General features: G+C 38.8%; 1 protein-coding gene across 1 annotated transcript; it reads right to left on the minus strand.

Moving 5' to 3' along the window:
* Window positions 1–18,480: 18,480 nt before the first annotated feature.
* RAB39A (RAB39A, member RAS oncogene family) lies at window positions 18,481–40,327 on the minus strand. Its single transcript, XM_082660924.1, has 2 exons — window positions 40,086–40,327; window positions 18,481–19,017 (listed from the first exon to the last, which is right to left on the minus strand). The coding sequence occupies exons 1-2, from the start codon at window positions 40,310–40,312 to the stop codon at window positions 18,591–18,593; spliced, it is 654 nt and encodes a 217-aa protein (XP_082517050.1). The 5' UTR covers window positions 40,313–40,327; the 3' UTR covers window positions 18,481–18,590.
* Between the last annotated feature and the right edge of the window lie 31,762 nt (window positions 40,328–72,089).

The following is a 72,089-nucleotide window of genomic DNA, read 5'->3' on the forward strand; positions in this document are numbered from 1 at the left end:
CTATTTTCTGTCTGGCACTCAAGGCTTGCCTGATCATCTCTTCCCTCCTTACATTGAATTATGTCTTAATAGTGGCTTTGGTTCTCCTTTCATTATCTGGTGTGTTCTAGCTTCCCTGAACATGGTGAGCAAAAGCTGCCTCCCCACAGCACCTCTGGGACCCTCTGACAAGCCAGGTGCATGCCTGGCCCAAGACAAAATGCCTGGGCTTTGCTGCAGGTACCTGACCTGGGAGGGACATGGCTATTGGGCAGTACAAGACACGGGCTCTCCTCCTTCCAGGCTCTGGTGAGTGTAAGTTTGACTAGAATACAGTTTATCATTTTACCTCTGATTCCCTGTACTTGACTGCTGGTCCATCATGACAACATTATACCTAGACTGCCAAGCCATTTTACCTTCCCATGGAACCTCGGTGGAGATGTTTTTTGCTCATCTCTAACATTCGTCTTCTCTGGACCTGCTTTCAGAGCAATGCGTTTTGTTAGATGCAGTCACAGAGCTATGTCAACAACATAGCCTGTCTTATTTTAACTGACATGTGGTGACCATTTCTTTTTTCTACTCCCTTACTTATGGCTGTTAAGAATGACTCTTTCTCCACTCTTTTCATGTCCCACTAGACTCTGTTCTGTGTCCTTGCTCTCTCACCTGAAGAGGATACCTCTTCTTTCACCAGGAAAGTAAGGGTTCAGACACACACTTCCTCGTCATCTTTCTGCTGACTCTGGCTGCCTTCCAATCCATGTTCCATGACGCAGGCACCACCACCTCCTCTTCAAATCCTTCTGTGACTGTCCATTGCTCTTAGGATAAAGACACACCTCTTTACAGTGGTCTAAAATGTGGAGTCACAGCCTGGCTGCCGGTGGAGAACTGTTGCCATTCTGTAAGATAAGGTGGTTGCTTCACAATGTAAATCATATGTCCACTAGATATACTGTTTGGTTTAACAGGCAAGACTTTCTTGATGAACGAAGCAGGGTGTTGACTTGCATTCTAGAGCAAGCTTCTTATCTTGTTGTGCACTGGCACTCTGGGTGCGCTAGTCTGCAGGGCAGGGCATCCCCTCGGCATGATGGAGCATGATCTCTGCAGCCTTGTCTTACATGTCCTTCCTCAATCATCCAGCCCACAGTGGCCTCCTTTCAGGCCTGCATACTTACAACGGCACATTGCCCATGCTGGCCCTCTGCGTGAAATGTCCTTCTGTTTAGTTTGCAACTGATTAATGCCTCCTCATCCTTCTCATCTCTTCTCCTGTGTCACTTTGTCAAAAAAGTATCCCCTTACCTACTCAACTCATCACATCCCCCTACCATAGCTCACATAACACCAGGTACCTCTCGCTTATAGCCTTCATTACATTTCACATTCAGTTTTAGATAGGTGTTTACCATATGGTCCGTAAGAAAGAGATCATGTCTGTTTTGCTTACTCTTGCATCCCCAGCGGCTAGCAAAGTTACTGATAACCTTTGTTAAATGGAGAAATGAATGTATCCAGTCAATGACCAAGTCCTGACAGTTTTTCTTTATAGTGTCTCTTTACTCCTCCCTTCAATCTGTGTTGCCATTACTCCGATTCTACCATTTATTATTTTACACCTGGGTTACGATGATTGCTTCGGAGAATAGCATGTCTTCCTATGTTCCTCCCTACAACCTCTATTACACCTCCCAAGGTTCTTGGATTATGCCATTGCCCTCTTCCAAACCGTCCATGACACCCATTGTCATCACAATACAGCCAGACTCTTAAGATTGACCTTCAAGTCCCTCCATAATTTGGCTTTATTTTCACTTTCTAGACTTTTTAGGAAATAACTGGGTCTAATTGTCTCTGCATCTTTGCTCCCTTTCATATCTACCTATGATGTTAGTTTTTTTTCCCTAGTCAACCTATCTTCCCAGTTTTCTCTGGGAAAACTTCACTGAGAATCCAAGCAAGATATGGATCCCTTCTCTCCCCTTAACTTGTAAACAGTTTAACAAGACGTATGTGGAACTGCCATAAGGCATCTACATCTTATCTCCCTCTGTGGTATCTAACCTCCCTGAGAACAGGGGTACATCTCTGTGTTCTGTGCAGTTCTTAGCACAGTGTTATACACATAGTAAATGTTTGGTAAATGAATGAATAAGTGAATGAGTCACCATGAGAAGGGTATTTATTCTCTCATTCTTTCTCTTTCCACTTTCAAGTTTCTTTAGTTAGTTTCCTTAGACAAAAGGTTTCTTCGTAGCTACACAGTGTCCAAGCTCAAAGAGTGTTGCAAATAGCTGCTAAGAGCATCCTTCCACCACTTTAGAATAGCTTGCTCTCCCTCTCAAGTGGAGAGAGCAGGATTCAATATTTATTAAGTGCCTTTGTCCACTTGACATTTAGAGGCACTAGGGGCATCAGTGCTCTATACTCAGTGAAATGCCTATTTTGTTTTTAATTTTCCTTTGTGAATAACAGTTATCCACAAAGATGTTTCGTTCGAATTTTCCACCCTTTAGATTCATAAAAAGCATTTTAACTACGTAGAAGCAGAAAATGAATAGAAAGAACTTTGCATTACATTTAATAAAAGTTTAGAGAGATCTTTGTGGTATATTAGTGACGTTATTTGGGGAAACTTTAGCCATGTACATTGTGTTGGAGAGGCACCAACAGTTCAATAATTCTCAAAATTTGAGTACACAGTTGCCTTACATGTAGGCATGGTGGCAGCCATGTACATAACAAAGCTTTGGAGGATGTTGTATTAGTCAGCTCTTGCTGTGATAATGCTTTGGAACAAATTGCCCCAAAACTCAGTTACATAAACAAGAATTTGTTTTTCTTAGACCTATGGGTTAGCTGCAGTGGCTCTCTTTTAGACCTCTAGATGGCTGCTTTTGCTCTGTGTTTTGGGTCAGTTTGAGGTCTGTCCCACACATCTTCCTCTGGAGCCCAACTGTGAGGCCACAACTCCCAGGCCCTGTCTTCTCACAAAATTCAGTGAAACATAAGAGGTGAGCCCAACCGCACAAGCCCATTTAAGCCCTTTGCTGCTCATTTAAGGCCATCATGTCTGCTCAGACTTCATTGGTCAAAACATGTCACAGATCTAAGTTGTATTTAGAATATGTGTATTTGTTTAAAGTTGGGTGCTCTCACAGAAGAATATTGCATTTTGGACAGTGTTACCTTAGCATTTTCATTGGCATTTGCAAACGTGATAAACGTTGTGTGCACTTTTTCACCTTTGAGCACTTTTTGAAATTGTGGGACAATTTCTATGGGAAAAGAGGAAGGTACACTTTAGAAGTCAACTCTAGTTATGGCATTGTTGGGAGAAGAGTTAATGATGATAAGGTCAATACAAATGAAAGATTTAGGATTCACATATTCATCATTAGCATCAGCATTCTACAGAACATTCCTGGAGAATTGTGATGCTAGCTTTAGGTGATTTCTATGATAAATCATTAGAATTTGACAAAGCCACCTCAGTAAAACATACATCATACAGTACATCACATTTTAGTTTTTCCTACCAGTCCACAACTTATTATCAATACTGTACCATAACACAGAAACAGAAACAGAAACTGAATGAATTCATTGTTAGCAGATGGGCATCACAAGAAATACTAGTGGAAGTTCTTCAAACGATAGCAAGCAGTAACTCAAGCCATAAAAACAAAACAACGCTGACTAGAGCAGTTGTGTAGGGAATTATAAAAGATAATGTAATTTCAAATTTCTTCTCCTTTCTCCTCTTAACTAATTTAAAAAGTAAGTGCATAAACAATATGACTATATTTGGATTGCCCTGTATATAACATAAAGAAATATCATATATTTGATGATATGGCACAAAGAAGGCAGTGAGAACAAAGCTGTATTAGAATAAAAATGACACTGCATGATAACCTGAATCCGCAGAAAGACAGAAAGAGAGCCATAAATGGTAAATAAATAGATTAACCCAACAAACTCTATGAATAGTTATTTGCTCTACTTTCTTCTCTAAGCTCCTTTAAAAGATAAGCTTGTGTGAAGTAATAATTATAATAATATTTTGTTAAGTATGTAACATATATAAATGTAATAAAAACAAAAAAGAGGGAAAGTAATACAGCTCTATAAAAGTACAGTTTCTGTTTCTCACTGGAATAAAGCTAGTATAAAGCTGAAGAGATTGTGAGAAGATGTATTACATAATCCCTAGAGCAGCCATTACTCAGAAAATGTGGTTAAAAATCATTAAAGGAATTAAATGTTACAGTAGAAAATATCCACTTAATATAAAAGGAAAATGGAGGAACAACAAGAGTAACAAAAAAAAATGAGACATGTAGAAAACCAAAGGTAAAATGTTAGACATAAATAAATTCTACCATATCAATAATAAAAACTAAATGTAATAAACAATACAATCAAAAGGCATATATTGTCAAACTGGGTTTAAAAAAATGTTTTCTACAGGAGACACTCCTTGGATTCAAAGGTCTAATGTGAACAAAGTAAAAGGATGAAAAAACATACATCATGCAAATAGCAACCATAAGAATGCTGAAGTGGCTCTACAAATACCAGAAAAAATAGACTTTAAAACAAACAAAAAATTACTAGATATGAAAAGGGACATTTTATGATAAAAAAGGGAAGACACAAAAATTATATGTGCCCTGAATAAGATAAAACCAAAATACATGAAGAAGAAAATACCAAATACATGAAGAATTGAAGGAAGAAATAGATAATTCCACATTAGGTAGAGGCTTCAGTGCTCCACGGTCAATTATGGATAGAACAATTAGGCAGAAGATCAATAAGGATTTAGAAGAATTGGACAACACTATGAATTATCAAGACCTAATAAATGTCTACAGAGCACTCAACCGAACAGTAAAATACTCATCCTTCTCAACTACATGTGAAACGTTTTCCAGCATAGATGACATGCTAGGCTATAAGACAAGAGATTGAAACCCACATACATTGCTGGTGGGAATATCAAATGGTGTGGCCATTTTACAAAACAGCTTGACAGTCCCTCCAAGTGTTACACATAGTTACCCTATGACCCAGCAGTTTCACTACTAAATATATACCTAAGAGAAATAAAAACTTCTGTCTGCACAAAGGCTTGTACGTGAATGCTCACAGAAGCATATTTCTAAAAACAAAAGGTGGAAAAAATTCAAATGTCAATCTGACAAATGAATAAACGAAATGTGGAATACCGTACAATAGAATAGCATTCAGCTATAAAAAGGAATGAAATATTGATCCATGTTACAACATGGATGAACCATGAAAGCATTATGTAAAGTAAAAGCAGCCACTCACAAAAGATCACATATTATATGGTCCCATTTATATGAAATGCCCAGAATAGCAAATCTGTAGAGACAGAAAGGAGATGAGTGGTTGCCTAGGGCTGAGAGGGTTGAGGAGAATGAAAAAACCTTGTTAATGTTTAGTGGATTTTTTTGTGGGGGGACAAAAATCTACAATTGGATTGTTGTGATGGTTACACACGTCTTTTAGTGGTTACACTAAGAACCACTGAATTGTATACATTAAAGTGTTGAAATTATGGTATGTAAATTACATCCCAATAAAGCTGTTAAAATTATGATAATTTTATATTTATAAATTTGAAAATTTATCCAAAATTACACATTCTTAAAACATGCAACCTAACAAGACTAACCCAAGAAGAAAAAATATCTAAAAAATCTATATCTACTCAGAAAATTGTTTGTATACTTAAGTACTTTTACATAAAATGATTTCCAGGGATAAATGGCTCTCCAATTAAGTTCTTCCAAATATTTAGGGAAGAAATAGCGGTAATCTTACATAAAAATCTTCCGGGAAACAGAAAAGGATATATTGCTCCAAATTTTTATAAGCCCAACATAAGCTTCAGATGAAAACTAAAAAGAATATTACAAGAATAGAATCACAGGCCAGTTTCTCCTTTGAACATGCATGCAAAATGTGTAAACAAAAGCACAAACTGTATCCATGGTATGCAAAAGAGTAATATATCACAATCAAAGTGGCTGTATTCTAGTAATGCAAGGTTGGCTTAATGCTCAAACATGAAAGTGATCCCAGGAATGAATTAGAATGGGAAAAAAAGTCATTTAAAAAAGAAGTCTTGGGACTTCCCTGGTGGTTCAGTGGTTAGGACTCGGCGCTTTCACTGCTTGGGGCCTGGGGTTCAATCCCCGGTCAGGAACTAAGAAGCTGCAAGCCATGAGGCAGGACCCAAAAAGAAAGAAAGAAAGAAAGAAAGAAAATAAGAAGTCTTAACCAGGAGAAGCACAAGACTGAATAAACATAACAGATAATGCCTTATGAAACGTCCATGAAGATTATGGAATATTCTAAAATTTTAAGACAAAAAGAAATTGTTAAAGATTCAAGAGGATGTGACAAATATTGTACATAGGCAAAAAATAAAATACACAAATGATGAGAGCCCAAAAATCCAGATGCCCAAGTCCCGTCTCTGAAGATTCTCTTTCAATGGGTTCTGCATTTCCTCTATGTTTAAAAACCTACAGGTGATTCTGATACGATTCACAGACACAGTGTAAAGCTTCTGCTTTACAGGAAATAATACCAGATTATTTTGTTATTTTATAGTTATAATAACAGGCTGTACGATTGACGGATGTCTGATGTCAAAATGCACTCCCCATTAGGGATAAAAAGGCAACTAGTACTCTCTTCCGTTACTTGGTGGCAGCATGCATATATTGCAAGGGCAATTATTTTAGGAATCCAAGTTAGTGGAACATTTTAGAACTGGAAGACTACGTAGAGATCATCTAGTCAAGCTTCCAACTATTATAGTTGTGAAAACTAATTGTGAAATGATTGTGAAATCAATCATTGTGAAATGATTGATCTCCAAAGAGCGTTAGTGAAAGAGTATGAAATAAAAAATATCTCTGAACTTTTAATTTAGTGCTATTTTTATTAATCTCAAGTATTAGCTCAAAGTTCAGTGTGACAGTTTGGGGATTGAATTCTTGCTCGAATTTACTGGTTCTGTGCCTTTTAGTAAGTTACTACAACACTTTTAACTTCGCTTTTCAGATATGTAAAATAGTGAGCCTTGACTGATACAGTGTGTGAGATAGCCTAGCACTGTTCTACACACATACAAGTACTTAAAATGTTTTGGCTCTCATCCCTCTTAAACAAGCTCTATCCTTTTAACAATAAAAGTGTTTTTCAGCTAGCAAAGCACCCCAGAGCTGACCACATTCTGGCAAGAAATATAGGATTCTTTTTCTTACTGGGGGGTTCCTGATACCTGATATTTGAACTGCACTGAAACATGAACTTCTCTTGTTTATACTGTATTAATGGATTTAATAGATGAATTTTAAAAAGTAATATGCAGGAATTAAGCTGCATTACTCTCAAGAAATATAATTCGATAGTGGTGGCTAGAATGATAAGCAGTGTTTGGACAGGGAGTCCATATTGGATATGAACAACCTGTACTCCCATTTGTCTATTAAGAATAAATAGAATCCTTTCAAAATCTGTTTTAAAGGGCAGTTATTTTCTTCTGACTCATTTACATTACCTGCAAGAAAAAGACGACCTCCTGAATCCTGGTTTAAAAGGCTTTTAATATAAAGCAGATAATTTTTTGCAACATTTCCCAAACTTTCCATTATCAAATTGGCTGAGGCTTCTCAACGACTATCATTTCACAACAATATCTCCATTTTCACCTTCTTTAAAGAATTGGCCTAATAGATGTGCCGTTAAAACAGAGCTTCATTCTCAACATATTTTTAAGTTTGTATTCAAACAGTATGAAGAAAACAGGATCAGGGAATTCAGCCATAAAAGTGAATGGATTACTGATACATGCTACATCGTGGATGCAAGTAAGTGAAAGAAGTCAGACACGAAAGGCCTCATATTGTATGGTTCCATTTGTATGAAATCTCCAGCAGTGGCAAATCCATAGAAACAGAAAATATTATATATTAGTGGTTGCCAGGGGTTTGGAAGAGAGGGAAATAGGGAATGACTGCTTAAAATGGGTGTAGGTTTCCTTTTGGGGTGATGAAAATGTTTTGCAACCAGGCAGTGGTGATAGTTGCACAACATTGTGACAGTACTAAATTTTACTGAATGGTACAGTGAGTTGTAAAATGATCAAAATTGTGAATTTTGTGTTATGTTCATTTTACTACAATAAAAAGGAGAAAGAGTTAGGGAAAAACTTTGAGTTTGGGAAAGTAAGGTGAACTAGGCAAGAAAAAGACAGCTCTATTACTCATTTTTCTTACAGCTCTCCCAGTGCATTAATCCTCAGCAGAAAGTAGCCTGAACTTGTAGATGATAGTCATTCAACACAGTCCAGAGAAAAGTAAATAAAATAAAACCCAACTATTCTTTAGCACATCTATGACAGGTTACCTTCCTGCTCAGCCACATGGACATTCATGAGGACGTTTCCATTTAGGTCTCCTCTACTTCAGTACTTTACTCACAGCTCATTCACACATGTAGGCAACAGCATTCCTTAATTCTATGGACACTGCAATGCTGGTTGTGATCAGTCTCATGAAAAGAAAAGGAAAGGAGGAAAAAGCCTCCACATTGGCTTGGTGGTCTTGAGATGAAATGGATGCAGAAGACAGCTTGATTGTCAAACTGGAAACTTTTATTTTCCTTTTCCTTTTCGTTTTATCTGTCCTATCACGTCTTCTGCCCACTTCCCACTCCCTTCTTTCAAACAGAAAAGACACTAATTAGCTGCTTTTTTTTTTTTTTTTTTTTTGGTAAAACAACTGTTGTTTTAGATTTCTTTTTTTTTTTTTGGTGGTACACAGGCCTCTCACTGTTGTGGCCTCTCCCGTTGTGCAGCACAGGCTCCGGACGCGCAGGCTCAGTGGTCATGGCTCATGGGCCTAGCTGCTCCGCGGCATGTGGGATCTTCCCGGACCGGGGCACGAACCCATGTCCCCTGCATCGGCAGGTGGACTCTCAACCACTGCGCCACCAGGGAAGCCCTAGATTTCTTGTTGTTCGGTGAATGTTATTGTTTTTACTGCCAAATAAGCTTCGGTGTTTGATGTAGGAGGTCTCTTGGGAACTTAACTTTTTCAAGTTTAAGTGGAAAAGCTTTTTTGTTTGAATTGGCTTTTACTGGGTGCTTCAAGATTTGCCCTTGGTTCTTTGACGGGGGATGTTTTATTCTCCCATACAATTCCATGAATACTTTTACACTGGCACTTAGTTTAATGGCATTTTCTATTTATAAATGTCTTTGAAACACATACTGTCAATTATTTGAGGGTAATGACCGTGGCCATTGTTGGCACATCTTAAATGTGCATCATGTTAATTTTTGAGTGTCATCTGGTCTACCATCAGTGCTTCCCTCTTTCTTTCACCCAGTTTTCTCCCTCATTTCCTTCTCCAAATTTGTCTCATTTTTCTACTTTCTCTTTTGCTTCTCTATTCTTGCTTTCTCTTTCCCATTGCATCTGTCATTCTTCTTCTTCTGACTTCATTATTATGGCCAACCGAAACCTTTTGTAGTATGTTCTCTATCTTCCTTGCCACTTTATTGCCATCCACAAACTCTTACAGAATATTCTTGGTTGACTCCCTTACTTCCTAGCATACCCATGTACTTCATGATCATTTTAGAACATTGAAAAGGGTTGGAATTTTTAAAAATAGGTAATTATAATTAGTCTTCTTTCACCTCTGGCATAAGACTCTTCTTCCTCAATTTGACCATTCTTAAATCTAGAAGTACTCCAGCTCATTGGTCCTCCTTACCCCCATGTCTAGGCAAAAGAACTTGTGAAACCTTAGCCCTGTTTAATACTTGAATTTATCAAAACATAAGAGAGCTAATTCTGCCTAAGGGCACCAAAGAAGAATAAAGATGCCACAGATAAACATTTAGTCCGGTTTTATAATGGACTCTAAGTGCCTAGTTGAGTGCTAACCATTAACTCACTTGAACAACAGGGAGCTCATGACACAAACTAACATGTTAATTGTATAGACACTTCACTTCACCATTCCTCAATGTAGCTGATAAACTGCATCCAGTTAGCTTAAATAACATGAATGATGGGTTTCCTTGTGTATATAAATTGGGAGTTTCTAAAGTTTTCTTTTTGCCCTTGTACAACTACTTACTACCACCTCGCTTGGTCACTGCAATAGAAAATGATGACTAACAAACACATTGTCTCAATATCAGTGGACATAATGTCCTAGTATTCTACAAAAATCTCAAAATTCTTAATCTAAAAGATAGATCTGCCAATATCTTATTTCCTTATTCTTTGTTAATATAAATATCCAATCTATGAAGGTCTCAGTTTCCTTACTTAGAATATGAGATGGATAGATTTGCTAATATCTAGGGACCTTTCCAATTTTAATATTCCCTGTGTATAAGGGCTGAGCCACACATGATGGCTCCCTTAATCATTAACCTCCCTCATGATGAAAGTAATCAGCAAGTTCTACTTGTAAGAGATCAAACATTCATATACATATATATTGTAGCACATTGACTTTTACAGAACTCAAAGTAACACAGCACAGTTACATTCATAGATTTAAGGTCACTGTGGTATACTTTACAATTTTTCTTTTCCCTAGGAAGGAAATGTAGATCGCTAGGAAGGGATTTCTTTCTCTGCCTTTTAGTAATGTAAGCCTTTTATTATCTCTTGGATCCTAAAAGATGGGTAGGGTTTTGGCAGGTGGAGCTTAGGAGGACCTTCCAGGTAGCAGGGACAACATGAGAAAGGGCAGAAGGAAGAATGGATTTTGAGAAAGACTTGTTATCTTACATGATGAGAGCAGTGTTTCACAATCTCTGTCCTGAGGAACACTGGTTTTAGATGATGTTAATGTAGTTACAAGACAAAAGCATTTGGGAAGAGCTGTACTCTATATCCCGACATGAAATTGAAGTTTCACTTTGTTACATTATATACTCTGAAAAGTTTTGGAGGAAGGAATTGATTTAATTTTTTTAATTCAGTCTTAGTCACACTTACTTGACAAACCTATATTCAGCTGATGGGACTGTATTTTGTGAAAGGCCAATCGGAGAAATGCTGAGATGGAGCTTAGGATATTTCTGTGTTGGGACAGGCATGTGATTATTTTTCTTATAATTCTTTACCATTTGTCCTAACAATTGTTACTTTGCAGGATTCAGTTTTTGTTTTTCTTTTTTACATCTTTACTGGAGTATAATTGCTTTATAGTGTTGTGTTAGTTTCTGCTGTATAACAAAGTGAATCAGCTATATGTATACATATATCCCCAGGTTTCAGTTTTAAGCCTTCTGTTTTTACTTGAGTCATTGGGCCTCTTAGAAAGCTCAACAATTCTGGGGTCTTCATCTCTTATGTAGTTTCCAGGAGCTCCTGGCACTTACCACTATTTCCTCTTGATTCTTTTCCTCTGACTTCAAACTTCTTACGATTATGAGCTGATTGTTTTCTCAGCCTCTATTGTCAAAACCAGGTACCTCGCTCATCTTCATTGTCTCAGTTACAAGGTGCAATATTTCCCATGTTTATATGTGTCAAAATATAAGTCAGGAATTGATACATAGCATATGCTTAATAAAATTTTTATTTCCAGTTTTTCTTTGTTCAAAGGTATCCAAACACTGGCAAACTTCTTAAACTGAAAGGCGAGTCATCTAATTTATTCAGCTCATTCAACCAACAATATTGAATATTTGTCTTTTTTCCTACACATATTTCTTGTATTCCAATCGTGACATTCTAGAGCACAGTGAGCACATTTATAACTTATTACTGCATTACTACCTTGGCTATTCCTTGACCAAAATTTACTTCATAAAACTGACAGCCTAATTAAAGTACTGGAGGTTTTTTTTAATGTATGCATACAAACAATAAACACCAATTGCATTGCTAATAACTGAATTTTTACATCTCTATGCACCCATGTATCCAACACCAGGTCAAGATATTATAAAATATTTCTAACACCCTACAATGTTCTCTGTTACTTCTTTCTGTTCCATACTCCCCCAGGGCAACACCGAAACTGACCTCTATCACCATATATGACATACATGGAAACACACAGTGTGTATACTTTGGTATCTGGCATTTGGGCACATATCATTATATCAGTAGTTTATTCTTTTATTCTATCATTATATCAGTAGTTTATCCTGATTTTTTAAACCTAGACATTCATATAGTGTCAAAGAACCACTGATTTCTTAATATTATTATGCTGACCTCCATCTTCAGGGGCTTTCCACATTCTTCCATGTGTCTTTCCACCTACTTTCTCTTCTGTCAAATTATGTTTCATTTAACCCACCTCAGCCAGCCTTTCCCCCATATTCCCCAACACGTAGCACTCTTGTGTTCAGCCAGTTTTGTTCCCTATTCCATAAGCCCTCTGCGCCATTCCTGACACTGTGCCTGTTCCCTGCCCGGAAGTCCTGTTCCCTACCCTCTGCTCTCCTTCCTATATACTTGTTCAAGACTCAATTTAAATGCTACATGTTCTAAGAAGTCTTCTCAGAAGAAGCCAGTGCTTTTTGGAATCCTTCTTTAATGAAATCCCATAGCAAGTGTAATCTGTCCTCCCTGATCTGGTAATTAATTATCCATTGTTCCTATCATATAGTGTTTGTTTTTCTTATGTGCTGTTATTGTTTATTTAAGCTCATTATAGTGACTTTAACCAGGAACTCAGTCATTTTCCTCTTCATTTTAGTGCAAGTTTCTGTGATATGGAGTTAAACTCCTTTTCCCTCACTTCCCATTCACCCTCAGCACTTGTTAAACATAAAGTATAAGTGAAACTTATTGGTTAACAGGTTTTTGTGGTCCTTGATTCTGGTCCCTAGAGCTAAGCTGCACTTCTGTCATGCTAATTTGACTGATTCCTTATTGTCACATAACTCAGGAATTAACTAAATCATTATAAATTTAGATACCTATAAGATATTATTAAAAAAAACAGTGGATATCATAAGTTTAGGCCTGGAGGAGAGTGTTGTATGAGTCCTAGTTTGGTGGGGCTCACACTTAATGATCGAGCCTTCCAATATTCCATTGTAAGTAAGAAAGAGGTATGCAAATATATGGTTAATACTTAACAGTGTTGATAAAAAAGAGAAGAGAGAAAGGGACGACAGGTACTTTGAGGGCTTTTTGGAATTCATGAACAATTATGATTGGATGGGGAAAAAGAAAAACCGAGGGCTAACCTTCCACAAATGAGCTCAGGAAAGAGAGAAGGGCTCATCTGGTATGCAGGTAGAGAGGTTTGACCTACAGAAACTTAGAAAACCTTAATAATCTGAGCAGTGTTGGCAAGAGGCAAACTAAAGGGCTAACAAAAGTTTGCAAAAGTCTCACACAAAGAACTTTGGCATGGTGTTCATCATCTAGCTAATCCTCATATGCAGACATTTATGAGAGTAAAGTCAGGTCTTTGCCAGAGTGGGTTCCTTATTTGGGCAACTGGGTCAAATGAAGAAAGGCAAATGTAGGCTGCCAAAGTAAATAAGGAGAGGAAAAACAAAAAGGATGAGACATACCATTTATCAGTGATTTGTTGCCAATATTCTTAGCCTCCACCTTATCTCCATCTTACTGGTAACACAAGAACTAGACTGAACAATCAGGTAAAAGGTCTCTACAGAAACTGAGGTAATATAGAAAATAAAAGAATAAAACATAAAATTGTAAATTTTCTTCCTAGGGGTAATTGAGATGATAGTTCAGTAATAACATAAGATCAGTTGAAGTCTAAAGAAATTTTAGAAAACTTGGATAAAGTAAGAAAACACCTGTTCACTGGCATCAGAATGTTAGAGAGACACCAAGACATGTGGGCCAAGTTCTGGACAGAAGGGAAACACAAACGCAAGCTAGACATTTGGTGCAGCTTTTCTCCTTCGGGCATTTGCTGATTCAAATCTTACAGCCTAGGAGCTGAAAAGCCAAGGAGATCAAAAGACTAACCACAGAAGCCAAACGGCAAGAGCTCAAGCTAAAGGCAACAACTAATGAAATGACAAGCTAAGTGTATCTTTAGTCTCAAAGGGCTGCAGGAACCATTACATTTAAAGCCTAACAAATACAAGGGTAGCTGGGAATAGGGAGAATCCAAACGTTCACATGGTAATCCCAAAGGGCAACACCCGTAGAGGAAGGACAAGACAGAAATAGACCAACTTTCACACAGACTGAAAAACAGCTTTGAAAGAGCTCAAACTGAGAATGGACTAAGGTTACCAGTCCCTATAGTAACTGTCTGCCATGGGCAAAAGTAAATCTTTTAAAGAGAAAGATAACAACATCCAGAATGTGGAGGTATCTTTATAGTTTCCTAAAATAAGTTGAACCCAATTTTAATATAAAAAATAATTTGACATACCAGAAAAAAGACGAAATGATCAAAAGCTCAAAAAAAAAAAAAAGAAAGAAAAAAGACAATATAAATAGACACAGGAGGACAAGAGTTAGCAGGCCTTGGTTAAAAAAACAACAAGGGCTTCCCTGGTGGCACAGTGGTTGAGAGTCTGCCTGCCGATGCAGGGGACACGAGTTCGTGCCCCGATCCAGGAAGATATCCCACATGCCGCGGAGCGGCTAGGCCCGTGAGCCATGGCCGCTGAGCCTGCGCGTCTGGAGCCTGTGCTCCGCAATGGGAGAGGCCACAAGTGAGAGGCCCAAGTATCGCAAAAAAAACAAAAAACAAAAAAAAAACAACAAAACAACTATGATTAAACAAAGAAAATATACACATGGCAAATAAGCGTATGAAAAGATGCTACACATTCCATGTCATCAGTGAATTTTAAATTAGAACAATAATGAGATACCACTACACACCTATTCAAATGGCTAAAATCCAAAAACTGAAATATCGAAGTTGGTGATGATGCAGAACAATTGGAATTCTCATTTGTAGCTAGCGGGATACTTGGCACTTTCTTACAAAACTAAACGTACTTTTACCATACAGTGATCTAGTAATCATGCTCTTTGGTATTTACCCATAGGAACTGAAAAGTTATGTCCGCATAAAAACCTGCACATGGATGTTTATAACAGTTTCTTGCATAATTGCCAAAACTTGAAATCAACCAAGATGTTTTTCAGTAGGTGAATGGATAAACAAACTATGGTATATCCGTACAAAGGAAGAGCATTCAGCAATAGAAAGAAAAGGCTATGAAGCCATGAAAAGACATGGAAGAAGCTTAAATGCATATTGCTAAGTGAAAAAAAGGCAATCTGCAAAGGCTACGTGCATATTATATGACTGCAGCTATTTGAAATTTAGGAAAAGGCAAAGTGTGGAGACAATCAAAAGATCAGTGGTTGCCAGAGGTTGTGGGGAGGGAGAAAAGGATGGGTGAAGCCCAGAATTTTAATGGCAGAGAAATTCCTGTGTGTGGTTCTGTAATGGTAGATACAGGTTATTGAACATTTGTCAAAAATCATATAATGTACGAAACAAAGAGTGAAGTCTAAAGTAAAGCATGGACATTAGTTAGTAATAATGTATCAATATTGGTTCATTAACTATAACAAATATATTAAGCTAATTTAAGATGTTAGTAATAGGGGAAACTGGGTAGAGAGGTAAGGAGGTATGAGAACTCTCTCCCTTCTTCTTAATTTTTCTGTAAACCAGAAACTGCTCCAAAATAGTCTGTAAATTTAAAAAACAAATCTAGACCTGCATACAAAACTTGCACGTAAATCCAACCACAGCAGCATTATTCTTAAGAGCCCCAAAGTGGAACTAACCCAAATGGCCATTTACTGTGAATGGATAAATGAAACACAGTAATATCCACACCATGGAATATTATTCAGCCATAAAAAGAAATCAAGTACTGATACATGCTACAACATGGATGAACCTTGAAAACATGCTAAGTAATTGTATGATTCCATTTGTATGCAATGTCCAGATTAGGCAAATCTGTAGAGACAAAGTATATTAGTGGCTGCCTAGGGTTTGGAGAAGTGGGGGAGTGAGTGACTTATAATAGATTCTTTTTCTTTGGGGGGGTGGATGAAAGTTTTACAATTGATTGTGGTGGTAGATGCATAACACATTAAATTGTACACTTTAAATAATATGGAAAGTAAATTATATCTCAATGAAACTATTATTTAAAATTATGATTAATGTATTCAAAAAGGACAACATATGCAATTTAAGCAAAAATTATCTGTGAAATGCAACCAAAGTAAAATTCTAGAATTAAAAAAGCTGAAATTAAGCACTCAGAAGATCAGTTTAACAGTACCTTAGTCAAACAAAAGAAAGTATTACAAATGTCAATTAAAAAATACACTAAAATTTTGAGGGAAAAGCATGGAAAATAGAGAAATAAGTACATAAGACATATGGAGTATATGTAAAACACTGTGTCTAGCCAGGCCCAAGTCACACAGCCTTGGGAGGAGACACACCGCCTACCTGAATCACAAGGACTTCTCCAAAGGAAAAATGAGGTTCTGATGCCAGAAGTGGAAGGAATGAATTGCAAAGAAAATGAACAACAGTACACTATAATCTAGATATACATCCGTAAATACATAGGTTCCCTGGGGTTGTGATCTTGTACAAACAATAAAAAAAAGATGAGACTCATAGTAGAGGCTGCTAGATTCTGCTGAGGAAAATGTCCAGGGAAGAAGAGTTGATTTATTTAGTTATTTTTTTAGAGTCCACATATAAGTGACATCATGCACTATTTGTCTTCGTCTTATTTCACTTAGCATACTGTCCTCCAGTTTTATCCATGTTGTCTTAAATGATAGGATTTTCTTCTTTTTTAAGGTTGAAGAATATTCCATTGCATATATATACCATATTTTCCTTATCCAATAATCTACTATGGACACTTAGATTGTTTCCATACCTTGGCTCTTGTGAATAATGCTACAATGAACATGGGAGTACAGATATCTCTTCAAATAATGATGATGTTTCCTTTGGATATATACTCAGAAGTGGAAGGGAGGAAGAGCTTATGACACAAATTGACCATGTGTAAAAGATGTTGTAGGAATGAAAAAGTCTGAACACCTAGGAAGAAAGGGGGAGCATAGAGTATTTGGAAAGGACATTGTTCAAGGTCATACACAGTTTAAAATTATGACATTTCAGTGGGCCCGTATGCATGAAGGCTTGCTTATATTTCGGGATTTGAATACAGTGCAAAGAAGTGTTGCTAAATTTTCGATCAACATCAAAAAAAACGGTGGAAATGTTTTTTCTTTTATTATGAAACTGCAGGAAAGGCAAGCCTTATAAGCAGCATGAGGCCCAGTAGAATTTTCCCTGATGATAGTGGTAATTTAGAGAAGAAGAAGGATCTAAGGCCATAGAACAATTTTGAAAGCAAAATAAGACTGCTGAGTCTTCACCCAGTGTATGAGATTAAGTTTTAACGGCATATGATGAAGTGACCATGACACAACCAGCAGAGCTCGTTGAATTGTTGAAAATGGCTCTTGAAGCTACAGGAAATGGACAGTAGACATAGAAAAAGAACAAGGTAAATCCAAAAGAGTGGAAGGACAAAATTAATCAAGAGAAAAGTCAAAAATAGAGGAGAAAAGCAGTAAACTTGACAAATAAAACCAAAACGTTCTTTTAGAAAGACCAGTAAAATAAGCAATATTTGGCAAATATGATAGAGATGGGACTAGCTATAAAACAGAGAGAATTTTTTTTTTAATTACAAAAGAATACTATGCTAGCTTTATACCAACACATTTGAAAATCTGGACAAAATGGCTAAGTTTTTCTTGTCTAAATAAGGACAGTATACTATAACAACAAAACATTTGCTGATAGTGATCCTTCGTTTTTATTTTCACAAATATTTGCAATAAAACCTTTTGCTTGGATCCTTAGATATCATTATAAAACATAAAATTTTCAGGAGCAATAAATCAGAGAACAAAAATTAATATAAAACTTATCTTCTCATGTTCAGGCAAAATTAAGGGAGAATAAATATTTCAGAGAATGGTTAAAAACCTGGTACCTTAAACAAGGAATTGTTATTTTAGGCCTAGTTAATAACTCTGTGATTGTTTACTTTGTAAGTAAACAGTACACTTTTAAATCCACTTTACTATTTAATATTAATTAATTAACACTAGAGAATGTAATTCCTGGTAAAATCTTTTCAATCAGATTATATATGCACAAAACATCCATTTCAAACTGTCAAGAAAAATGAGTAATATTGACATATTTGGATATTATGGTCAGTTATATGCTAACAAAGTGAGAATGGAGGCAATTATGTAGATACTCCAGTTTCCAGAAAAAGTCGTCTGCTTTGCTTGATAATTTAGCAAAATACCAATCTGGTAGTTTAACAAGTAACCATATTGCTCTGAATCAAATACCTTACAAAGTAGTGTTAGCATGGGTTTATAACTTTTTAAAATGCTTTCATCACATCATTCTCTTGTTAATGTCGGTATTTATCCTGAAATGACACCCAATCTGTTCTTAGTTCTTTGGCACGTATGAAGTCAGCAGAAGCACTCTTTCCTGGGTTTTACTGCTTCCTCAGAAGAATGCACAGTATTTGGAACGAAACCACTTCTAACCCCTTCCCAGCCATCCTGAATACAAATTTCTCCCCTTTTAATAAGCTCATATATGTCTCTTGTCAAGATAGTGAAGGATTCCTCAACATTTGTAGCATCTTTTGCTGAGGTTTCTATATACTTCATACCACAGTCTGCTGACAGTCTTTCAGCTTCTTCCCTTGTAACTTGACGTTGTGAAGCTAAATCACATTTATGTCCCACTAGCAGAAATACAATCTGAAATGGCTGTACATGCATTTTTGCTTCTTCTAGCCAATCTTTCACATGTTCAAAAGATCGTCGGTTAGTAATGTCAAATACTAAAAATCCACCAACCGAGTTGCGGTAATAAGATCGAGTTATTGATCTGAAAAATAAATAGAAAAAAAGGTTGTAATTAATGTGATTTAACTAGAGTTTATAAGTCAAATATGAAGTGTCAAAGTGAACAAAAAAATTCTATGAAACTAATATGCAAGCCAGTTTCATCCACTGACATTAGATATTTAAAAATAGACAAATAAGCACTTACATGTCATCTCACACTCAGAATTACTTGTTTTTATTTTAAAATATCTGATAGAATAATTATTACATTACTGTGGTTAAAAGTAGGCACACAAAAAGATTTGGTGTGGGGCAGAGGTTACACAGCAGACCAGATCTTAAGAATCTCTCCCTATCATTTAAATCAACAGGCTCCTCTTTATGTCAGTTAAGGAAGAAGAAACAAGGGCAAACTTGTTATATCAGTTACAGGTTTCGTCCTGGGCTATACCTATTCAAGAAACAGGAAATTGTTCAGACGTGGGATATGAGTCTGAGATGTGCGTACTTATGATTGTTTGCCTCTACCGATCTAGGCTCTTCTGATCAAGGTTCCTGTTGGGTAGCCCCTCTCCCATGGCTATGGCTTTCACCAGGTTCTGGCAATCTCATTTCCTTTCCTTGCCCCATCTGGCCAGGTCGTTAATGGCTTCCCACTGTTGCTATTACTGAATGCATCACCATCCTTTATTGGTGCCCTTGACCTTGCCCGCATTTCTGGAAAGTCACTACATTAAACTCTTTTCAGTTAACCTTTCAAGTGTGCCATTTGTTTCCTGACTGAATCATGAGGCAAGGGGCCAAGGCTATACTGTTTTATATTTTTGCCTTTACATATGTTGTCTTCTCTACCTAGAATGTCTTCTACCCTTTTTTTTTGCCAGCAAACTCCTATTTCTTCTTTGAGTCAGTTCAAAAATCCTGTCATATAAGAAGCTTTCCCTGTCACTGTCTTCTCCCCCTCTACCTCTCTTAGGCACTTCTCTCTCTTATAATTCCATTGAACCTTTGGCATACCGCCATTATATCAATTTTCATAATGTGCTGATTGGGTTTGTTGGTATGTCTCCTACTCAATTCAAAGCTCCTTTAGGGTTAAACATATTCTATGTATCTAAGAACTTCCTGGCAAATGATGGATGTAATTTAATATTTGCTATATTGGATTAATTAATCTTATCAGAGAGGGAAAGTGTTAAATGTTGTATTAGCCAGAAATCACATATGTGTCTCAGCTTCCAAGTTGTCAGTGATCTTGTTTTTTTTGGTCACGCCGCGTGGCTTGCGGGGTCTTAGTTTCCTGACCAGGGATCAAACCCGGGGCCCCCTGCAGTGGAATTGCAGAGTCCTAACCAGTGGACCGCCAGGGAATTATCCCAAGTTGTCAGTGATCTTAAGCATTGAGATCATCCTTAAGCAAGTTCATCTGTTACTTGCCTGAGGCACCAAAGATCTTTGTGTAGGGCCAGTGTGTTATTTGGTACTCTCCAACTTTTACATACCTTCTTTATCCTTATTGCTGAAATCACAGCCCAGTTTAGTGACCTGATACCACAAGTACTACTTGTTGAAGAAAGTTTCCATATCTCCTGCTTCCCCTTCTCCTCAGAATTCATGGTAGAGAGGTTCTCAAGCGACTACTTAAAAAAACAACCTCTCTCAAGGACTACTGTACCGTACAGTTGTTGACAGTAAGAAAAAATCTCCCACTATCACTGGCAGGCTACAAATAATGCAGTTCATTTAAGTTGTTGCTGTTTTTTTAATTTTGAGGGATAATTGATTTGTTATTGTTTTGCTACTCATCTATATATGTGTGAATTTAGACAGATGTGCAGTGTCTTAAGAGAAACCTAATTAAGGCTGTTATTAGACTGAAAGCTTTCATTTACTCAGCACCAAGTCTGCATTACCACCCACCCCCTGCAATTAATTTACCATTAGTATAATTTAAAACAACATGCTTTTGTGTTTAAAAATTCAACATTGAAATGTTTGTCTATTAGGCAGAGGCATGTAGGAAATACCATATTTTCTAGCACTTTGTATTTAATTTTGAAAACATATTTGGAACACAGTTGCCAAATCATTCTATAGAATAAAATTATAGCAAAGTATATGTAACATATTCTATAAAACAGCCCTTATTAATAATTAATCGGAATAAAAGGTCTTAATAGGACATCTGCCTTTTTCTATATAGTAATTTGATCTCCAGTTTGTGTCTGGATATTAGATTTAGAATTCTGATAATGGTTAGCCTTCAGATTCATAATTAGTTGTCCTAAAAGGCAGGGTTTCCCCTAAAACAACTGGGCATCCCTGCTGTCAGTTATTTAGGGGAAGAGACAGGCCTTCAAGACTGAAAAATGGAACTTGAAAGGCAGGTCTTACAGAGATGATGAGGGAACATCTATCTTTCTCTGGAACTTCCTCTCTTGGGTCGAGACACTTAGGTCTTCAGAAGGTCTTGAAGGTACTTTAAGGAGGCAGGGAACAGACCCTAAAAGAACAAGGTAGATAGGCCTCCCTGTAAAGAATCCAAGAGTTGCAAAGAATGATGAGTAACAATTCTTTATAAGCAACAACATCTTTTGCATGTTATTTTATATCTATTTCCTTCTGGGCTTTGAAAGTCTCACTGAATGAATAAATGATTTAAAGAAAGCCTGGGAAAAGTTCCACTGGACAATTACAGGTGTGACATTTTAGAATACAGACATGGCCTCTTTGTCGTGAGCTATTACACTGTTGAGAAATGGTTCTTGGCTTAAAACCTGGCTTTGAGACTAGACACCTGAACATCATCTGAGTGCTCATCAAGAAATATGTTCTCTGATTCACCAGGCGGGAACTTTGTCATCAAGCAGAAGTCATATATATAGGCAGGAATAGGGGTGGGACCTGAGGGGACCCAGAGTAACAAGGCTCACACACCCAGCATATCTACTTCTGCAGCACCCTCACAACCTATGGCCTTATGTGAATTTCCCTATAGTTAAAGGGGAAAAAAAATTCAAGTCTGCCTTACAGATGGCTCTAAATAATATGCTGGCATCAGTCTACTCCACTCAATAGTGGAAAAGAGAAACCCTTCCATTTGTGGAACTTTTAGTGGTACTTTTTCCAGAGGAAGAGATGGCGAGATGAAGGTTAAGGATCTACACCAATACACGAGCAGAGGCTAAGGGTTTGGAATGTTGGAAAAAACAAAATCAGAAGACTGATACTAAGGAGGTTTGGCATGTGTAGGTGGGTCTTGAGTATGCAAATACTGTATCCTATGTGAATACTCACCAAAAGCCCCCTGTTTGAAAGAGTTCCTAATAATTGGTGAAACAAAATGTTCTGTTCTATAGTCATCAGTCAGTATTTTTATCCCAGTTTGGACTCACAGTAATCATGGTAGGAGGCTGGGACTGGGCTGAGCAGAGACTTTCTCTTGCCTCAACCGTCACTGCTTAATACCCAATTTTCCAGCAGTTACTGACACCTTGGATATGGTACCTTACTCTGGGAAAACCATCACAGAGGAGACACTGATATGTCCTCACTGTAATAGACATTTAACGTGGACTCAAGCCATGCTAGCACCACCATCCATGAACTTATGGAATACCTTATACAAAGTCATGGTATCCCACACTTTGCTATAGACCAAAGGTTTCAGTTAACAGAGGAAGAAATGGGCTAATGCCATAGGATTTGTTGATCTTATGTCACTATCACCTAGAGGCATATACCTATAAAACTGTGGAAAGGGTTATTAAGATTCAGTTATGTTAACAGATACACACACACACACATATATATAATATATAAACAACAAGGACCTACTGTATAGCACAGGGAACTATATTCAATATGTATTACAATAACCTCTAATGGAAAAGAATCTGAAAAAGAATATATACATATATATAAAACTGAATCACCTTGCTGTACTCCTGAAACTAACACAACATTGTAAATCAACTATACTTCAATTAAAAAAAAAAAGATTTAGTTATGCTCATGTCCAGGAGTTGACACCCTGTAAGATTTTAGCATGATTCTTCAGGATGTATACGTTCTAAGCTAGTGAGTAATACAGTAGGTGGTGTTTTTTTCCCCATGAATAGATGCTCTGGTATGGGAAACAAAGGGTAAAAGTGGGGTGATGGTACCTCTTCCAATTACACTTAATGAGTCACTAAAATTTTTTGTTGCTTCTAATTCCTGTGACTCTGCTGATATAAAGGTTTTAGTATCCAAGGGAGAAATGCTTTCACTAGAGAACCTCGTGATGCTTCTATTGAATTAGTAGCTGAGACTGCCAATTGTCCATTTGGGGCTTCTTATGGCAGTGGGTGAACAGGCAAAAAAGGGGCAACAGTATCAATGGGGACCACACTGGCCTCCTGCAGTCCTTGCTGCCCAGAACTTCTGGGATCTTTTGGTTCATTTCATGCCTGGTCCCTCCAGCTATCCTGTCAAGTCTCTGGCACGCAGACATGCTTCCAGTAACTTTCGTTTTTGATTAATGTCCTCAAGTTGGTTTTGTTGCTGGCAACCAAAGACCTGATTGATAGAGGCTACAGATATTTTGTAGGAAAAGAATGATACAAAACAAAGTCGCAAACATTTTATAAATTTCAACATAGCTTTATGAAGCCAAAATTCCTTCATTTAAAAAAATTGTGGTAAAAAACAGATGAGATTTACCCTCTGAACAATTTTTAAGTATACAGTATTATTAACTATAAGCACAATGTTGTACCACAGATCTCTAGAACTTTTTCATTCTGCATGACTGATACTCCCATTCCCATTGATCAGCAACTCATTTCCTACCCTCCCCCCAGCCCCAAGCAGCCACCATTCTACTTTCTGCTTCTGAGTCTGACTACTGTAGTTACCTCATATAAGTGAAATCATGCAGTATTTGCCCCTCTGTGATCGGCTTATTTTGTTGCAGGAAAATGGGGAGCGAGAAGACAGTCCTGTCCCAGGTCTCAGGTGAGTCCCTGGGACAGGCCACCACGTAAGGGTCCTTGGCTTTGTGCAGGAAAGAATTCAAGAGCGAGCCATAGTAAAGTGAAAGCAAGTTTATTCTGGGAGATACACACTATATAGGCAGAGTGTGGGCCATCTCAAAAGGCACAAGGCCCTGAAATATGGAGTGGTTAGTTTTTATGGGTTGGGTAATTGCATAGCCTAACGAGTGGTAGGATTATTCCAACTCTTTTGGGGAAGCGGCAGGGATTTCCAAGAATTGGACCACTGCCCACTTTTTGGCCTTTTATGGTCAGCCTCGGAACTGTCATGGCACCTGTGGGTGTGTTGTTTAGCATGCTAAGGCATTACAATGAGCATATAATGAGGCTCAAGGTCTACTGGAAGTCAAATCTTCTGCCATCTTGGGCCTAGGTTGGATCTAGCCAGTTTATGTTGTATAGTCAATGTCATTCTTTTAAAGGTTGTGATCTTTAAAGTGTGTGCCCACTTCCCTCCTGTCTCAATTTCACTTAGCATAACATCCCCAAGATTCATCCATGTTGTAGCATATGACAGGATTTCCTTCTTTTTTTATGGCTGAATAATTTTCAACTGTATGTATATAACACATTTTCTTTATCCATTCATCTCAAAGTTTATTCTTACATGTATATTCGCTTTAGAATAGAAAAGAAAAATGGTTGCCTTGTTTATGTAAACATTTTAAACTGTTTAATTTTTCTAATTTTTTTTCCTGAAATAATATATAGACAAGTGAAATTGAGAGCACTGAATTGGCTTACATTTTATAAAGAATTACTTAATATATGGGCAATGCAACCAGAAAATGTGAATGAGATCTTAGATGTTATTATTATGAACTTTATAGGATGTGCACTGCTCTCTTAAAAAAGCAACAAAACATAGAGAACTTGCTGACTTACCTGGGTAAAATGAGCCAGATGGTCCACTGGAAATGCCCTTCTTGTGGCTTTGCCAATTGCCAAATAGGTATTTAGAAGATGGAAGTACTTTGATGACAAAGGCTGCTGGCAGCAAGCAGCCTATGAATGCATTAGCCTTATAAGTGCCTTTTTTCACCATGACATTACATTCCTACTGCCCTTCTGGGAATAGTCACTGTGTTGATGCTTTATTTACCTGCTTCACTTGCCTTGTAATCTGGGCCCTTAGAACTGCTTTCGAGAAACTAAAACACAAGTCTCCCCGCTCCTTGTATTATTACTGACTCTAACAGTCCCTGCCTTTGCCTTCTAAAACTTGGGGCTTATAACTTAGAATATCTTTTTTCATACATACAAACATTAAAATTCTCTATGTGTAATTCCAGGGTCTTTCCATCAAAAATCAAGTCTGTGGTTGTGGAGGCTATATGTAATACTGACAGGACCTAATGGCCGTATTCTGTCTTTGAATACGTGAATCAATTCCCCTGTGACCATCTTTTATTTTTCTTTTACCACAGGTCATCATTATATGATAGTGAGGCCTTGTTATCACCCCCAGCATGCTCTATTCACCTTTTATCTTCTATTTTCCTCTACAGTTAACACATTCTAACGTCCTATATAATTTTTCCAACTTATTTGGTTATAGCCCATCTCCCCCCATTAGAAGATAAGCTCCATGAGAGCAAGAATTTTTGTCACGTTTTTCGGAACGCTGTATCCCTAGTGTCTAAAACAGAATTGGGCATGCATGAGGCCTACTGAGAGTTGTAAATAAATAAACAACTGAATTAATAAGTTCAGACTCTGTAAGACTGTACCCAGGCAGCATGCAAATGCTAAGCAAATGGGAGAATAACAGAGGGAAATACAAAAAAGCTTATCTCCTTTGGATATTTATAGTAGGGATTCATGAAATGGGCTAAATAACAAAAAGAGAAGTGGGCTGAATAACAGTGCACACTGTAAATATAAAGGTGAAACCATCCACTTTTTCTAAAGAACTACTGTATTTAAATTGGTAGTAATTCAAATTGTATTTTGTAGTGGATTCTGGAAGGCAGAACAAGTTAATGTGAAAATCCAAATAATTTAGAAATTAATGAGAAATGTTTCTAGCTTCACTATTTGTCTGTAAGATGATAATGAAGGATGCTTATTTGCTATTTGGTATGGTAACAGAAAATGTATAAAAGATTTTAGCACTTATTCTGACACTTTCTGGCATCCTTTTGCAGAACAAAAATGAGATGATGACCAGCTTCTCATGATTATTTTATTTTCCATACAACATATTATGTGATTTAACATAATTAAAGAACATTTTTTCTTGGGTTATAATCCTCCTACCATTTTTGTGACTTATGTTTCCATACAACTTTCTCAATATTGCTTCATTTCATGTGATTTGTATATCTCTCCACATTTATAATTTATATTGGTGTTTATCCTTTTCTCATTTCATTCTATGTCTGAAATTATACAGCTTTTATTTTCAAGTCATTTGAATAGACTGTCCTTCTTTTTCATTCTTTTTCTAAGTTTGTGTTTTCATCAAAGTTACCTGTGCACTTACCACACATTCTTATTTTTCCTATTCCCCAAACTTGCCAAAACTGTACTGTTATATCATAATTTTAGGAAGATCATTTCTTGGCATTTGTGTTATTCTGACCATGTATACTTTTCAATGCTGAGCCCTGGAATAAACTGATTTCTTTTCCTTAGAGTTAATAATTATCTTGCATATTAATCAAGATAGGCCAGGCCATGCTATAGTAAGAAACAACCCACCTCTTGATAGGAAGAACGTTAAAAAACCTGGGCTGTATTTTAGAACTACCACATGTGAGTTCTGCTCAAATTCACTAGTTAGAATTAGTCAAATGATTCTTAGTCAAGAGGGAAGGGAAATATATTCCTCCCGTGTGTCCAGAAGAAAAGAAGCATCAGATATGAGTTAGCACTCTCTACCACATCTTTTTATTCCTTTCTTTTTCTTTTTGCTGAATTTTCCAAGTAGTCCTTAATAACCTAACCCCAAACTCTGCCAGTTGCCATTTTTTAAAAAGTTCATTCCTGTTAGCTTTTCTGTCAATTTCATCTTCCTGAGGAGGTCTCTCTTACAGTCTTCTGCCCTGCTCCAATCGGGCCTGGTTGTCCTTGGTATCTGTGGCAGAGAAAGCATCCTATGATCTCCCTTCACCATTTTCTTGGGCATTTCCTTTGCTTTTCTTCAGGGGTAAATCTCCTGTTCCTCAGAGCCCATGTCTTCATTCTTGGTTTATTCTTTTATGCACATTATATGTTTGTCTGTGTCTGTGTGTGTGTATATAGAGCACATCCTCAAGTAGCTTCCTAAAAAAGATTCATGAGGGAAAACAAAAGATGCATGAGGTAATATTTTGAAGTCTTGCATGTTTTTATTCTGCTTTCACAGTTGAATGACAGTTTGGTCAGATATAAAATCCTTTCAGAATTTTGAAGTCTCTCCATTGCCTTCTAGCTTCAACTGTTGTTTTCGGGAAGGCTGAAGTCAATCTGATTCCAGATCTTTTTTATGTGACCTTTTATACATGTCCCTCCCCCACCCCATCCCAGAAGTTTGTAGGAACTTCTCTGTGGCCCCAGTGTTTAGAATTCCACGATGATGTCCCTTAGAATGTGTCTACTTTCATCTATTGTGCTGGACCCTTCCAATCTGAAAACTCAGGTCCCTCCCTACATCTAGGAAATTTTTTTGAATTGCTTCACTGATGATTTCTCCCCTCTGTTTTTTCTGCTCCATTTTTCTAGAATGCCTGTTACTTTTTTATTGAACCTTTTGGACTAGTCCTCTAATTTAAAAAATATATATATATTTCCTATTTTCTAAGTCTTTGTCTTTTTGTCCTACTTTTTGAGAGATTTCCCCAACTTTATATTGTTTTATTTTTTTCTATTGTGTTTCCAAAAGCTCTTTTGTTCTCAGAATATTCTTTTGAAAAAATAGTATCTTGTTCTTCTTTTATGATTTAAATACTTGCCCACTATCCCTCTGAGAAGATTAAGGACAGGGTTTTTTGGGGGGGGTTGTTTTTTTAAACATTCCCTTCTCCCTTATTAACTTTGTTTTTCTGGTTGCTTTTGGTTTCTGTTTATTTTGGTCTCTAGGTTTCATGTTACAGATTTCCTAGTATTTCTTGTAATCTTTCATTGAGACTAAAAGCCTCACTCATAAGATGATCAGGCTGGATCATTTAGTTGAGGAAACTCTAATGTTGGCCTCTTAAGTCTTTCTTCTTGGCCTGGTCAGATTTGTCAGAAATGATTTCACCAATGTCCTGTTTGAAGGGTGAAGGTCTGATTACTAGCATTCTGGGAGCTAAGATGGGGAAGAGGGCTAGACAGTCTTAGCATACAACATGCATACATTCACTTAAAGCCCTTACTTTTAATAAGGGACCCCAACCTCAATTATGCCTGATGCTTCCAGTAAGAGACTCTATGTTTAACTCTTTTCAAAGAATAAATTTCTAGTTTTTTGCTAATGTGGGGGGAGAGGAAGTCACCTGGTGTGTGGAATGGTGGAGGGGATGTGAGGATCCAGTCTTTCTTAAACAGACTGACAATCAATGATCCTTATTTTAGCATTCCCACTTCAGAAGTATCTGGTGTCACCATTTCCTGAATCTTTAGGGGATTCAATGATATATACTGGTTTGGTCTTTAGCTTTTTCCACCCCTAGCTTAGAAGCCCATTTTCTTTAATCTGCTAATTCATTTACCATTCCTCCATCTGCTTTCTTACTTCCAAAATTTTTTTGCTATTGTCTCCTTACCTATTCTCCTTGCTAGGATTTATGGTTAAAAAACAAAACTATTGTCACTTTAGTGAGGTTTCAGGAAAAAAAGCTAAAATAGGCAAAGGTGTTCAATCTGCTATCATTACTGGAAGTTACTTCTTTTTTAATTGTTATTATTTCCTATTGTTATTTCTCTTACTACTGACATATCCTTCATGTCCCAGCATCAAGGACCACGTTCTTTCTGATACATCCTCTGAAACTAGCCCTAACCCTACACACAGATGACAATTCCTCCCTTTGTTCTGCCACCAGAACTTATTTTAGTACTTACTAGCCTTTATTCCAATTATTTATCTTTCTTTGCTGTGAGTCTGTGAGAAAGATCTCTAACTGTCCCCCAGTGTCTATTCTCCCTGTCTTCCTTTAGTAATAGAACTCCATGAGTTTTAGCTTGTACATAGCAACTCATATAGAAACTATATTCCCCAGCTTTCTTACAGTTAGTTTTGGCATATCACTAAGTTTGGATCGATGGGACATGATAAGTTATGTGTGCAGTCTGACGTTCATCTGCTTGAAGACGCCATTTGCCCTAGGCTTCCTCTTTCTCCTTCTTGCTTGTTAGGAAATGGCAATGACTAGAAAACCCTGGAAACTGATGTTGAGGCACAGCCACCTGGATAGTCCAGAACTGCTCACTCTGGACTATTAACATGGGGAGAGAGAAACAAAGTTCTGTATTATTTAAGGTAATATATTTGGTCAGTCTCTGTTATAGCAATATAGTCTGTACTCTACCCAGTATAGAGACAGCATGGACCTTGAATGTGAGACTATATCATATTTATTTTTATATCTATTTTTGCATCTAGTGCCTGGTATACAGTTAATCTAAACAAATGCATAGATTTCCACACATAAATCATAATCCTGATTGATTTCAGTTTCTCTAGAAAAAAAAGGAAAACTACTTCACAGTTCTTTTGTAACTTTACGACACCATAGGCAGTATTTGCTTGTAGCTTTGCCTAATACCCAACATCTCTCCTTGTCTAACAAGGCAAAAGACTTCATATAAATTTCTCCACTGCAGCGGGCTGGGTTCATTCCTGTTACTAAGTGTAGCAGTGTAGTCACTGAGTACTGCATGGAGGGGAGAATTGATTGTCATTGCAGCCACAAGTGTTTGCTGTCAGTTATCAGTACCGCTTCTATTGTGTAAAGTTATTTCTCCTTTTGTTTCTGAATATAGCCGAAAAATAATGGTTTGAGCAGACACAGTAATTAATTTGGATCTACAGAGATGGGAGTGGGGGTGGGGTTGTATGCAAACAGAATATTTTTCAGGATAGAAACTACACAATGTGCCAGTAAAACTCTTTTCAACCATGCCAGGAGGCCTGATGCAGCAGAAAGAGCACTGAACAGAGGAGTTAAGAGAATTAGGCTTTTATGCAAACCACTAACAAATGATAAGGCCTGGGGCAAGTCAAAGACTCTCTGGACATTAATTCTATCATTTTACAAATGAGACTGTTGGGACTTCCCTGGTGGTCCAGTGGGTAAGACTGCAAGCTCCCGGACTTCCCTGGAGGCACAGTGGTTAAGAATCTGCCTGCCAATGTAGGGGATACAAGTTCAAGCCCTGGTCCGGGAAGATCCCACATGCTGCCGAGTAACTAAGCCTGTGCGCCACAACTATAGAGCCTGCACTCTAGAGCGCGTGAGCCGCAACTACTGAGCCTGCGTGCCACAACTACTGAAGCCCTCGTGCCTAGAGCCTGTGCTCTGCAACAAGAGAAGCCACTGCAATAAGAAGCCCGCACACCACAACAAAGAATAGCCCCCATCACCGCAACTAGAGAACGCCCACATGCAGCAATGAAGACCCAGCACAGCCAAGTATAAAACAAATAAATAAATTTATTAAAAAAAAAAAGACTCCATGCTCCCAATGCAGGGAGCTGGGGTTCAATCTCTGGTCAGGGAACTAGATCCTGCATGCATGCCGCAACTAAGAATTCGCATGCTGCAACTAAGAGTTTGCATGCTGCAACTAAGAAGTCTGCATGCGACAACTAAGATCCACATGCTGCAACTAAGAAGTCCGCATGCTGCAACTAAGAAGTCCACATGCTGCAAGAAGTCCGCATGCTGCAACTAAGAAGTCCACATGCTGCAACTAAGAAGTCCACATGCCACAACTATGAAGCCCGCACACTGCAACTAAGAAGTCCGCATCCTGCAAATAGGAGTCCGCATGCCGAAACTAAGAAGCCCACAAGCCCCAACGAAGATCCTGTGTGCCGCAACTAAGACCCAGTGCAGCCAAAGTAAATAAATAAATAAATACATTTTTTTTTTTTAAAAAAGGGGGGGCTTCCCTGGTGGCACAGTGGTTGAGAGTCCACCTGCCGATGCAGGGGACACGGGTTCGTGCCCCGGTCCGGGAAGATCCCACATGCCGCGGAGCGGCTAGGCCCGTGAGCCATGGCCGCTGAGCCTGCGCATCCAGAGCCTGTGCTTCACAACGGGAGAGGCCACAGCAGTGAGAGGCCTGCGTACCGCAAAAAAAAAAAAAAAAAAGAGTAAAAAAAGGGGGACTGTTGTACCAGATCCATCCATCTGTTTCTTCCCAGTCCTGTGGTTGTACCAAAATGGCCAGAATGTTGATCTCTGTAGCTTCTTTCATGTGTCTTCTCCCCCCTCGCTTTCTTGGATTCTGTTTTCAATTCATCTCTCACTAATTTTCCTCGCCTCCAATAGTCCTCTCCTATACAATTAGTTACACCTTCTCTTCCACTTTTAATTCTCTTTTTAGAGTCTGTCCATCTGTCCTATCATATATGTCTTAAACTTCACCTCATATTTGCTTCATTAACTTTTGATTTCCTAATCCCATAGCCTTTCTGTAGCCCTTAAAACAAGTACTAATGATATTGCATGATCTGTGTAAAACTGTGACAAGTGCCTAGAAGTTAGGCAAGAGGAGAAACCTTTTAATTTTGAATGAGGGGACAAAAACCAAGGGATTCTCTAGAGTCTATTGATCTGATTAGATCTTGCTCTAAAATATAGTAACCAAGTGTTTTAAAAGGGAGACCTGACGGAGTCATTCAGAAGCACCAGCAAAAGAGACAGAGAATCATATGAGAGAAGAAACCATGAGAGGTTCTCAAATATACTCCTAAAATTTAAGGAATTGCCTACAATTTTTCTTTGAAGTATTGGCTCCTAAAGTGCTCTAATCTTTCCATCTGTTGGTTCCTAAAACACTCTATGTTAAAGGACTCTGGGTTGGGAAATACCATATCTGTCTTGGGTGTTTACAAAGTATATTAGGATATTAGTATATTAAAAGCTCTGAGAAATCTGGCGACAACCCAGCACTTCCAAAACTATTTGATCAAGGAAACTTTTACTCAAATTACACCTATTACTTTGAAAAATGCTACTTTGAAGAAAAATGATGGGCAATGCCTAGAATTTGAGAATCTATAATCTTTCTTTATAATGACTTCTGTTATAGCCAGGAAGTTCTTAGTATCTAACTCCCATTTGCAGTATTCTCTCTTGATCTCTTCTTAGAGAAGAGGGTTCAGTTTGGGCCACACACTATTCTTTTGTATTTCTGAGGCAGGAGTCTGTGATTAAGGCTGTTCTTCAGCCTTATCCATTTGAAGCCATATCCCACTAAGTCCTACGAGATGGAAATACATTTGGAAAGCCTAAAGAATCAGAAGAAAAACCACTTTTAACATTCCTAGTACAGGAAGATAATTTAAGCAGAGATTTTGACCAATTATACAAAAAGCAGAGGAAAGAATAGGCATAGAGAAGGATAACATTTTGCCAAGAAAAGTCACTGATGAATTTTGGGGCGTGGCTTGATAAAGACCTTTCTCAGGTGACTCTGATGCACTCACTATACCAGTGAAGTAGAAATAAACCTACGAGAGAAGTCTCTGTTCCCTTACCTCAACATTTTTTTGGCACTGAGATATTTTTGATGGTTTCTTTATATCCTAGCTATTGATATCAGTGGATGGTCTTAAGGACTTACTGCCAGTAATAAAATAATTTTATTTAGCATATTGTTCCTAAATGAAAAATGAATTATCACCATAGGAAGGAAATAGAAAAAAACTTCAGTACGTTTTAAGAATGTTTAAAAGAACACTAAGATTCTAAACCAAAATAAAATAATATGCCAGCTAGCCATCGACATTTACTCAGTCATGCTTGTACACAGAACTACTATCTGTATTTTGAAACTCTTTCACAGCTTAAACTAAACATATACTTTTAAATTTAAAACATATTGGACCTCTGTTCTGGAACTCCTACAGGTCAGAACAGTACTTCATTACACAAAGTGATTCTTTCCAGAAAACAATGGGTTTTAATAATATTTGTTTCTTGATAAGCTAGGTAGATTGTGTGGGGTAATAATTTTTAAATGAACTTCCCTGAATTATATATTGTCAGAATTGATTAAAAGTTACTGACATTTGGAGGCAGATATATTAGTATCATAAAGTACAGGCTTTGTAGGTATTTCACTTTAGAAAGAATGAAAATATCTTAAAAAGTAAAATCTGATGTTCTCTGGTGTGTGTGTGTGTGTGTGTATACCTCAGTATTAGTTGAGTGGTTCACCTTTCTTTTTTTTTTTTTTTTTTTTTTTCGGTACGTGGGCCTCTCACCGTTGTGGCCTCTCCCATTGCGGAGCACAGGCTCCGGACGCGCAGGCTCAGCGGCCATGGCTCACGGGCCTAGCCGCTCCGCGGCATGTGGGATCTTCCCGGACCGGGGTTCTGCATCGGCAGGCGGACTCTCAACCACTGCGCCACCAGGGAAGCCCCACCTTTCTTTTTCACTGCTTGACAGAGCAGACTGATAGAATGCAGATTCCCTTCTAACTCAGCTAGGATAAGAATAACTGGCTCTTAAAACACCAAGATAAACATTCTCAGATCATTCCAAGAAGTTGCTCTTTAAACTTTAACATGGCTATGGAGGCTAAGTTGTTAAGAAATCTTTGTATGCTAACCAAACTGACTGACAATGGCTAGAAATTTCTTCTCTCTCTCTTTCTCTCAGACTGAGCGAAGCACTTTTCTTCATGTGAAAACTTTACTGAGTGATTCATGTACTAGCAACATTATCTCTAATTTTTTTTTCTAGCCCTTTCTTTGAAAGCTAAATGTGGAGCCAATGGGTCAGAATAGGTGGTCATCAATGCAGCATGATGAGAGGAAACTCCGACACCCATCAGCCATAGATCCATAACTCTGCCAACAGGGAAATGTTACTTCAAGATGAGGTGTTACCTCCTAGGTGGTCATCCTCTTTTAGAATAGAAATACTCCTGTCAGAACCCTTATTAAGTTTTAATAATTTTGTATCTCTTGGTCATCTAGCTACTTCTCTCTCTGAAGCTAAGATGGAGTAGTAAGGGATGGCTTTTCGACTGAGATGTGAGGGAAAATAGAAGTGAAGGATAGGTCAAGGTCCTACTATCCAAAAACAGAAGGAAAGAAAAGTAGGAAAGCCCCAAAGTCCCCAAGAATGAGTTTTACCTACTTTACAATTTTGCCTGCTGCTGGCCTAGGGCCTTCAAACATTGCAGTACAATATTTAGTCTACTATATTTACAATATTTAGTTACTAAATTGTCAGAATGTATAATCACCTTCATATAGCAATATGTCATTGAGGCTGTGGCTATACATGCGAAATCAATTGATTCATTGAAGAAAAAAGAAATTAAGAAAAATAGTCACAGGTTTTTGAAATTACTGGCTAGCTTCTTAACTGTACTGACTATACAATCACTCAAAATGGTCTGAATGCTCTGAGTGGACAGTGAAAATAACTTTTATCATATAAAAATACATTTGGCTACACAGGTCATTTTTCCACATTCTGCTACACTTGTTAGAAATGATGCTGGCTCCTTCTTACATACAGTTTTACTCTGAAACTCCATAAAGTAGACACTTTTTGGGGTGACTGCTCACTTCCTTCTTCTGTGAATTTCTCTTTCCCAAAAAGTAGACCCTTACAGATTCATTTGCATTGGATGACCCATAATGCATACCTGGGATATTTGTATTATAATCCCTTTGTGTTTTATGTATACATTATCTTAATAACTGGACCCTGGGGGAGCTGATTCACTGGCCAATCAAATAGCCAATGAGAATTTTTCTTTCAAGAATTTGAATAAGAGGCTCAGAGACTGAGACAGTTGGGAGCTGACAGCATTGGATAATGGAAATAGACTAGACAGAAAATCCACAAACTCTTGTTATTAGAGCTTCCATATTTTCAGACACTTGTATGTTCAGTGAGATTTTTGTCTCTCATGAGACCTGTATCATTTATAATTTATGCCTTATATCCAAACTAATTTGGTTATATTTCTGTTACTTAAAACACAAATAATTTTAACCAAGACAGTATATTATCAGATTACTCAATACAAATATAGTCTAGCTTTCTATTGTTTCTAATAACTTGGAACTACAGTAGACTGCAATGATTATGGGACTTAGTTGTGCACAATCTCTGCTCTGTTACCTATGCAATATGAACCCACCAATCCACTATCAGAAAATCTTTTTCTATTGAAGATCATGAACCACAGTAAGGAGAGTGGGGATCAAGTAAGGGTCCTTTTAAAAAAAACAAAAAACAAAACCTATTTAGTTTAGGAATCTTAAAAGATACCTTAAGGAGAAATATAAAATGTTCATGTTGCTTACTTCTAAAATTATGAACGGAGAACATAAATTAAACCAGTTTTAAACATTTACTTCATATGAATGTTTTGAAGGGGAAGAGAAGAAAACAGAGACAAAAGGGAGGCAGAGGGTAAATAAGGAGAATAAGTTAAAAAGAAATGAGAGCATACAAGACACATTAAAATAAAAAGGAAGGAGAGGGGCTTCTCTGGTGGCGCAGTCGTTGAGAGTCCGCCTGCCGATGTTAGGGGACACGGGTTCGTGCCCTGGTCCGGGAGGATCCCACATGCCGCGGAGCGGCTGGGCCCGTGAGCCATGGCCACTGAGTCTGCGAGTCCGGAGCCTGTGCTCCGCAACGAGAGAGGCCACAACAGTGAGAGGCCCATGTACCGCAAAAAAAAAAAAAAAAAAAAAAGGAAGTAGAGGAAAAGACAGAAGGTGGGAGGAAACTATGAGTAGGGACTGATAGATGAAAGGGATAAAGGAAAAATATAAAGAAGTTTAAGGAAGGGTAAGACACATAAGGAAGAGAAAGATACACAGTAGGAGAGGAGCTAGAGGAAAAGAGATGAAGAGGCAGGCAGAGAGTTAGGGAGAGGCCCAGGATGTTAAGTGGTATTAGTTACAGGTCACCTTCAGATTTTTAGGGGGGCAGGGGAGGCTGTCCCTTTTATAGCAATTACTGCTTACAGCCCTTTAGCTGTAACCAGCCCATTAGCTGGTTAACTAATGTCTGCACGTTTTCCATTGCTCCAAACTTCAAAAGTTTAGTTGGTTCTGCTCAAAGAATGTGACTAAAGCAACTCATCAAGGGAGCTTTCCCCAAATTATACTACTAAGAACACTAGTTATCATAGATTTTCATGTTTTAAGAATAGCCCCTCAAATAAATGGTGGAAATGCTAGTTTAATCAAAGTTAAACAGGTTTCTTTGCTCAATACTTCTTGGAGTCTTTGATATGAATTTCTAAGAGAGAAATGGAATATAGGGATTTCCAAGCTTATTTGATTACAGAACCCATCCTTTAAAAAGAATCAGAAGGTATGAGTGCTCTGCAGAACACGCTTTGAGAAGAACTACACTAGGAGGACATTATTCTCTGAACTTTACAACCAGTGGCTGTAACTGTAATACCCCCAAGGCCAGACAACACGAAATAAAAGGCCCAATCTGGCTTGAAGCTTCAGGTTTTCTATCCCTATAGCTAATGTTGCTTTTTCTTTATCTCATTTTATCTTCATATTGCTTTAAGTGCTTTTCATGGGAAAAATTCAAATTTTATATTCTTACATTCTTACATTTGCTCTCTATACTTCTAGCCTTATTTGCACTTATTTATCTTATTAATGCTGTTAAGCAATATTCTTGTTTCCTTTCCTGCTAAACTTCTTCCACTATGATGATTAAAAAATAAAAGTGGTGACAGCTAGTTTCCCCCCAGTGCCAAATCCATCTTCCCTTTTTCCTAGGCACATGGTAGCCCCGTGTAAGTGTGGCCTTGTAACTAATTTCTCTTCACTGAATTGAGAGCTGAAGTGATCTGCACCACATTGGCCTCATTTGCTTAGAAGAAACATTACTTGATTTAGATCTTTACTTTCCCCTCCCCTGGAAGTGGCACACAGTATGCCTGCAACCCAGCTTTGTTCACACAGAAGAAGATAATGTCCTAGGGATGGCAGAAAACTAAGAGAGAAGGTACTTGAATGATGGCCTGGAGCAGGCCACTCCAACAACTTGTACTACTTACCTTGAGACTGTTACACAAGAGAGAAATAAACTATTGTTAATGAAGGCACTGTAATTTTAAGTATCCTTAATACAGCAATTTAACATTTATCCTGACTAAAACATAGTGTTAATAATAAAAACCTAACAATTGAGTGTTAAGTTACAATTTACAGATGCTCACATATTCATCATTTTTCTAAACCTTCTTCACTTTGATTTTGTTCCTTTTTATTTTTTGTAAGTAGTTATTGACTACTAGCATGTATTATCTGAACTTCGAAAGCTAAGGCTTTATTTGTCAATTATACCTCAATAAAGCTGGGTAAAAAAAAGATAACTAAGGCTACTTATGGTCATAATCATCAGCTCACTATTTTGTTGTTCTGTAACATATTTGTTTATGCTTTTAAGCTATATCCTGAACTGTCTAAAGTAGGTTTCTTTTTGTTAGTTTATATCTAATCACCAATAAACCTCCAAATGGAATGTTTTCCTCAAATTCCTAATGGTATAATTATAACTAATGACAGAACTATATATTCATGAACTATATAGTACCTTTCTATGAAACAAACGTGCTTACTCAAAATAAGTATCTGTATTTTTTTAGAGGAAGGTACAGAATGATTTAACATTAATTGTTTTAAATGCAATTTTATGGAGAAACATTCTGCTAAATGAGAGAAAAGCAAGTATTTGGAGGCAGCTACTGAAATATGTATGTATTTAGGAATACATCTTTGGTAAAGAGCCAAGCAAAATAAAGTATGACTCATTGTCAGTAAACATTCCCTAAATGTCCTTGCATTATTATGAGAGAGTTACTGTCTGGTTTTAATAGTGTATATAAAATCAATTTACATTCTTCTTAAAGGCAATAAAAAAATGATGTATTTAACAGAAAAGGTCATTAAAATCTAACAAATTAATCATCCTTACTTTCTTGTCAATAAGTTTTTAAGGAAAGAATTTTAGACACAAGAAGATTTTACTACCTATGTTTCTTGTAGCTGCAATTATCAGTAGTTGCTAGAAGTTTAAGGTATAAAGAACACGTTTTTATTATTTTCACTTTAGAGGGTATAGCAAGAGCTATTAGTAAATGTTTTTTTCTGACCATGAAATATCTTAAACGTTCATCTCTGATTGAGATCACAAGTGAATGAATTTGCAGTCTACCTTATAATGGTAAAACTGCAATGAATCTTAGAGATCATAATGACTCCGTTTTACAGATGAGGAATCAGAGTTTGAAAAAAATTTTTTTTTTTTTTTTTTTGGTACGTGGGCCTCTCACTGTTGTGGCCTCTCCCGTTGCGGAGCACAGGCTCCTGACGTGCAGGCTCAGCGGCCATGGCTCATGGGCGCAGCCGCTCCGCGGCATGTGGGATCCTCCCGGACCGGGGCACGAACCCGTGTCCCCTGCATCGGCAGGCGGACTCTCAACCACTGCGCCACCAGGGAAGCCCTGAAAAATTATTTTAAAGGAGGCTTCTTGAAAAAAAATCTTCTTCATGGAATTCTAGGTATTGTACAATTCAAATCAATAACCTTTAACACTTCTCTAAAGGGCTGGCCTTACTATCTTTCCACTTTACACATTGTAAAACTATGGTATAAGCAAGCTAAGCAGTTCACTTATCTCTATGAATCAGTGTCATAGCTGGGAATGGAAGCCAAAACTTGAAAGTGTTGGAACATTCTCACAGAAGTAGACTCATCTCATTCAGAATGGATGCTGGCTGGGGTGAGGGGAAGCCATGTTTGGGAAATCCGGTCAGTAAGTACTCTATTTCACAAACAGACTACTTGCTGAAGACTACAAAATGCTTGCTTTAATGAGTTCCAGTTGATAATGCAACCTTAAAAAAGCCCCAAACACTACAATATATCAGGTCCCTACTTTCCTCTAAATTCCTTGAATCCTAGAAATTTAAAATGTGCTTCATATCTGGTTAAATCTTAAATATCTAGGAAATGCGTACAAGTTACGTTTAGTTTTGGATCCCTCCTTCTCTATGCAGAAAAGTATTTTCTGATCTATTATCACTCTGGAACATTAAGTACCTATTATAAATAAAATAAAGGAAAAGTTCCTAACAAATCTCAGTATGTACATCTCTCTTTTCTTCACCAAAGCACCAATGATGACAAACTTCTAAAGACAACTCAACCCTTAAAAACAACAAAAAACTCCTCTGCTGTGCCTGTGTCCCTGATGTTACATCTAGTTGCTGTACATGACACATTCCCACGGGTCCTGGCCCAGTATTTCTGATGACCACATTCGGTGCTGTGAGGTGTTCAGACCATTACCGCATTCATCATCTCCCTCTGAACGATGCCCAATGAGCTCATGCAGTAATCTGGGTTGGAGCACTGCTTGCTGTGAAGCTAAATGGATCAATCACGAATCTGGGAACGCTTCTATGCAGTTCTCCTGGGCCGCGTAGATGGGAAGCTGCTCCGTCAGGGGAGGAAAACGGGAGCTTGGAGGAGGGTGGTCAGGTCAGGGTGTGTACAGCGAGGGACACTGAGTTTGGGGAGAAGGCAGCAGGGGAGCCGAAGAGTTGGGGATAAAAATACTAGCAGGGGTAGAGGGCTGCGGAAGAGGGGGCTGGTGAGGGTGACCTGGGCTCAGGCGGGAAAAGGAAAGACAGAAAGGGGACGCAGGAAATGGGAGCCAAAGAAAGAAGTGAGAAACTGCGGAGGAGGAAGTCGTCCCTGGAAGAGGAGGGGCAAAGGGGAAGTGAGAATGGAGTGTTTGCACTTTCGAGAGGGAAGGGCCAGAGCTTCTCCCGACACTGGCCTGTGCGGCCGACGCTTGGGGAAGGTGCCCCAGGCGGATGGAGGGGGCGGCGCGGTCCCTGGGGTCCCGGCGCCGGCGGCCCTACCTGAACCGCTCCTGTCCCGCCGTGTCCCAGAGCTGCAGCTTGATCCTCTTGCCCGGCTCGATCTCCAGCAGGCGGGAGAAGAAGTCCACGCCGACAGTGGGGTCGCAGGCTGGGGAGCGCAGCCCGGGAAAGCGGCCCTGAGTGAAGCGGTGCAGGAGGCACGACTTGCCCACTGTGGAGTCCCCGATCACGATGAGGCGGAACTGGTAGATCCAGATGGTCTCCATCGCTCACGTGCCCAGCTGGCTCTAGGGCCGCCCCACCCACCCACCCGCTGCGGGGCAAGTAAGGCGGCGGGAACTGTCCCTTCAGCACCTCCCGGGCGCTCGCCTGCCGGCTTCCAGCATATTCCTGCGGCTTCGGCCGCCGCCTGGACCCCGCCCTCTCTGGAGGGAGAGGCGGGGCCCGGCAGGGCCAGGGGCGGGCCCTCGGGCCAGTGGGCGGAGCAGGGGCCGTGGTGAGGGGTGGGGGGAAATAGTCTAGTTGCTTGCGGACTCCCGCCCCCGACCTCTGTAAATCACTTTCCCCCAAAGCTCACTGGGCGCCGACGGGAAAGTGGGTGTGGTGAAAGGACGTGACAGCAGCAGCAACCAATGAAAGTGAAGCAAGGTCTCAACTCTTGGAGGGTCAGCCAATGAAAAGTGAGAATCATTTTCTTACGGGCGTCAGGGCGGGCTTGTCCGATTCCGGCTCTAATTTTGGAAAACGCGGGGGCCGTAACCTGGGTCACTGTGTGGTTTCCTCTTTGACCAGTTATGTGACCACCGTTCTTTAACCAGATTTCTGTTGGCGGCTTTCTGCTCTCTAGCCTTGTTGATTGCCACCTCCAAGGCGTTCTAATGTGAAGGAGTTGAGAGCAGAATAGAAATAAATTTGCAGAGAAAGTTCTGGATGCTTCTAGCAAGGGCTTTGGCCATTGCTCCTGCCACCACCATTTCTTCCTCACAGCTTTCAGTACTACGGAAGAGTGAGAAAAATGCCAATCGCCGCCATTGTCTCTAGGGCCCTTCAGCGAGGGGAAGGAGAGGAAAGGAAATGAAATGTTGAGATGTTCATAAAACCTCCCTTTCTTCTCGGAAGAATGGGAGCTTCCGTCTCCGTTATACATGCCGGAAAAATCCTGAAGCGGTCTCTCCTTAGCTTATGCCTGGTCAGGGATCTGAATAAAGCACAGTTGAATTTTGGCGAGATCGACTCCTTTCTCATGCCTCTCTTCTGACTGGTTAATAGTGAGTTCAAGATTTGTCTTTTAAAAGTTAAACAGTTTTGGGCTTCTCTGGTGGCGCAGTGGTTGAGAGTTCCGCCTGCCGATGCAGGGGACATGGGTTCGTGCCCCGGTCCGGGAAGATCCTACATGCCGCGGAGCGGCTGGGCCCGTGAGCCATGGCCGCTGAGCTTGCGCGTTCGGAGCCTGTGCTCTGCAACGGGAAAGGCCACAACAGTGAGAGGCTCGCGCACCGCAAAAAAAAAGAAAAAAAAAAAAAAAGTTAAACAGTTTTAAAGTGTGTTTTTGCCAAAGTAGAATTTTAACAATTCCACTTTTTTTCATGCCCACATGCAAACTTACACTTTTGTTATTCATCCTTACTTCCTTTCTTGTTTTGGGGGAAGAGGTATTGTTTTGAAGGATGTGTTTAATCCCCTGACACCCATCTTTTTAAAACTTTTTTCTAACAGTGATCTTTATTTCATAACATTCATACCTCAAATCTCCTCCTTGCTAATAGTTTGTACTGCTCAGCCAGTGGACATACTCGAGTATCCACAATCCTGAAACTAAGCAAAACATCTCTCCATTATGCCTCTCCTTTAGATTTTTGCTTTTTCCATTATTTTCCTTTTCAAACATTAAAAAAGAACCCTCTATTCTCATTTCTAACCCACCAGTTAGTCTTCAGCCCTCTCCATGCCTAATACACCCCTGACATTGCTTTTGATAATGTTGCCAGGGACTTTCTAACTACCAAATCTGCTCCTTCCCTACCCCATCATCTATCTTTAGTTATTCTTCTTGACCTCTCAGTAGCTTTTGTTGATTAAACTCTTTGGATGAAAGCTGATTAGCTGAACCAACTCTTAAAACCACAGTCCTCTTTCTTCCAGTCCTCCTCCAGTTAGGAACGGCCAAATGACAGACTTCTCACCAACTCTACTAGAGTTGGTCAGAAGCATTACTAGAAGTAGTGCTTCTAGTGAAGCTTCTGTTTTTCTGATAAGTGATCGGCTCTCTTATTGCCCATCACCTTGTCTCCTTTCTTTTTCCTTCCTACCTGGATGGTGTAACAACCATCTTGTGACCATAGAGGTGAAGACTAGATGCTAAAGATGGTGATAGGAGAGAGAGGAACAACCCGAGTCCCTGATGGACTTGATCTGTGGTACCAGCTCTGGACATCTTGTTGTTTGAGGCAAGTAAATCAGTACCTGCTTAAGTCACTGGTGATGGAATTTTCTATAAGTATAACCTAAATACTTTTATTTCTTAGTTTCTACAAAAGCATTCTCACCTATTTTCCTGTTCTTTTTAACTTTCTTCACTGACTTCTCTTCCTGTGATCCATATCTTATATATTAAAGTTCTTAAGAGATCCGTAACTCTCCCCTTCTTTTCCTTCACTGTGAGCTGTTTCTCATGACCTTGTCTACTCCAGTTACTCCCTTACCCAAATCATATGTCCTGCATCCATATGATTTGGGTAAATTTGGGTAAATTTGAGTTTGCTCTGTATTCAAACTCATATTTCCAACTACCTCTCCTCTTAGGTGTTAGATACACATTTCAGACTTGACACAACTGTGTTGGTTAGGATTCTTTGAAAAAAGCTTTAGTTAGGGTGATGTAAAAGATGAGTGCACTTATCATAAGGATACAGAGGTATTTTCACAGAATCCACAGGCTGGAATGCAGCTGTTATCAGCTGGAACTGGGAAAGGGAAAGCTCTAAGGAACCCAGGCAGCGTGTGTCTCTGTCTCTCTCATATTTCTTTCTTTCTGACATCTGCTTAGTCATTTTCTCTCTGCAAACCAGCTTTCCCTGCTGCTTAGTCCATATGGAAGACTATAGTTGCTTCAGTTTCCAAGTTAGATATCTAGACACATATGGAAACCAATTTCCATTTTTCTGTAGACAACAATTTATTTGATCCAGTTCAGAAAAGGTGTTCATACCAAAGACATACGGCCAGGGGAACAGGAACATGCAGCAGGTCAATCGTTTTGGATGGGGCATGTGGGATATTAGCAGTCCTGGAGAAAAGATGGGTCAATGGCTTCCCTTTGTGTCAAAAATATATTCTTTATAATGTCCAATAATGAACTCAGTGGCTTTTTTTTTTTGATGTGGACCATTTTTAAAGTCTTTATTGAATTTGTTACAATATTGCTTCTGTTTTATGTTTTGGTTTTTTGGCGGTGAGGCATGTGGGATCTTAGCTCCCTGGCCAGGGATTGAACCTGCAACCCCTGCACTGGAAAGTGAAGTCTTAACCGCTGGACTGCCAGGGAAGTCCCTCAGTGGCTTTTTTTTTTTAATTAAAAAAATTTTTTTTATTGGAGTATAGTTGATTTACAATGCTGTTAGTTTCAGGTGTATAGCAAAGTGAGTCAGTTATACATATACACATATCCACTCTTTTTTGGATTCTTTTCCCTTATAGGGCATTACAGAGTACTGAGTAGAGGTGAACTCAGTGGCTTTCTTGCCATTTTCTTTCCCTGTGTTTTATAGTTTGGTTAATGGCATTAGTATCTATCACAGTTCCTTAGACATGTGAAAGCTTGTGGTGCTGAATCTGGAGGCTGGGGGTTGTGTTGTATAAAGGGGAGAGGTGGAATTGGTCTAAAGGTGGCAGAATAGAGAACTAATGATAATCTAAGAGATAGTATCCAGAGCAAAACTAAAATGGAAAAGAACTTAGGAAGGTCAACTGAAGCCTCTTAAAAGAAATGAGTAGAGGAGCAGATATAGCTATAAGGTAAGAGAATGAAAACTGGGGAATCCATCCCAAAGAAAGATGTGAATGAGAGGTCAGAAGTAAGGCTTGGTTAGATATCATTAGCCAAGGGAAAAGGCATGGGACTTTTTATAAGGTCCCTGACCTCAGGAGAGATCTAATGAGGACACTAAGGAAGTTTAGACACTACATTCAGTTGATTAAGACCCAGTAAAAGGGCTTCCCTGGTGGTGCAGTGGTTGAGAATCTGTCTGCCAATGCAGGGGACATGGGTTCGAACCCTGGTCCGGGGAGATCCCACATGCCGCGGAGCAACTAAGCCCGTGTGCCACAACTACTGAGCCTGGGCTCTAGAGCCTGTGAGCCGCAACTACTGAAGCCTGTGCACCTAGAGCCCATGCGCTGCAACAAGAGAAGCCACCGCAATGAGAAGCCTGCGCACCACAACAAACAGTAGCCCCCGCTCGCCGCAACTAGAGAAAGCCCGTGCGCAGCAACGAAGACCCAACGCAACCAAAAATAAATAAATTAAATAAATAAATTTAAAAAAAAAGACCCAATAAAAGCTTCATCCAGCTTGGACTCTTCCTTCCCCTTTGGCGTATTCTGCCAATCATTAAATCTTGTGGCTTTTACTTCAACAATATCTTGTAGATTTATGACATTTCTGAACTTCCCACTATCACTGTCTTCATTCATTCTCTTATCACTTTAGACTATACTACTCAATAGCCTCTGTATTAGTTTCCTAGGCCTGCTGTAAAAATGTACCACAAAAGGAGTGGCCTAAAATAACAGAAATTTATTGGCTTATAGTTCTGGAGGCTAGAAGTCCAAAATCAAGGTATCAGTAGGGTTGGTTCCTTCTGAGGTCTGTGAGCAAGACTGTGTTCCATGCTTCTTTCTTAGCTTCTGGTGGTTTACTGGCAATCCTTGGAGTTACTTGGACTATAGATGTATCACTCCAGTTCTCCACCTTCACATGGCATTTTTCCTGTGTCTCTTCACATAGTCTTCCCTCTGTACATGTCTGTGCCTGTGTCCAAATTTCTCCTTTTTTATGAGGACACTAGTCATATTGAATTAGAGCCCACCTGAATGGCCTCATCTTAATTTGATCATCTGCAAAGACTGCTTTCAAATAAGGCACTTCTAAAGTACTGGAAGTTAGAACTTCACAACTTATCTTTTGGGGGGGCGGATACAATTCAACCCACAGCAGTCTCCTATTTTGTGTCTACATTGCTTCCAAAATTACTGTATTAAACACCTTCGATGACTCATTCATCCTAGGATAAAGTCTAAATACCTAATCATGTCATGTATGAACAATCATAATCTCTACATGACATGCTATTCATGTTATACTAGTTGGTTTTTTTTCATGCTATTGTCTCCTCTCCTTATATCTTTTTTCACTACATGAAAATATGTTCAGCAAATTTCTATTTATCTTCCAAGGCCCAGAGCAAGGCACCTTTGTAGTCTTTCTAAACCTTTTATGCCTTCAAGAGAATCAGTTTCTTTCTCATCTGTGTTCCTAAAGCAGGTACACAAAGCATACTCTGTACTTGTATGATATCTCATATCTTCTATAAAATATCTCATTGAATTATGGCTATTGGTTTGACTATTTCTTGCTAGATTGTAAGTTCCTTAAGACCAGAGGGACTTATTAATTCATTGTTATTTCCCCAGCACCCACACAACTAGCACATGGTAGTACTCTATAAATGCTCATTGAGTGAAAATTAATTGTTAACCATAATTCTCATGAACTTGAACTTCTATACATATGTAGTGTGCACACAATCTGATGAGCTTCATGATGAACTAGAATTGATTAATTTTATCATTACTAAAATTTGCCTTTGAATAATCCCTGAATAACTTTAATTTCAAGCATATTTGAATTATGTAAGCTGAATACAAATAATTTAATACTTTAATAAAAATACTTTGTTATGTTTATATTTGTAGAAGTTTAAGCTTAGAAAATAAGGCAGGTAGGTAGGGCACATTTAGTTTAAGAAAGCTACTTAAGTTGCTACTCAGGACATTCTGCTTATATATATATATTTTTTTTTAAAGAGAGAATATGGGAAGTGCTGGAAAGGAGGCACTCTGTTGCTTATTAACCAGGAGTCAAGAGACCTGTGTTCTGGTCCCAGTGTTGCCACTAATTTTGGGGGACTTTTTATAAATCACTTAGTCTCTCTGGGTCTCTCTTTCCTCATCTGGACACTAGAAGGGTTGAGCTGCATCAGTGTTTTTCAAACTAGGGGTTGTAAAATCAATTTGGTGGGAAACTACCAGAATTTAAAACAAAACAAAACACCAGAGTACATCATACATATTAAGGATGTTTGTTTCATGAAATTTACTTTCAGTGATGTGTGTGTGTGTGTGTGTGTGTGTGTGTGTGTGTGTGTGTTCATACTTGTGTGCACTGGGTCAAGATGTAAAATTTATTTCTTTTGGATCAAAGTAAAAAATTTCAAAAGCTAGGTGATCTTTAATCATCTTCTGGCTTCAAGATTCTCTTAAAATGCTCAGAAATTCTCCATGCAGTCTTTGTGTTTGCTACATTAAACCTATATATGGGTGCTATGATTTACAAGTGAGAAAACAACAACAAAAATTTTGTTCCTCCCTCAGTCTTCACCACCTAAGTAAATGGAAGCATCATTCTTTTAGTTGCTCAGTTCAAAAATCTCAGTCTGATTCCACTCTTTCTTATTTCCCCCATAGGTATTCCACTAGCAAATTCGATAGGCTGTATATTCAAAATATATTCAGATTTTAACCATCTCTCACCACCTCCACTTCTGCCACCATGATCCAAACTACCATTATAACTTGTCTGGATTATTATAATAGTGTCTAACTAGGCCTTGCCATGCCTATTTTCAACCTAGCAGCTAGAATGATCTTGTAAAAATTTAAGTCAGATCATGTAACTTCTTTGCTCAAGAACCTCTAAATGGCTTATGGCTTCTTAACTCACAGCAAAAGTCGAAGTCCTTGGTCTTTCCTTACCTCTTAGCCCTTATCTTCTACCATCCTTTTAATACCTCCACAACAAACATACTGGCTTCCTTGGTATTTCTCAAACACGCAAGGCAGGCTGCCACCTCAGAGTGTTTGCACTTGCTATTCCCTCTGGAACAGCTCTTCGCCTTTGCCTTGAATGGCTTGCTCCTTTACTTCATTCAATTTTCACTAAAATATTTCCATGAAGCTTTCCTTCCCTCCAATACGTAAAACTACCTGTCTGCTTTATTTTTCTCCATAGTACTTATCACCTTGTAACATAATATGGAATTATTTATCTTGTCTGTGTCTCACAAAAGAATGCAAGCTCCATGAGTATGGGGATTTTGGGGGTGGGGGTTGTTTTATTCACAGCAGTATCCCAGTGCCTGGCACAGTACCATGAATATAGTAGACAGTTGATAAATACCTGTTAATAAATTTAAGGTTTCAAAATGAAAAAATCAGGATAACTGAAAAGGACCTTTAAATAGATAATGATATTTGATTTCAGACATGAAGATAGAAGGCTTTGGATGGGAATTAAAGAAAAAAGTTCTAGATATGGAGAGTAGAGACAGAGTGTTACCAGTTACCATTTTGTATTTATGAATTGAATGTTTCATAATCTTTTCCTACCAAGGATTAATTTGATAAATGATTAAATTTGATGTCAAAACTTGATATTTTCCTAGTGGTTCCACTAGGAAGTCATGAGGTAGACTACTGAGGAGTACATATGAAGTGATTAAGATCTTCAGTATCCTCAATATCCTGATCCTCACAATCAGGGACTGATTAAACTGGAACTAAAGTTCTGATTTGAACTGGTTAACTAGTCTCATTTAACTCTCCTTTAACTATCTAAAGAGACTGCTTGAGTCAAATAGAGCTTTTCCAGAATATGAATAGAGTGGATAGGAATAATTGCATAAAATTAGAAGTCACCTTGGAAAGTATGTTCCTGCCATTCTCAACACTTTAAAAAAATTATTTTGTCTTTACAATTATTTTCTGAATAAGACAGTCCATCTAAAGTGAATTAGGGGGCTTCCCTGGTGGCGCAGTGGTTAAGAATCCGCCTGCCAATGCAGGTGACACGGGTTCGAGCCCTGGGCTGGGAAGATCCCATGTGCTGCCGAACAACTAAGCCCGTGCACCACAACTACTGAGCCCGCGCCCTAGAGCCCGCGCCCTAGAGCCCGCAAGCCACAACCACCGAAGCCCTCATGCCTAGAACCCGTGCTCTGCAACAAGAGAAGCCACCGCAATGAGAAGCCCAGGCACCGCAATGAAGAGTAGCCTCCGCTGGCCGCAGCTAGAGAAACCCACCGCGCAGCAACGAAGACTCAACGCAGCCAAAAATAAATAAATAAATAAATAATAAATAAAGTGAATCAGAAGTCAATTTACACTTTTAAAATGTAATCATAATTTTCTAACTTTTAGAAAATAATAATTTTCTAGCTTTTGGCATTATTTTAATTTTGTTATATTTGCAGTGAAGGGCATCCGAGTGGTAGAATTTCCTCTATGTACTACTTTATACTTAAAAGATCAGACTACAGTCATTGCATTAGTGAAGACCTTTGTTGTCTCTCAGTTAGACCAATGACCAATTCCAATCCCCACCTACAATACAAAGAGCTCATATAAACCTCCAGGAGTTTAAATGACCTCAACTAAAATGGGGAGGGAGAAAAAAATCCTGAATTGACAAGAGTTTAAATCTGTAATGGCTGGGGAAAAAAATCCTAAATAACTACATTAGGCTATTAGGTGGAATGGGAGCTCAAGATAAAGAAAGACTAAGTTGAGTTGTAGAAAGACAAAGTTATCGTTCATTTGCATGCCTGAGGCAGTAGACTGAAGGCATCTTTTCTGCTAAAAGAGGAAGAACTGATCCAAATAATAACTGACATGTAATAGTGATTTAAATATGTGTGCACTTCAATAAACTAGGCACATTCATTCAGACACAACATGCATGTGAATCTCAGGACTTTTGTGAGTAGTAAATACATGAGAGGCGAATGAAAAATCTACATGAAGAGCTGCTTTTTTTCATGCCATGTCTCTGGAATGCTCATTTTGAACCTCTTATATCAGCTGGTTGTAGTCTTATAATAGTGCTTATTTGCCTTTAATGCTTCAGAAGTCATTCAGGTTGACCAAATTTGGTCAATTCTGCCTTGTATATATTTTTCAAATCTGTCTCCTCTTTGCCATCCTCAATGTTGTTACCCCGAGTTTGATCCTTATCTCTCACTAGAGTTGCTACAAGTTCTATTCCTCTGATCTTGCCCATGTCCAAAATGTCCATCATATCACTTAAAGAATCTTTCTAACATATACAATAATCTAATCATATTATGCCTAGCTCAAACTATTTCATATCCCCTCTGTATGTACACACACACACACACACACACACACTGTTTAAAGAATAAATTTAAAATTTATTTGGATGATATAAAATACATACTTTGATCACCATTGGATTGTCCTTCACTTCCTACTTCTTTGTATTTGCTCTTACATTATTATACTATATGTGGCTCCTAAAATGCCATGGTCTATTTCAACACCATACACTTTGCATGGATGAGGATTAGATTAGTCTGTGAGTGACATAAGAAAGAAAAATAACAAAATAACAATGACTTAAATATGGTGGAAATTTATTTCTCTTTTGTGTAAAAGAAATATATAGTTGGGCTGCCCAGGACTATTAGAGCAGCTTTACAAAAGTAAGGACCCAGATTCTGTCTATATTGCTATACTGCCATGCTCTACATTTGGCTTTAACCTCCAAAATGGCTTAAGCACCAGCCATCATATCCAAATTGTAGCAAGCCAGAAGAGGGAGGGGTGGAATGTGCATCCTCTGACTGAATCTTAGTGAATCCCAGGACTTTAGTGAAAGCTATTAATAAAGAGAATCTCTTTTTCAGTTAGATTTGGAGTTTTGAAGCTAATGAGTACAGCCTCCTTGCCATAATGAGTAGAGAGTCTGCCTGAGAGTAGAACAAACCTGGAGGAAGCAGAGACTCTTAAACCCAGAAAGAACACAGTTCTTTTGTCATTGTTTGATCTCCAGCATCAAGCTATAGCTAAAGAAAGATGTACCCTTGTGTTTTTAAATTACACGAGTGATTATAAACCTAGGCCATGGTACCTAAGGTGCATAAGGAAGAAAGTGAAGACAAGAAAACCTTGATAGATTGAAAATGGTGGTGGTGGTGGTGGTGTCAATGTATAACTGCTCTTAAGGAGATGAAAAGTGTGGTGGTGTGCTACTTGAGTAAAGGAGCTAGGTGGACAGCAAAGAGGTTGAGATGTTCAATTTCTGAATTTGGAAGTGGTACAGTTTCTTGTGATGACATCCGGGGGTGTGACTTTGGAAAGTGGTACCTCAGGTGATGGTGTGGATGAAAAATGTCAATGGAGATGAGGAGGTCAAGGAACTGAGAGGCCAGTGAGTTTGATTATTTTACATAAATACTCTCGGTGTAGGCCAATGACATCATGTCTGAGCTTAATTCAGCAAGAACAGATGATGAGAGGCTGAGATCCAGCTCTCTTCTAGTTTGGTCTTTCCTAGGGGTAGATCTTAGCATAAACTAGAGGAATAGACAATTCAGTCAATCTTCCATAAATATTATTTGTTCTCACTTTGGAAAAGTATTGTGAATTCAGTTTTATTCTCAATACCAGGTACCTAAGATGTAGTTAAAGTTAGAGCCATAAATATTAACAGTCAACTGGGCTGGAAATAGGATTGACAACCTCTTTTGAAGGCAGAAAAGTCTTAGAAGGCATGGAGGTAAACCAGGGGAATACTCTTGGATAGAGCCTAGATTCTCCTCAGGAAGTAGTTTGGAATTCACTCTAGCACATAGATGACAGGGTCTTCAAGGCCCAAAAGTTCAGTATAATGGAGCATGACTTTAGGAACTTAACCTGAAAAAAATTTTAAATCAAATGAAACTAAACGCCTCTCTCAGCCTTTCAAAGTGAATATACATGGAGGCAATCCAATGAGTTAACTTGTATAAGTTTATAATTGATAAGCAAGTAAAACACTGACATCTGTCTTTTAAAGGTAAGAATATATTTTTACAACAGTTGACTTTTTAGAAGAATTTCTTGTCTGAAAATAGAGAGAACAGTTACATCAGAAACAGTTAAAAGTGATTCACATTTAAGATGAAGGTTAGCTTTTTGTTTTGTTTTGTTTTACGGCTAGGGGCCTATAATCTATTCATCCAAGAGCAGTATATCATTAAAGTACAAATTAAAAAAAGAGAGGGACAGGAACATAGCTGTCTACTGGAAATTGTTATCTGATTTATCAAAAGACCAGTTCTACCAATGAATGGGTAATTCAAAAATGAAGAGATATAAATGGTTGTTAAGCACTGAAAAAATACCCAACCTCACTCGCAGTCAAAGAGTTGCAAATTAAATCAGTGATATGCGGACTTCCCTGGTGGTGCAGTGGTTAAGAATTCGCCTGCCAATGCAGGGGACACGGGTTCACGCCCTCGTCTGGGAAGATCCCACACGCTGCAGAACAACTAAGCCTGTGTGCCACAACTACTGAGCCCATGTTCCACAACTACCGAAGCCCATGCACCTAGAGCCCGTGCTCCACGTCAAAAGAAGCTGCTGCAATGAGAAGCCCGTGCACTGCAACAAAGACTAGCCCCCCGCTCTCAGCAACTAGAGACGGCCCGCACACAGCAACAGAGACCCAAAGCAGCCAAAAATAAATAAATAAAAAATTTAAAAAAATAAATTAATGATATGCAATTTTAACTTCAAATTGACAATTTTGCTGAGAGTGACTAACTTGATGATCGATCAGTCTAGTTTTTCCTAACCTCACTTTTCCCATCACTGGAAATTAAATGACCCAAATATCAGGGCATAAATCATCACAAAGAATTTCAAGATCATTAAAGAAAGCAATTTGATTGGAATTTCTGAACTGTGGAAATAGAAGTATGTTTTCCTCTAATCCCAAGCCTAAAGCATTTAGAAAATTTTGCTTTACGATGCTCAGAACTCAATATTATTGAGGGAGAAGAAGGAGAAATAATTGGTTCTCTTCCAAGTCTAAGCCTTTTCAGATGTCAGTTATTTCTGATTGGAAGTCTACCAAAGAGTGTTCAGGATCTATTCACCTCATCAGAGCTAAATGCTTGGGCTTTGATTATTCCTTAAGACATTATATAGCTTTTACTACATTTTCTATCAAGCAACATTTCATTAGGAATATGCAACCTGAATGTAGCCTGCATTCTTCAATAATACACTCATGGAATTACTGCAAAAGAGTGCTCATTTAGTTTTATTAAAGATAGAGAAATCTGTTATATTATTAAAAAGTCACTATTATAATCCTCTCTAGAGTAAAATATATTGAACGGTATTACCGTAACATTGTACGGATCTCAAAATGGAGAAGAAAGGTTTTTCTCTTTCTAAACCATCTTCTTCAGGTCCCTTCAGTTGATGGTGTCTGGCCAGTAGTTCTTTGAACTACTGTTCTTATGTGGTCATCCTTTCAGCCTCGTCCTCCAAGGCTTCCAGAGAGAGTCAACAGGAAATACTGTTGCTACACCCATCTCTGACCACATCGCACCACACCTTTCCCCCTCTTCTCAGTGCCATCCCCATTAGCATTTCCTTCTTCTCTTCAAATATTCCTCCCACCACCCACACAAATACAGTTTTTAGAGCCAAAAGAGACCTTAAGAATTATCTAGTCTAGTGAAAGCCCATCATTTAAATTTTTATTTTTGCCAAAGTATAACAAGATACGATGGAAGTTTCAAATGAGTTCCCTGTATAACAGAGAACATATTCCAAAGTAAGTCATCAGACCAAAATACAAAAATTTCAATTGAGAGACCCCCCAAAACTGGTTGTTCAACTCATAAACCTCTGCTTATAGAGAGAACACAAAAAGTCATAGGTTGCTGGAGTTGAGAGCAGAATTTTGGGGACAGCTGGTAGTATTCTGTGAGTTCCTTCTTCCCTCCCCAAGGAGGCCTGCCTCTCATCTCAAGTGAAAGAGCCTGAGCAGGACCACTCATAGAGTTCAGTATGTGCCCCTAACAATTTAGAGAGATGTTTAACTCCACATGAGAAATCTAAAGAGTGAAAGCCTTGCTGGCTATCTGTTCCAATGAAGGAGTGAAGGAGAGGTTGCTCATATGTTGGGACTAACCTGCATTTCTCTACTTCACTGGGGAAAAGGATGAATTATCTATGGACCAGAAGAAGGAAATCATGCATATGCGAGGGTCAGCATGGAAGTGTCTTAGATTCCATCCAAGAGGACTCCTTGGATGTGTACCACTGGATGCCTGTGGACTACAGAAGGAATAGCAAACAACCAGTCAGAATACAGGTGCATGCAGCCATGACAAGTCTTGTAAGTGAGTTTTCTAGTGATATGGGATTTATGAAGAACCCCCAAAATCTACCAAAGTGCCAGGAAGAAAAGAGTTGGTTTAAGACCTTCTCTGAGACCAAGGAGTGTGACACCACATCACCATGACAGAATGGTATGAATTTTTCTGTTTCCCATTCCTCTTCCTCACACCCTAGAGTGACCCAAAACCAGGCTTGGCAAGATGAGAGAAGAGGAGAAACATTAAGTAAGGTAGAGAGAAGAAACTACCTTTCTCTCTTCCCTAGTTGCAGGCTTCTCATGGCAACAGGCCAGAGGTGGGGGTAGGGGAGAAGTCACAATTTTGAATCATGGGACAGGAGATTTTTATTATTGAATTGAGTGTTGTTGTATGACTTGAAGGGACTAAAATGACTTCTTATTACCTAAGAATGGCCTGAAAAGTCCAAGCACTGGCCTGAGTTTTACCTAGAGTTGCGGGGGCGAAAATTAGTGCCACAGAGTGGATTTAAAGGGACCCAGGGAAGCAAAAATAACCTGAACCTCTCAGTTCTTGTATTCATTATGTACATCACACTGTGTTATAGCTTTTGCGACTCATTCCTGTGCTTACAAAAAATACTTCCTTTCAGTTCAACAGGTGATCATTTAAGTAACATGCCACTGATTGGATTTTCAGTATCCTATCTTCAAATTGTAACACATCCCCAACTCCTTTCAAATAAATTCAGGTCATATGATCCCAGATTCCTATCCTTGAATGTCTATTGCCTACAGTATTTTTGGGTACAGGTAGGTAATGGAAATCACTCAGCTATTTTAAGCAGAAAATGATTTAATGCAGGAATTCAGTGGTGAAAATAATTGCCCGGAGGGCTAGAGGAGCAAGCTCTAGGTGGGGCTTCCAAGGAATGTCTCACAGAACAAGATGGCTACTGGAGTGCTGCCAATTCTGTCCTAATCAAGATGCTGGGGAATCAGAAAGCCACGCTACAACTGTTGTCCCCAGGAACATACATTCTTAGCTTCGACCCAGGAATCAGGATGCTGCTGCCACCACAACTGTTGGCTTCAGAGTCTTGTCTCTCTTGATACATCCACACGAGCGAAAACAGATGCCATACATATTATATACTTATTCTCCCCTCAGATCTAAATTCAAGTCTTTTGTGCATACATCTGATGAACAAAACCGAAGTCTTAGCTATAAGAGAATTGGGTAAATGTAATTTTTAGCTTTCCAACTTCTATATAACCAGAGAGGCACACTAGGAAGAGGTTATAAAAGTTATTTAGTGAGCCAATCGACTGTGTCAGCCATACCATATCTCTCTTTCTTTCTCTTTTGTTTTTCTTTTTAAGGCAACTGAGAGCTGCTATTTTTCTCTAAATTCTTATTGGTTGTGATGCTATTGTTTACTTATTTGTTTGTTTTATATTTATTTATTTATTTGGCTGTGCCAGGTCTTAGTTGTGGCAGACGGGATCTTCATTGCAGCGTGTGGGCTCTTTTGGCTGCGGCAGGGGGGCTCTTAGTTGTGGGATGCGGGATTTATTTCCCTGGCCAGGGATTGAACCCGGGCCGCTTGCATTGGGAGTGGAGAGTCTTAACGACTGGGCCACCAGGGAAGTCCCTCTATTTCTTTCTTGATAAACTTTTTGATTTGGTGGATCACAATCTCCAACAGCTTCCCAAAAAAGGATGCAAAGCAAGAAAAATTTTTGCGAACTTTCAAGTCTAAAAACGCTTTTATTTTACCCTCACATTTACTTAATAGTTTGCCTGGATATTGTGCTTTATGGCTGGAAATAATTTTCCATCAGAATTTTGAAAACACTTTTGCATCGTCTCCTAGATTCCAGAGTTGTAGTTGAGAAGTCTAAAGCCATTTTCATTCCTAACTGTTTGTCTTGAAACTACTTGCTTTTTTCCTGTCTGAAGGTTTTCAGATCCTTTCTTTATGTCTGATTTCATAAAACTTTACAGTGATGTGACTTTTTCTTTCACTGTGGGCTCTTTCATTATGAATACTCACTTTTCAATGGTAGGATTTTTTTTTTGTAATTGTTTTTTCTTTGAGAATTTCCTTTACTCCATTTCTTTGTTCTCTTCCTGAAATGCATATAGGTTGGATGTAAGATCTTTTGGGTATATCTTCTGAATTTCTTATTTTTTATCTCCCATTTTCTATCTCTTTGTATTTTGTGGATTTGCTTTTTTGTTTTTTGGCCACACCATGCACCTTGTGGGATCCTAGCTCCCTGACCTGGGATCAAACCCGTGCCTCTGCAAGGGAAGCACAGATTCCTAACCACTGGGAATTCCCTCTACTTAATTTTTCTGTAAATCTAATAGTGCTCTAAAAACTAAAGTCTATTAGAGCCATACTATGTTGAGACTAAACCAGGAGTCAAAATGGAAATAGGAATAGCTATTAGAAGGCTATTACAAGTACCCAGGCAAAAGTATTTTGTTGTCTATCTAGGGGGGAAGTGGTGAGGGTGAAGAGAAATGTCACAAAAGGGCAAGTAACCCACAAACCACAGGAAGGCCAGGTGACCCTACTGCTTGCTAGTGCTGTGCATTATACCTGTGAAATACACCAGGCCCCCTTGAGACACATCAGATGGTACCTAGACCAGCTATCAGCAAAGACTTCCACAGCGAGACTACCACCTTAGGAACCAAACCCCCACTCCAGTGCTGGTCAAGCCAATCCTCAGAGAAATCTCCCTCAGGAGAAGCCCCCAGAACAAGGGAGAACATGACCAGGAAAGATTACCCGAAACTGCACCTAGGGAGAATGTGCAGCCAGCTGCAGAGATGTGTATTTTGGTTTTACATCTTGTAGATTTCTTCAACTTTATATTTCAGTCTTTCTATTGAATTAAAAAATTTTGCTTTCATACTTCAATTTCCAAGAGGTTTTTGCTATTGTTGCTTTCTGATTATTTCCTTTTTACAGCATACTGTTCTTGTTTTATGAATGTATTATTTCATTATCTTTATGATGACATTATTATTTTTAAAGTTTTCTTTTGGTCTCTGCTTAGTCTGTTTCCTTTGCCTTCATTTTATTTTCCCTGGTGACTTATTTTGGTCTCTGACTTTCCACACTGAGTTTGCAGCTTCCTGAATTCTGTTAAGTCAGTTACCACTTGTTGAAATACTTTTTTCTTGAAATATTTGGTTGGCAGCCTTGTCTGCTGTTGTCTTTTCTTCTGTTTTCTTTGTCTTTGTGGGTTTAAGTTTTTTCATTGTTTTTGTGGTTAACCTCTTTACTATATCACTCACTGAAGTTTTGAAGAAGAACAAGAAAAAACATATATGTTCAATACACTATGTTTTAAAATGACTTTCATTTGATGAGAGCTAAGATCCGGAGGAGAGAGTAGCTTAGCCAAGAACAAAACACAAGTCTGTGGCAAAGCCAAGCTAACACTTAGTTCTGATTTCAGGTTTAAGGTTATTACCAATTCCTGCTTTCCCATTTCTTCTCTCCTACTTCTTGCACTTATAACTGTCTGATATTCTTCCTATGTATTATTAATTAACTAATTTATTTATTTATTTATTCACTTCCCCACTCCATCTTCCATGCTGTTTACATGCAATAACTAGAAAGTGCCTGGCACAGAGTAAGCACTCAGTCTTTAACTATTAAATAAATTAATTAAAAGTTAGGGAAGACAAACCCTTCTCCAAGTTGATGGTTCATGAGAGGTGTTAGACATTTTTGACTTGGGGTCTCCACATGCCTTCTATGAGCTAGGCACACCTTGTGTGTTCACCGTTTGTCTTCTTTTTTTGCCTGTAATGTCCTCCCCATTTCCTTGTTTGACTACTCTTACTTTTTAAAAAGCTGCCTATATCACCTTCTTTGTAATAATGTCATTCCCAATCCCTTTTCACCCTCGTAGTGTGGTCTCTTGCCTTCCTACATTGAGAACCTTTTCCTTTCTACTTCTATAACACCATTCAAGTCTATCTTGAGACTGTATACATCTATCCTTAAGAGCTCAAATTCTGGAGTCAGCAAATCTGGGTTTGAGTGTATCACTTGTTAACTGTGTGATACTGGGAAATTTATATACCTCTCTAGGTCTCAGTTTCTGACACATGGTAATCACTTATTTTACTTTATTTTAATTGGTGATTTATATATCTGGTATCTTCTGTTGCCTATGAGCATCTGAAGTCAGAATTTCCTTAACTGATCATTCAATAATGTAAGCAGCTTTTGGTAGGAAAGAGCTCTTTGCAGGATGCCCCTTTTGTCTTGTCACTTTAACAAAGCTGTATTGTAAGTAACCTTAAATCAGGCACTGCCACGCACTATTCATCTCCGGCCTAAGCATACCTCTCAAATCTTTTGATCACATAATACCTTACCTAACCTGTTGTTTCTTTCCTTAGATCAAAGAAATAGAAATGAAGAATAAGTAATTAGCATTTGAATAGATCTCTTCCCCAGCTTCCCCTTCAGTAATCTTGTGAACAAACTGTGTGAACAAGACAGCATCTAAGAAAGATCACAAAGAGTTGGCAAGCCTGCACACAGTGGGAGATAGTGACCAGTCTGATTCACTATCTCAGTGATTAACTGAGATTACTTCCTCTTTCTCCTTTAAAAACTTACATAGCCGAGCAGAATCTTCGGAGTTGGTTTCGGGGACAAGTCTACCTTCTCCCCAGATTGTTGGCTCTCTGATTAAAAGCAATGTTTTCTGTTTCTACGAACACTTGCCTCTCAAGTATTGATTTTTGAGTGGTGAGCAGCTGGACCTGAGTTCAGTAACACTAAGCACTTTTAATGTAAGTATACCTATTCACATAATCCTCCAAATACTCTGTCTGGGTCTAAGTTTGCCTGACTCCTAAATTCATACAATTTTGCCAAACTGCTTCCTGGTTTTAATATAAACCTCTCTAAATTCTTCCAATAATTTGGTGCTTCCATAAAAATTTATCAACAATAGTCTTATGCTTTTATAAGGTAATTATTTCTTAACATTACTTTATTGCTTAACATAAAGTATAAATAAGATCAACCCAGTTGGAATTCAGGGACCCACAGCTGAGTAGGTTTGAGGATTATCTCTAAAGTGTCAGTGAATAATTAGGATTTAAGCATTTATTTGAATATATTTGACTTTGTCCACAGGACCTCACGATTCATTTTTTTTAAATAGATTTTTATTGGAGTATAATTTCTTCACAATACTGGGTTAGTTTCTGTTGCATAACAAAGTGAATCAGCCATATGCATACACATGTGCCCATAACCTCTCCTTCTTGAGCCTCCCTTCCATCCTGTCTATCCCACACCTCTAAGTGGTCACAAAGCACCAAGCTGATCTCCCTGTGCTATGCTGCTGCTTCCCACCAGCCAATTATTTTACATTTGGTAGTGTATATATGTCAATGCTATTCTCACTTCGCCCTAGCTTTGCCCTCACACCCCATGTCCTCAAGTCCATTTTCTATGTTTACCTCTTTATTCCCGCCCTGCAACTAGGTACATCAGTACCATTTTTTCTTTGTTTTTTAGATTCCATATATATCCATTAGCATACAGTATTTGTTTTTCTCTTTCTGACTTACTTCACTCTGTATGACAGACTCTATGTCCATCCAACTCACTACAAATAACTCAATTTCGTTTCTTTTTATGGCTGAGTAATATTCCATTGTATATATGTGCCACATCTTCTTTATCCATTCATCTGTCGATGGACATTTAGGTTGGTTCCATGTCCTGGCTATTCTAAATAGTGCTGCAATGAACACTGTAGTACATGTCTCTTCTTGAATTATGGTTTTCTCAGGGTATATGCCCAATAGTGGGTTTGCTGAGTCATATGGTTAGTTCTATTTTTAGTTTTTTAAGGAACCTCCATACTGTTTTCCATAGTGCTTGTAACAATTTACATTCCCACCAAGAGTGCAAGAGGGTTCACTTTTCACCACACCCTTTCCAGCATTTATTGTTTCTAGATTTTTTGATAACGGCCATTCTGCAACTGTGAGGTGATACTTCATTTTAGTTTTGATTTGCATTTCTCTAATAATCAGTGATATTGAGCATCTTTTCATGTGCCTCTTGGCCATCTGTATGTCTTCCTTGGTGAAATGTCTATTCAGGCCTTATGCCCATTTTTTAACTGGATTGCTTGTTTTTTTGATATTGAGCTCCATGAGCTGTTTGTATATTTTGGAGTATAATCCTTTGTCTGTTGTTTCATTTGCAAATATTTTGTTCCATTCTGAAGGTTGTCTCCACGCCCTCTCCAGTATTTATTGTTTCTAGATTTTTTGATGATGGCCATTCTGACTGGTGTGAGATGATATCTCATTGTAGTTTAGATTTGCATTTCTCTAATGATTAATGATGTTGAGCATTTTTCATGTGTTTGTTGGCAGTCTGTATATCTTCTTTGGAGAAATGTCTGTTTAGGTCTTCTGCCCATTTTTGGATTGGGTTGTTTGATTTTTTGGTATTGAGCTGCATATAAATTTTGGAGATTAATCCTTTGTCAGTTGCTTCATTTGTAAATATTTTCTCCCATTCTGAGGGTTGTCTTTTGGTCTTGTTTATGGTTTCCTTTGCTGTGCAAAAGCTTTGAAGTTTCATTAGGTCCCATTTGTTTATTTTTGGTTTTATTTCCATTTCTCTAGGAGGTGGGTCAAAAAGGATCTTGCTGTGATTTATGTCACAGAGTGTTCTGCCTATGTTTTCCTCTAAGAGTTTGATAGTTTGTGGCCTTACATTTAGGTCTTTAATCCACTTTGAGCCTATTTTTGTGTCTGGTGTTAGGGAGTGATCTAATCTCATACTTTTACATGTACCTGTCCAGTTTTCCCAGCACCACTTATTGAAGAGGCTGTCCTTTCTCCACTGTACATTCCTGCCTCCTTTATCAAAGATAAGGTGTCCATATGTGCATGGGTTTATCTCTGGGCTTTCTATCCTGTTCCATTGATCTATCTTTCTGTTATTGTGCCAGTACTATACTGTCTTGATTACTGTAGCTTTGTAGTATAGTCTGAAGTCAGGGAGCCTGATTCCTCCAGCTCCGTTTTTCATTCTCAAGATTGCTTTGGCGATTCAGGGTCTTTTGTGTTTCCATATAAATTGTGAAATTTTTTTATTCTAGTTCTGTGAAAAATGCCAGTGGTAGTTTGACAGGGATTGCATTGAATCTGTAGATGGCTTTGGGTAGTAGAGTCATTTTCACAATGTTGATTCTTCCAATCCAAGAACATGGTATATCTCTCCATCTATTTGTATCATCTTTAATTTCTTTCATCAGTGTCTTATAATTTTCTGCATACAGCTCTTTTGTCTCCTTAGGTAGGTTTATTCCTAGATATTTTATTCTTTTTGTTGCATTGGTAAATGGGAGTGTTTTCTTGATTTCACTTTCAGATTTTTCATCATTAGTGTATAGGAATGCCAGAGATTTCTGTGCATTAATTATGTATCCTGCCACTTTACCAAATTCATTGATTAGCTCTAGTAGTTTTCTGGTAGCATCTTTAGGATTCTCTATGTATAGTATCCTGTCATCTGCAAACAGTGACAGCTTTACTTCTTCTTTTCTGATTTGGATTCCTTTTATTTCCTTTTCTTCTCTGATTGCTGTGGCTAAAACTTCCAAAACTATGTTGAATAAGAGTGGTGACAGTGGGCAGCCTTGTCTTGTTCCTGATCTTAGTGGAAATGCTTTCAGTTTTTCACCATTGAGGACGATGTTGGCTGTGGGTTTGTCATATATGGTCTTTATTACGTTGTGGAAAGTTCCCTCTACGCCTACTTTCTGCAGGGTTTTTATGGTAAATGGGTATTGAATTTTGTCAAAAGCTTTCTCTGCATCTATTGAGATGATCATATGGTTTTTCTCCTTCAGTTTGTTAATATGGTGTATCCCATTTCTCTTTTTATTTTTATGAGTGGGATTGTGTTTCTGTCTTACTGGTTGTTTGGTCTGAGGCTTCTAACACTGGAGTTTGTAGGCTACTGGGTAGAGTTGGGTCTTGGTGCTGAGATGAGGAACTCTGTGAGATCCTACTCTGATGAATATTCCCTGGGGTCTGAGGTTCTCTGTTAGTCCAGTGGTTCGGACTGTGAGCTCCCACTGCAGAAGCTTCTGCCTGACCCCTGGCTCATGAATCAAGATCCCACAAACTGCCTGTGGTGGCAAAAAAAGAAAGAAAAAAAAAGAACAATAACACAGTAAAAAATAAAATTAGACTAGGAAACTAACAGATATGTTAGGAAGAATATAAAAATAAAAATATAGACGAACCAACAACCGGAATGTACATTAGTATAGCAATAGTAAAAAAAGGGGGGCAGAGGCCTTGGCTGTGGAGGACGGGGCTTAAGCGAGGGTGAGGTTTGGGTGGTGGGTGGGGCCAATGCTCAGGACCCACAGTTCTTGAAAGGGTCCTGGGGGTTGTGGGGGGTGGGACTTAGGCTCAAGGAACAGAAGCAACCCAGGTGTGCCCCCTACCCCTGGTCTCATTGGGCAGGGCACCTCACCTGGGATCCCTCCTCTCCTCTCCTGCTCCTCCTGCATGGCTCCTCCTGCCTGCCTCTCCCAATCTCTCCAACCTCCCTCCTATGCCCCCAGGACCCATGTGGCCTGGATGGGGCTTTGGAGGGGAGTAACTGGCTTGGGAGTTCAGCAGGCTTCCCAGCCCAAGTGGGCCAGGCGATTGTCCTCTGCTCCTCTCCTGCTCTTCCCAGAGAGTCCCTCCCGCCTGTTGCTCCTGATCTCCCTGGCCTCAGGGGCGCCAATCCTGTCTGGCTTCCACTTCTCCGCCCCCCTCAGTCCCGCTACATCCTACTGGTTCACTTTGGGGTTCCTCCCGTCCCCTTGGGCATCAAAGTCCCCCACCAGTGCCCAGCAGGCGCCCTAGTTGTGGGGAGACGTTAAATCCATGTCTTCCTACACCGCCACCTTGACTCCACCTCCAGACCACATGATTCTAGAACAATTAGCCAAATATATGAATTCAATCAACTTGGTCAATTTATTTTTTAAAAAACCCAATTAGTTAATTGACTCAAGTAGCTAGTACAGGTGATTTATTTCCTAAACATCGATATGTCATTACTATGGGTAATTTCATCTTTTCCTTTCTAGAAATTTTGTATTCATTATTTTATTTATTCAATATTTGTATACAAATACGTTATTAGCCTTCACCTCACTTAAATAAGCAATATAGGGGGACCTTGAAGATGGCGGAAGAGTAAGACGCGGAGATCACCTTCCTCCCCACAGATACACCAGAAATACATTTACACGTGGAACAACTCCTACAGAACACCTACTGAAGGCTGGCAGAAGACCTCAGACCTCCCAAAACGCAAGAAACTCCCCACGTACCTGGGTAGGGCAAAAGAAAAAAAAAAAAGAAAAAACAGAGACAAAAGAATAGGGACGGCACTTGCACCAGTGGGAGGGAGCTGTGAAGGAGGAAAAGTTTCCACACACTAGGAAGCCCCTTCGCGGGCGGAGACTGCGGGAGGCGGAGGGGGGAGCTTCGAAGCCGCGGAGGAGTGCACAGCAACGGGTGCGGAGGGCAAAGCGGGGAGATTCCCGCACAGAGGATCGGTGCCGACCGGCACTCACCAGCCCGAGAGGCTTGTCTGCTCACCCGCCGGGGCGGGCGGGGCTGCGAGCTGAGGCTCTGAGGCTCGGGTTTCGGTTTTGGAAGGAGCGCAGGGAGAGGACTTGGGTTGGCGGCTTGAACATAGCCTGAAGGGGTTAGTGCACCACGGCTAGCCGGGAGGGAGTCCGGGGAAAAGTCTGCACCTGCCGAAGAGGCAAGAGACTTTTTCTTCCCTCTTTGTTTCCTGGTGCGTGAGGAGAGGGGTTTAAGAACGCTGCTTAAAGGAACTCCAGAGACGGGCGCGAGTCGCGGCTAAAAGCGCGGACCCCAGAGACGGGCGGGAGACGCTAAGGCTGCTGCTGCCGCCACCAAGGGGCCTGTGTGCGAGCACAGGTCACTCTCCACACCCCTCTTCCGCGGAGCCTGTGCAGCCCGCCACTGCCAGGTTCCCGGATCCAGGGACAACTTCCCCGGGAGAACGCACCGCTGGCCTCAGGCTGGTGCAAAGTCACGCGGACTTTGCCGCCGCAGGCCCGCCCCGCACTCCGTGCCCCTCCCTCCCCACCGGCCTGAGTGCGCCAGAGCCCCCGAATCAGCGGCTCCTTTAACCCCGTCCTGTCTGAGCAAAAAACAGACGCCCTCCAGCGACCTACATGCAGAGGCAGGGCCAAATCCAAAGCTGAGCCCCTGTGAGCTGTGAGAACAAAGAAGAGAAAGGGAAATCTCTCCCAGCAGCCTCAGAAGCAGCGGATTAAAGTCCACAATCAACTTTATATACCTTGCATCTGTGGAATACCTGAATAGACAACCAATCATCCCAAATTAAGAAAGTGGACTTTAGGAGCAAGATCTATGATTTTTTTCCCTATTCCTCTTTTTGTGAATGTGTATGTGTATGCTTCTGTGTGAGATCTTGTCTGTATAGTCTTGCTTCCACCATTTGTCCTAGGGTTCTATCCATCCATGGTTTCTTTAAAAAATTTTTTTCTTAATAATCAATTTTAATTTTAATAACGTTATTATACTTTACCTTCTTTCTTTCTTTCTTTCTTTCTTTCTTTCTTTCTTTCTTTCTTTCCTTCTTGCCTTCTTTCCTTCTTTCTTTCTTCCTTCCTTCCTTCCTTCCTTCCTTCCTTCCCTCCTTTCCTTCTTTCTTTCCTCTTACTTCTACTAATTCCCTCTACTTTTTCTCCCTTTTATTCTGAGCCGTGTGGATGAAAGGCTCTTGGTGCTCCAGCCAGGAGTCAGGGCTCTGCCTCTGAGGTAGGAGAGCCAACTTCAGGACACTGGTCAACAAGAGACCTCCCAGCTCCACATAATATCAAACGGCAAAAATCTCCCAGAGACCTCCATCTTAACACCAGCACCCAGCTTCACTCAACGACCAGCAAGCCACAGTGCTGGACAACCTATGCCAAACAACTAACAAAACAGGAACACAACCCCACCCATTAACAGAGAGGCTGCCTAAAATCATAATAAGGCCACAGACACCCCAAAACACACCACCAGACGTGAACCTGCCCACTAGAGAGACAAGATCCAGCCTCATCCACCACAACACAGGCACTAGTCCTCTCCACCAGGAAGCCTACACAACCCACTGAACCAACCTTACCCACTGGAGACAGACATCAAAAACAGCAGGAACTACGAACCTGCAGTCTGCAAAAAGGAGACCCCAAACACAGTAAGATAAGCAAAATGAGAAGACAGAAAAACACACAGCAGATAAAGGAGCAAGATAAAAATGCACCAGACCTAACAAATGAAGAGGAAATAGGCAGTCTACCTGAAAAAGAATTCAGAATAATGAAACTAAGGATGATCAAAAATCTTGGAAACAGAATGGACAAAATGCAAGAAACAGTCAACAAGGACCTAGAAGAAATAAAGATGAAACAAGCAATGATGAACAACATAATAAATGAAATTAAAAGTACTCTAGATGGGATCAATAACAGAATAACTGAGGCAGAAGAACAGATAAGTGACCTGGAAGATAAAATAGTGGAAATAACTACTGCAGAGCAGAATAAAGAAAAAAGAATGAAAAGAACTGAGGACAGTCTCAGAGACCTCTGGGACAACATTAAACGCACCAACATTCGAATTATAGGGGTTCCAGAAGAAGAAGAGAAAAAGAAAGGGACTGAGAAAATATTTGAAGAGATTATAGTTGAAAACTTCCCTGATATGGGAAAGGAAATAGTTAATCAAGTCCAAGATGCACAGAGAGTCCCATACAGAATAAATCCAAGGAGAAATACGCCAAGACACATATTAATCAAACTGTCAAAAATTAAATACAAAGAAAGCATATTAAAAGCAGCAAGGGAAAAACAACAAATAACACACAAGGGAATCCCCATAAGGTTAACAGCTGATCTCTCAGCAGAAACCCTACAAGCCAGAAGGGAGTGGCAGGACATACTGAAAGTGATGAAGGACAAAAACCTGCAACCAAGACTACTCTACCCAGCAAGGATCTCATTCAGATTTGATGGAGAAATTAAAACCTTTACAGACAAGCAAAAGCTGAGAGAGTTCAGCACCACCAAACCAGCTTTACAACAAATGCTAAAGGAACTTCTCTAGACAAGAAACACAAGAGAAGGAAAAGACCTATAATAACGAACCCAAAACAATTTAGAAAATGGGAATAGGAACATATATATCGATAATTACCTTAAATGTAAATGGACTAAATGCTCCCACGAAAAGACACAGACTGGCTGAATGGATACAAAAACAAGACCCTTATATATGCTGTCTACAAGAGACCCACTTCAGACCTAGAGACACATACAGACTGAAAGTAAGGGGGTGGAAAAGGATATTCCATGCAAATGGAAACCAAAAGAAAGCTGGAGTAGCAATTCTCATATCAGACAAAATAGACTTTAAAATAAGGACTATTAAAAGAGTCAAAGAAGGACACTACATAATGATCAAGGGATCGATCCAAGAAGAAGATATAACAATTGTAAATATTTATGCACCCAACATAGGAGCACATCAATACATAAGGCAAATACTAACAGCCATAAAAGGGGAAATCGACAGTAACACATTCATAGTAGGGGACCTTAACACCCCGCTTTCACCCATGGACAGATCATCCAAAATGAAAATAAATAAGGAAACACAAGCTTTAAATGATACATTAAACAAGATGGACTTAATTGATATTTATAGGACACTCTATCCAAAAACAACAGAATACACATTTTTCTCAAGTGCTCATGCAACATTCTCCAGAATAGATCATAACTTGGGTCAAAAATCAAACCTTGGTAAATTTAAGAAAATAGAAATTGTATCAAGTATCTTTTCTGACCACAACGCTATGAGACTAGATATCAATTACAGGAAAAGATCTGTAAAAAATACAAACACATGGAGGCTAAACAATACACTACTTAATAATGAAGTGATCACTGAAGAAATCAAAGAGGAAATTAAAAAATACATAGAAACAAATGACAATGGAGACACAATGACCCAAAACCTATGGAATGCAGCAAAAGCCATTCTAAGGGGGAAGTATATAGCAATACAAACCCACCTTAAGGAGCAGGAAACATCTCGAATAAACAACCTAACCTTGCACCTCAAGCAATTAGAGAAAGAAGAACAAAAAAAATCCAAAGCTAGCAGAAGGAAAGAAATCATAAAAATCAGATCAGAAATAAATGAAAAAGAAATGAAGGAAACAATAGCAAAGATCAATAAAACTAAAAGCTGGTTCTTTGAGAAGATAAACAAAATAGATAAACCACTAGCCAGACTCATCAAGAAAAAAAGGGAGAAGACTCAAATCAATAGAATTAGAAATGAAAAAGGAGAGGTAACAACTGACACTTCAGAAATAAAAAAGATCATGAGAGATTACTCAGGCAACTCTATGCCAATAAAATGGACAATCTGGAAGAAATGGACAAATTCTTAGAAATGCACAACCTGCCAAGACTGAATCAGGAAGAAATAGAAAATATGAACAGACCAATCACAAGCACTGAAATTGAAACTGTGATTAAAAATCTTCCAAAAAACAAAAGCCCAGGACCAGATGGCTTCACAGGCGAATTCTATCAAACATTTAGAGAAGAGCTAACACCTATCCTTCTCAAACTCTTCCAAAATATAGCAGAGAGAGGCACACTCCCAAACTCCTTCTACGAGGACACCATCACCTTGATACCAAAACCAGACAAGGATGTCACAAAGAAGGAAAACTACAGGCCAATATCACTGATGAACATAGATGCAAAAATCCTCAACAAAATACTAGCAAACAGAATCCAACAGCACATTAAAAGGATCATACACCATGATCAAGTGGGGTTTATTCCAGGAATGCAAGGATTCTTCAATATACGGAAATCTGTCAATGTGATAAACCATATTAACAAATTGAAGGAGAAAAACCATATGATCATCTCAATAGAGGCAGAGAAAGCTTTTGACAAAATTCAACACCCATTTATGATAAAAACTCTGCTGAAAGTAGGCATAGAGGGAACTTTCCTCAACATAATAAAGGCCATATATGACAAGCCCACAGCAAACATCATCCTCAATGGTGAAAAACTGAAAGCATTTCCACTAAGATCAGGAACAAGACAAGGTTGCCCACTCTCACCACTCTTATTCAACATAGTTTTGAAAGTTCTAGCCACAGCAATCAGAGAAGAAAAGGAAATAAAAGGAATCCAAATCAGAAAAGAAGAAGTAAACCTGTCACTGTTCGCAGATGACATGATACTATACATAGAGAATCCTAAAGATGCTACCAGAAAACTACTAGAGCTAATCAATGAATTTGGTAAAGTGGCAGGGTACAAAATTAATGCACAGAAATCTCTGGCATTCCTATATACTAATGATGAAAAATCTGAAAGTGAAATCAAGAAAACACTCCCATTTACCACTGCAACAAATAGAATAAAATATCTAGGAATAAACCTACCTAAGGAGACAAAAGAGCTGTATGCAGAAAATTATAAGACACTGATGAAAGAAATTAAAGATGATACAAATAGATGGAGAGATATACCATGTTCTTGGATTAGAAGAATCAACATTGTGAAAATGACTCTACTACCCAAAGCAATCTATAGATTCAATGCAATCCCTATCAAACTACCACTGGCATTTTTCACAGAACTAGAACAAAAAATTTCACAATTTGTATGGAAACACAAAAGACCCTGAATAGCCAAAGCAATCTTGAGAACGAAAAAAGGAACTGGAGGAATCAGGCTCCCTGACTTCAGACTATACTACAAAGCTACAGTTATCAAGACGGTATGGTACTGGCACAAAAACAGAAAGATAGATCAATGGAACAGGATAGAAAGCCCAGAGATAAACCCATGCACATATGGACACCTTATCTTTGATAAAGGAGGCAGGAATGTACAGTGGAGAAAGGACAGCCTCTTCAATAAGTGGTGCTGGGAAAACTGGACAGGTACATGTAAAAGTATGAGATTAGATCACTCCCTAACACCATACAAAAAAAATAAGCTCAAAATGGATTAAAGACCTAAATGTAAGGCTAGAAACTATCAAACTCTTAGAGGAAAACATAGGCAGAACACTCTGTGACATAAATCACAGGAAGATCCTTTCTGATCCACCTCCTAGAGTAATGGAAATAAAAACAAAAATAAACAAATGGGACCTAATGAAACTTCAAAGCTTTTGCACAGCAAAGGAAACCATAAACAACACCAAAAGACAACCCTCAGAATGGGAGAAAATATTTGCAAAGGAAGTAACTGACAAAGGATTAATCTCCAAAATTTACAAGCAGCTCATGCAGCTCAATAACAGAAAAACAAACAACCCAATCCAAAAATGGGCAGAAGACCTAAACACACATTTCTCCAAAGAAGATATACAGACTGCCAACAAACACATGAAAGAATGCTCAACATCATTCATCATTAGAGAAATGCAAATCAAAACTGCAATGAGATATCATCTCACACCAGTCAGAATGGCCATCATCAAAAAATCTAGAAACAATGAATGCTGGAGAGGGTATAGAGAAAAGGGAACACTCTTGCACTGCTGGTTGGAATGTGAATTGGTTCAGCCACTATGGAGAACAGTATGGAGGTTCCTTAAAAAACTACAAATAGAACTACCATATGACCCAGCAATCCCACTACTGGGCATATACCCTGAGAAAACCAAAATTCAAAAAGAGTCATGTACCAAAATGTTCATTGCAGCTCTATTTACAATAGCCCAGAGATGGAAACAACCTAAGTGCCCATCATCGGATGAATGGATAAAGAAGATGTGGCACATATATACAATGGAATATTACTCAGCCATAAAAAGAAACGAAATTGAGTTATTTGCAATGAGGTGGATAGACCTAGAGTCTGTCATACAGAGTGAAGTAAGTCAGAAAGAAAAAGACAAATATCGTATGCTAACACATATATATGGAATTTAAGAAAAAAAATGTCTTGAAGAACCTAGGGGTAAAGCAAGAATAAAGACGCAGACCTCCTAGAGAACGGACTTGAGGTTATGGGGAGGGGGAAGGGTGAGCTGTGACAGGGCGAGAGAGAGTCATGGGCATATACACACTAACAAACGTAGTAAGGTAGGTAGCTAGTGGGAAGCAGCCGCATGGCACAGGGATATTGGCTCGGTGCTTTGTGACAGCCTGGAGGGGTGGGATGGGGAGGGTGGGAGGGAGGGAGACGCAAGAGGGAAGACATATGGGAACATATGTTTATGTATGACTGATTCACTTTGTTATAAAGCAGAAACTAACACACCATTGTCAAGTAATTATACCCCAATAAAGATGTTAAAAAAAAAATAGATAGCCAACAAGGACCTACTGTATAGCACAGGGAACTCTGCTCAATATTCTGTAATAACCTCAAAACCTAAATGGGAAAAGAATTTGAAAAACAATAGATACATGTGTACGTATAACTGAATCACTTTGCTGTACACCAAACTAACGCAACATTGTTAATTAACTGTACTCTAATATAAAATAAAAATTAAAAAAAATAGTAATCAAAAAAAAAATAAGCAATATACATTTAATTTGAAAACATTGCAATATTTGTCTCGATATAATTTCTATTGGCAATGTTTATGAAAATGAGCTTTGGTGTCATTCTTGCCTTTTCATTATTCTTTAGTACATTTTCAATATCTTATATTTGCTTGAATAATACTGAGATGAACTTCCAAAATACTAATCATTATCCTCATTTATGTTACATATTTTGGTTTCCCGCACTGACATCCATTAAATGTCACAAATGGTCTCCACACATGACCTCTCTCCCTCTTTCCATCCCCTAAGTGAGGGCATTTGCTAGGTTAGTTCTGTTTTTCTCTATATACATTGTCATCTTCAGGGAATTTCATTTAGCTTAATTGTTTCAGCTACCACTTCTAGGCATAAGAATATTTCTCTAGTATTGTCTTTTCTGTGTATCTTAAACAGACTAGATATGATTTCCTGGAAGCTTAGCTGTTCCTTGAAGTACAACATGCTTGAAAATCAAACTCATTGTCTACTTCACAAACTGACTTGTCCAGATTTCTCTTTCTCTGTCAATAGTACCATCATTCTCTCAGTCATTCTCAGAACCTTCAGGTCATCTTTTATCTCTTCCTCTTCCTTGCTAAGCAATCACCAAGTTCTATAGATTCTTTAGACATGAGCCTTGTTTTGGTTCCTTCTTTTGTATTCTTTCCACCACTACTCAAGTGGAGCTTGTTACTGAATGTGGTGCTACAATAATTACCTTCTAATGGCTCTCCTACATTCAGAATCCTTTCTTTCTTTCTAATGGATTCTTACATGAGCAGTCTTCTTGGTAACCTACTGCTCAAAAAGCCTCTTAATAACTGTCTATAGAATGAAACTGAAACTACTTGACTTAAATTCAAGGCCCTTCACAGTTTGGTCCCAACCTACCTTTTTTTCCTTTTCTTATCCTGTTCCTTATCATGAAATCCCCTCTTTCAGCAAGGCCTTCTGCTTATTCTTCCATGATTATACATAATACTCCATTTTTTACCTTGATTCCAAATGCTCTCTTACTCATCACCTATCCAAAGTCCTAACCATAATTTAAAGCTCAGAAAAAGACGTTTTTTTTTTCTTCAGGAAGTCTTTTCTGATTGAGCCTGGAGCTTAACTTTTAATGTCCATGCTTTGTTTTTCCAATAAATTGCAAATTTCTTGATGCCAAGGATACATATATGTATTAATACATATATTAACATCTTGATTCCAAGGACAAAATTAGGACATATGGTCTGTGAAAATGTGACAGTACTAATGGAGAGATAGGGCTGCTATTTGAATTTGGGGCACTCAAGACTTATGGAAAATATACCCAAATTTCAAATTTTAAAAGTCCTTTTTGTTGATGCATTTAAATTGGTTTTCCAAAAAATACATTTTGCAGGACAGTAAAGGCAATGTTATTTGGCACATATGAATGGAAAGTTTAACTGTTTTTTATTTTATTTTATCTGATTTAGTGAGAACACAAATAAATCAAAGTATGAAAATCAAATATATTAAACCTCAGAATATTCTTAGCTGATTTATTTTGACAAGTGTTTAAATTATTTAGCTGTTCTGAATTTGATTTTTAATTATTTATAAAACACATGGTAGTGCATTAGTAAATGTCTTGAAGAGTGTTTTGTAAAACTAGGCAGCAGTAATAATATCACCATAACTCTGCCATTTAATTTTTGCTGACGAGTGGGTTGCGCCTCTGAGGATAGTTGTAAGAAACATGAGGGTACAGTGCTTATGCAGTGTGATACAGGATGATAGTGTATCAATTGTCTTTTTAAGTCTTTGTGCTACTACAGTTTTTCAATATTTTTCAAAACTGCCAGCAGTTCAGTGAGACTTTTAATTCATTCTTTAGCTTAGAATATCATCTTTATATTC

Source organism: Grampus griseus (assembly GCF_964374135.1).
Source record: "Grampus griseus genome assembly, chromosome: 8".
Lineage (NCBI taxonomy): Eukaryota > Metazoa > Chordata > Mammalia > Artiodactyla > Delphinidae > Grampus > Grampus griseus.

Excerpts from the sequence above, each read along its gene's own strand:
- RAB39A (XM_082660924.1), bottom strand. The coding sequence starts at position 40,312 with ATGGAGACCATCTGGATCTACCAGTTCCGCCTCATCGTGATCGGGGAC. Across the intron at positions 19,018-40,085 it reads GCGGGACAGGAGCGGTTCAG|ATCAATAACTCGATCTTATT; the intron begins GTAGGGCCGCCG and ends TTTATTTTTCAG.